This window comes from Felis catus (assembly GCF_018350175.1).
Source record: "Felis catus isolate Fca126 chromosome A2 unlocalized genomic scaffold, F.catus_Fca126_mat1.0 chrA2_random_Un_scaffold_38, whole genome shotgun sequence".
Lineage (NCBI taxonomy): Eukaryota > Metazoa > Chordata > Mammalia > Carnivora > Felidae > Felis > Felis catus.
The window spans coordinates 76090-147410 of NW_025408498.1; the positions used below are offsets into that span (position 1 = coordinate 76090).

At 48.1% G+C, this 71321-nt stretch overlaps 2 protein-coding genes and 2 long non-coding RNA genes across 13 annotated transcripts in view; 2 read left to right on the forward strand and 2 right to left on the reverse strand.

Moving 5' to 3' along the window:
• The first annotated feature begins 995 nt into the window (after positions 1–995).
• On the forward strand, positions 996–8509 carry LOC123383554 (ral guanine nucleotide dissociation stimulator-like). Of its 3 annotated transcripts, XM_045051432.1 has the most exons (6): positions 996–3438; positions 3797–3911; positions 5792–5991; positions 6591–6650; positions 7593–7759; positions 8030–8509. In XM_045051432.1, exons 2-6 carry the CDS (start codon positions 3888–3890, stop codon positions 8470–8472), a joined length of 894 nt encoding a protein of 297 aa, XP_044907367.1. In that variant the 5' UTR covers positions 996–3438; positions 3797–3887; the 3' UTR covers positions 8473–8509. The 3 variants fall into 3 exon arrangements, with proteins under 3 accessions (XP_044907367.1, XP_044907365.1, XP_044907366.1); XM_045051430.1 differs by having other exon boundaries at positions 996–3911; XM_045051431.1 differs by lacking the exons at positions 996–3438; positions 3797–3911 and having other exon boundaries at positions 5479–5991.
• Positions 8510–39376: 30867 nt separating this feature from the next.
• On the reverse strand, positions 39377–58821 carry LOC123383562. Its single transcript, XR_006593385.1, has 4 exons — positions 51710–58821; positions 50326–50418; positions 46977–47143; positions 39377–40135 (listed from the first exon to the last, which is right to left on the reverse strand). It is a non-coding gene; the product is annotated as an uncharacterized LOC123383562 (long non-coding RNA).
• A 7002-nt stretch (positions 58822–65823) lies between these two features.
• The window catches only part of LOC111559474, a 191803-nt gene continuing 186305 nt past the window's right edge, over positions 65824–71321 (forward strand). For 2 of the 8 annotated variants that reach the window (XM_045051435.1, XM_045051439.1), the window contains exons 1-4: positions 66874–67080; positions 67506–67613; positions 69892–70091; positions 70692–70751. In XM_045051435.1, coding sequence (XP_044907370.1) covers positions 66943–67080; positions 67506–67613; positions 69892–70091; positions 70692–70751 — 506 coding nt within the window. In that variant the 5' untranslated portion in view covers positions 66874–66942. Of the gene's footprint in view, positions 66609–66866; positions 67081–67505; positions 67614–69891; positions 70092–70691; positions 70752–71321 lie in introns of those variants that run through there. The other 6 variants (XM_045051443.1, XM_045051447.1, XM_045051438.1 and 3 more) reach the window with 6 other exon arrangements.
• LOC123383563 lies at positions 66941–68405 on the reverse strand. The gene is made up of 2 exons (XR_006593386.1): positions 68108–68405; positions 66941–67970 (listed from the first exon to the last, which is right to left on the reverse strand). It is a non-coding gene; the product is annotated as an uncharacterized LOC123383563 (long non-coding RNA).

Genomic DNA, 71321 nt, shown 5'->3' on the forward strand with positions numbered 1-71321 from the left:
GAGACACACTGGGCATACGAGACCTCTTCCACCTCCCTTCTCCTTGAAAGGCCGGTGCTTTTCAGCTCTGCATGCCCTTCCCATGGCCCTACCTGGACTGCACCACCAGCGGTCCCACCCTCAAGTCCACCCTGCCACCGCTGACTGTGGCATGTCCTTCAACTCTGTGGAACCGCCTGTCCACCTCCACTACCTCCCAACCCCCATGGTTTCTTCACAGTGTGCCTCAGATCCCAACTCCTCCGTGCCATTTTCCTTTTCTTGCTTTTCATTGCGTTTCAATGTTCCTTTCTTATGGTGAGAGAGACAGGTCATCACCCATGCGATTGTGCAGCAAGCATCGACTGAACGTGCAAGGCGTACCACACCCGGCTATGGATGGCGAAGTGTAACTGAACACAGATATATGGAATTCTTTCCATTTGTCTGGCTAACTGGGCTGCAGGTTCAATATTCACACTACACTTGCAGTCATGTGGTTTATGAGCGTTTTCCTACTTGAAAACAATCCATCGTAGGAGGCACTTCATTGACTTCTCAACCACCAGTCGTTTACTTCCTACTGGCATAGATCTTAATGGAATTTGTTTAAATGTTTTTAAATGGTTATTTTTGAGATAGAGGGAGACAAAGCGTGAGTGGCGGAGGGGCAGAGAGACAGGGAGACACAGAATCGGAAACAGCCTGTCAGCACACAGCCCATGCGGGGCTCGAACCCACGAACCGTGAGACCATGATCTGAGAAGACGGCGGACACTCAACCCACTGAGCCACCCTGGCGCCCCGATACTCTCATATATCTTAATACTATATGTCTGTAAGCTCACTAATTACAATTTTTTACTTATTGTTTTCCAAATTCTCCTTTTAAAAGTCAATGATCCTTCATTTCTTAAAGATATTCAGAGATAGCGATACAACGTGATATTCATGAACATGTACACATCGCACACAAACACACACATAGATGTTTGCTCTTCTTATTTCCTTCATACAATGTGTCCCGTAGGGAGAATATTTTCCTTCAGCTCAGGAATTACCTTCGAATGTTTTGTGGTGTATATCTAGGGATGCATTTTCTATGGTTTGTGGGACATAGGTTCTCACAGATCACTACTTCAAAATCCTTGCCTTTAAAGCAAGGAATGAGTGAAAAGGTGGATATTTTAGGCACTCTAGACCAGGCTGATAACATGCTCCCAGGTGCATTTCCTTGTTCTCTTTCCCCTTTATCGCCCCTTGTGCTGCTGGTTGTGCAAGTACCTGATATCCTCGGGAGGGAGAAGGGTAAAATGGAGGAACTCTGGGTTCCTCATTGATCACATGAAGTACTTTAGTCTCCAATCTAAACACACACCCAGCTCTGTCATGTGAGGAAATCTATGGGGACATGCTTTTTGAAATGTGGTGCGTTCTCTGGTAATTCAGCATAACCTAACACACGTACGAAATGTTAGCCCGCAAGATAACTTAGAGATCAGTCTAGTTCCATGAAAATTGGCTGTTTCAGTCAGTAGGGCATGAGACTCTTGATCTTGGAGTGTGATTTCACACCCCAAATTACGACTAGAGTGGACTCAACAGATATACGATAAAATAAGTATTGGAAAATGACCCAGGTAAATTAGGCTACAATGACTGAGCTGCTAATTGGTGGGTGGGATCCCTTTACCTCCTCAGTCAGCCCCCAGGAATGAGCATCTGAGCATTCACATAGTGCCAGTGCTGGTAAGGCAGCCACATCTTCCCTCTAGGAGTTCAAGGACTAGCCAGGAAGATGGAAAGAACATGAAACATAAATGGGAATGACAAGAGCAAGGACTCCATAGAAAAATTCAAGGTGCGACAACTGGGTCCTGAGCTCCACCAGGGGAGGGTCTGACAAGGCTGTGCTGAGGAAACGTTATTATTTCCTGCCGCAGTGCAAGAACGAGTCAGCCCTGCACTAGTCCGAGGGTATGGACCCTGTCAGAAGGCACAGTGTGGCGGACACTCGGAGCCAGGGGTGGTTGTTTCAGAGGGGACGTGTGAAAGGAGACCAGGGAGACCGGAAAGAGCTACGGAGGACAGCAGAGAGGGAGGGTGAGGAGGGCCAGGGCCTGGGGCAGGAGGACGTTGTCACTACTCTGCTCTAGTGCCGTGGGACAATATTCCCCCACCCTTAGTGGCTTCCCCATAAACTTCCCCCCTCACAGGCCCAGGGGACCAGGAATTCAGCAGGGCTCAGCTGAGCGCTCATGCCAGAGCCTCTCAGGAGGTTGGGGATGCTGTCATCACTCAGATAGAACCTGATTCACTCAACCCCTGAGCTCACTTCAGGGTGGTGGCAGGATTCAGTCAACATCGAGTGCCATAGTTCTTCCCTGTCTGTTGTTGTCTCTCAGGGCTAGGCTGTGTGTACCGGTCTGTGTCACGACTCAACATGAGGGTTGGTCCCTACTGTGAGGAGCTGAGAGACAACACAGAGAGTGACAGTGAGCACGTGGCCGTGCCATGCACATTTTATCACCTAAACTTGTTTGGTCTGGGGTCACGGTGCCATCTGCTTTGCAACAGAAATCAAACACTACGTCCATACCACACTCCAGGAAGGAAATCCCACAAGGATGTGTTGACAGGATGTGGGCATCCCAGGGAGCCACTGAGAGGAGGAGAAAGTGAAGACCCTGCTAGGGTCAGTGCCTTGCCCAGAATCACAGACGGGTAGAAAGTCAGAACCAGGCATGACCCCAAGTTCATGTCCTGAAAATGGGGTCCTGGATTTGACCCAGGATTTCGGAGGGGGTCTGGAAAAGGGTGTGTTACTGTCACTGGGTGCAGACATGGAAGTGGCGTGGGGATGAGGCTGAAGAGGAGCGTCACAGAAGACATCCCAGCACGTTCTTCCCTGAGGAAGACCCCCAGGCCAAGGCAACCCACTGAGTGCCACCCTGTCCCCATTGTATGTACCCAGTGGAAAGGCAGGGAATGGCTCGTGGCACACTACTGACAAAGTCTACGTAAAAGAGAGTTCTGTCCTCCTAGGCCCCAACTCCAATCCCTTCTGTCGGGATTGCTTTAGAAAGTAGAGAACCTAAGCTCCTAGGAAATGTTGGGCCATCCTTCCCTAGGTGGGCATGTGACCTTCTGGGACCCCAGACAACAAGCACTGGTAAACACACATACACACACACACTCACGCACATACGCACACCCGGGAGGACTGCGGGCTGGGATCAGAGGAGCAGCAGAATCAGAGGAGGTGAGAAGTTGAAGTCAATGTGGTTGGATAAACTTCCAACAGGTGACACCGCTGCTCCAATTTCACAGGTATCATCCCACATATGCCTGAGGACATCCTGAGGACATCCTGAGGACATGCTAGAATGATCTCCATTGGGCGGAAAAGACACGGACCATCCCTGAGAAGCACACTCGCGAATCTGGGACCAGAAAGAGGTAAGAAAGAAGAGTTCTGTCTCAACCCAGATAGGTCTCACAGCTGGGACCCTGGCTGCCCCCAGAGCTTCTCAGGGGACTGTGGAGAGGAGTGCATTGGTGGAACTGTGTACCGATGTGACATTTCATGGAGAATGGGGGTGAGCAGTCAGCAAAGAGAGGACTATTTGCAAAGGTGTTATCCCAGAGGGGGACTCAGGAGGTGGATCCTAGGCAGTGACATCACTTTGCTCACAATAGGCCCCAGGAAAGCTTGGAACTCCTGTAACCTGGCACCCATGTTCTAAGAAGGTCCCATACCAGGCTCACTTGCCTACAGACACAGAGACTTTAGGATGTTCTCTTGTTGTTTTCCCAGGTACCGGGGCTCTGGATGCCAGAAACCCCAGTGCGCAGGATTACTCAGATGTTGGAGAGGTATCCTTAACCCACGCTGGCGATGCCTCAGGATGTTTTCCAGGAGGTCACATAAGGTAACACAGAGCAGCCTAGAGCAGGCCAGGTCAGGTCAGGTCACAGCTCGGAGCCTTCCCTGGGCACCCCCATCCCCTCATGTTCAGTTTCGGGGAAAGGGGGACATGGGGGCCGGTCCTCCCCGGGACGAACGTTCCCAGGTCTCCCGGTTCGCCCGACCATCCTTCCACACCTTCTCCACGTCTGACACACGTTCGTGAGGAGCAGGGAGATTTTTACCCAAAGGACATGGGGCTCATTGCATTATGCCTAATGCTCTGCACTTTGGTGGCCAAGCAACATGCTCCTGGGGCCCCTCCAGATCAGGAGCAAGGGCCTTACCACCTAGACAACATTCTGGAAATCTGACCACTCACCTCACCCATTCAACCCTTCACAAATGTGGGATTGTGACAGGATTCCCTTCTCTTGCCATGTCACAGTGCTGCACTGAACATCCTACATGTCCTATTATCCTGATCCAACCTCTGCCAGGTACTGTCCCTCTCTTCGGATCCCCAGAATGGACTGTGCTGTTAGAAATCACAGGGACACTGCTGTTCATGTGGGGAGGTGCCGTACATACTCATCTAACAATCTGACCTGAGATTCTTTTTCCTTGATGGTTTTTTTAAAAAAAATATATGAAATTTACTGCCAAATTGGTTTCCATACAACACCCAGTGCTCATCCCAACACGTGCCCTCCTCAGTACCCATCACCCACGCTCCCCTCCCTCCCACCAACCATCAACTCTCAGTTCTCAGTTTTTAGGAGTCTCTTATGCTTTGGCTCTCTCCCACTCTAAGCTCTTTTTTTTTCTTCCCCTCCTCCATGTGTTCCTGTTAAGTTTCTCAGGATCCACAAAAGAGTGGACACATATGGTATCTGTCTTTCCTTGTATGGCTTATTTCACTTAGCATAACACTCTCCAGTTCCATCCACGTTGCTACAAAGGGCCATATTTCATTCTTTCTCATTGCCACGTAGTACTCCATTGTGTATATAAGCCACAATTTCTTTATCCACTTCTCAGTTGATGGACATTTAGGCTCTTTCCATAATTTGGCTATTGTTGAGAGTGCTGCTATAAACATTGGGGCACAAGTGTCCCTCTGCATCAGCACTCCTGTATCCCTTAGGTAAATTCCTAGCAGTGCTACTCCTGGGTCATAGGGTAGGTCTATTTTTAATTGTTTGGAACCTCCACACTGTTTTCCAGAGCGGCTGCAGCAGTTTGCATTCCCACCAACAGTGCAAGAAGGTTCCCGTTTCTCCACATCCTCTCCAGCATCTATAGTCTCCTGATTTGCTCATTTTGGCCACTCTGACTGGCGTGACGTGATAGCTGAGTGTGGTTTTGATTTGTATTTCCCTGATGGGGAGCGACGTTGAGCATCTTTTCATGTGCCTGTTGGCCATCCGGATGTCTGCTTTAGAGAAGTGTCTATTCATGTTTTCTGCCCGCTTCTTCAATGGATTGTTTGTTTTTCAGGTGTGGAGTTTGGTGAGCTCTTTATACATTTTGGATACTAGCCCTTTGTCCGATATGTCATTTGCAAATATCTTTTCCCAATCCATTGATCGTCTTTGGGTTTTGTTGGTTGTTTCCTTTGCTGTGCAGAAGCTTTTTATCTTCATGAGGTCCCAATAGTTCATTCTTGCTTTTAATTCCCTCGCCTGCGGGGATGTCTGATCGGAGATCCTAACGTGTTCAGCCATTTCCCACCTCAAATTCTCGTGTGAATGCCAACATCCTTCTTCAGACTCTGGGCACCCAGGTCTCACTGTTGCCACAAGTCACGGACGGCTTGGGTTTTGGTCTGCATTCTGGACCCCAAGCCTCCTGATGTCCATGGTGCTGTGTCTGACTCTGTGTCCCTCCTGTGTTCTACCTCAGGGTATGAACATCTCACCCATGCCTGACAATGAGAACCATGAGGAAGGGACCATCGAAGGAGGCTGGATGCTACTGGAACAGCGAGTGGAGCACCTGGTACCTGCTTTCCTGGGTAGAGACCCCTCCTACCTCTTCACATTCTTGAGCACGTACAGAGCTTTTGCTACCACCGAGCAGGTCCTAGACATACTGTTTATGAGGTGAGCACACTGCCCTTCACAGCCCAGTGTGATTCAGTCCCTGAAAGTTCTGAGTCTCAGGAAAGTCACCAAACGTCCTGGCGTCTCACTTTGTTCCTCTGATCCGGGTAGAAACACTCCAGGTCCTCAGTGGGGGCACTGCAGGGAAAGTCACCCTGGCCTGTGGAAAGCTCTGCTGGCAGGGCTGCGTCTCTGCTGGGTCATCTTTGTCCTCTTGCCCATGATCAACTTTCTGCCTCATCCCTCACTGTCGCCAGGTGTTGACTTGGGCTGTTTTCCCATTGGAAAAGGAGATCTGAGGCTCTATCTGTGTGTCTGAGTCCTGGCTCAAACCAGTCAACGATGCCCAGGATGAGCAGGACGCCCAGACCCACACCAATATGTGTGATGGAGCTGACTGGGGCCCTATCATTCTTCAAACACGCACGAAGCCCCACTAGGTGCAGGCACTTCTGTAGGAGCTGACTGGGATCCAATGCGCAGAGCGGACGGTACCCCCCCTCCAGAGCTCCATTCTAGTCAGCAGTCAGGGACTCTGGATAGGACAAGACGTAGCATCCACAGGACAGCTCATATGATGTCCTTCTGGCCTCCTCCAGATACGGATGCTTCCATTCGGAGGCTGAGGAGGATGGCGGACCCCGGGAGCAGGAGAAACGGTGAGTAGGCTGAGCTCAGGCTGGAGGGCCTTCCTTCTCCAAGAGGGCAGTGCTGAGACTGTGCGTGGGAGGGGCTGCAGGACCCAGCATCCCACACGTCTGAGAGTCCTGTGAGAGGGCAAAGTTCTGAGGGCTTTCTCTTGAAAGCAAGGAAAGGGGTTCTGTCCTGTCTGGTAGAGGATGGGCTGTGGGCACAGGGAGGCAGCAGAGGGCGCCACAGGACCGCATCAGCCCCTTAGAAAGTCCAGCCCCATCCCTTCCCACTCACAGCCTTGCCTAGACCCCCATCAGGGGACCCAGAATAACGGTTTTGGGGAGCATCACGCTCACCACCTTGGGGAACATCCACGGTGCGTGCTTAGCCAGGGTACAGGAGACACAGTGAGGGCTCAAGGAGCACATATCACCCATACGATGGGAGAACGGTGTCAGCGGGAGGACACCCACACGTGCACTGAGTGCATGAGGCAGCACAGAGGCACAGGTCGTCACGTTGAGGGCATCAGGAGGGTCCCAGCAAGCCCAGGTAAGAGACAGAGTCCTCTTGTCCCGTATTTGCGCAGATTTTTGTGGAGCGCTAGGGTATGCAGTGAAGGCACTGACTCACCCCGACACCACCCCTCCACTCACGCACGGACTTGAATTCCAGTGGGAGGTAGGCAGCGGGACACAGCGAAGAGTCTGGCTGGCTTCCCCAAGAAGGACAGAGACGACCACATCATTGGCTAAGGGGTTCCCGTCAAACAGAATCTTGACGGTCCCTCTTCAGTGACCAGGTCACTCGTAGGCGGGACTGCCAAATCACAGGTGGACCACGTACAGAACCACCCTCTGGACGTCCAGGAGCAGGAGGCATAGAGGCCAGGTCCCACAGGCCTGTCCTGAGACATCAGTGGGGGGAACACCCCATGGTGATTGTTCTGGCTACTTTTGTATCCCCAGGGCCATCTCCTCCATCCTGGGCACCTGGCTGGATCACTACCCCGAGGACTTTTTCCGGCCTCCAGATTTCACCAGCTTGAAGCTGCTGCGGGCGTTTGTAGGGGTCCACATGCCGGGCTCCGAGCTGCAGCGCCGCGCCCGCCTTCTCTACTCATGGCGGAAACACCGTGAGCCCAATGAGCCAGAGTCTCTGGGCGAGGAGGACTCTGGGTGGGAGATGTGGGCATGAGGAAGGGACGGGGTATGCCACAGAGAACATGTTTCCTGAGACTGCAGGTGGGTCAGGCGTAGGGACTAGTCTCAGATCACTGTTCCATTAGCCTGCCGTCTGGGAGATTTCCTCCTGGTGGGTTCTTTGACTCAGATGACAATGTCTGCGGGAGAGGTTTCCTGCCATGGAATGGCAATCACGGTGATGACACTTTCTATTTTTGAAGCCATGGCACCAGCTCCAGAGCCACGTTCAGACGTCCCTCAGGAGCGAGCCCCCGCTATCTCTGTGGTGCCCACTGCAGCCACGCAGCCCAGGCTGCCTGAAGCCACTAGTTCTCTTGGAGCTCAGCGCGTACGAGAATCGGAGACCCTCACTGCAGCGTCCCCAACAGGGCAGGAGGTACTCCCAGCTCTGGCTGACAGTCAGGAGCTGGAAGAGCCACCTGCCCCTTTGGTGGCCCCAGAGCATGAGCAGCCCCCAGCCCCAGCCGGCGGGGTCACGGAAGGGCTGGAACAACCACCTCCTGCCGGTGAGCAACCAGCCTCTGCTCCCCAACGGCGGCTCATGTCCGCTGCAGCCCCAAAGGATGAATTCCCTGACCCTGTCATTGCGTTCTTTGTCATTTCTGTAGTTCTTATAGAGGTATTTACTGTCCTTATATATTAGTGTTCTATAAATAAAAGATAAACTAAGTTCCAAACAATTTACTCTAATCCTTTGAAATTACAACTTCAAGTGTCAGTACGTACATTCGCAGGATTTTACACCCGTGACCACTATGTACTCCTAGAACATTTCCATCACAGAGACACGTGGACTACTAGTCACCCACGGCTCATTCCCTCACCCCAGTCTCTGCAACCAGCGATCTCGGTTTCTGCTGCTTCAGGTCCTCTGGGATTTCCATGTGTGTGCAAACACACAACATGGCCTGTTGTGTCTGGCTACATGACAGGAGACTGATTAATAATTGCTTAAATATTCAATGGCACTAATATTTTTTATGACAGAGGAATAGTCCTCAAAGAACAAAGATTAGGTGAAGCCCCCACTTGAAATATCTTCATTATCTGCCATGGGGACCCTCTGAGGTTTGACACAAGAGCAGAAGCCAGAAGAGAAATGTCTGGACCAGAGCGAATACCTTGAAAATCTTTCATTTTCCTCGACTGGCCATGGTGATATTGGTCTAACGTGCATATTATAAAAACACCCAAATGAAACCGTCAATATTCCATTTATGCTAATCTATTAGGCAATAAAGTATAAAGTTCTGAAAGGTTTCCTACAGGTGACATGTATTCAGTAAAATGAAGATTTAATAATGAGGACAGGCACCAACGTGGCTCAATGGGCAAGTTTCCGAGTCCAATTTGGCTCGGGTCATGATCGCACGGTACTTGAGATCAAGTCCCAAGTCAGGCTCTACAATGACAGCTTGAAGCCCTGGTCAGGATTCTTCTTCTCGCTCTCTCCAAATAAATAAATAAATAGGAAACAACAAGTACATAGGCAGAAAAAATGTATACTCTTTCAAGAAATATTGGCCCAGAAGATACGGTGTCATCTTCACAGTCCTTTGGCTTTGAGTGCAGCAGGTGTCTGTGTTTGTGTTCATGAGTGGTGTGACAGGTTGGGCATCCCTCCAGGACTATGGTCTTGTACTATGGGATGTCCCCACAGTGGACAGGCACAGTCCTGTCCCCTTCTGCATTCTCAAGGGCCACACATCATCCTTTACTCTGCGTCTCCAGAAGCTGAATGACTGGGCCAATTGCAATATTTTGACTCTCATCATTGTACAGAAAGGTACATGTGTACCGAAACTCTCCCTTTCTGTAGGTGTGTACACCTAGCACAACTTTGGGGACATACTTTATATGCATTTTTCGGGCGTAGCCTCCAGGTTCCAATATCTACAGACTCTTGATTCCGTTGGGGTCTTATGTGGAAAGCAGGGACCCCTGGGACTGAGTGGATCCCTGAACAATCAGGACGACAAGCCAGCACTGAGGCCATCAGGGTACCTAGGAGTGACCCATGGGGCAGGAAAGAAACCACACTCCCTCATTCTGACCTCCTGCACAGCATACCTGCCCCATGCCCTGGAACACACCCATGCAGGCCCCATCCCATGACAAACCCCAACTGCCTGCGCACCTCCTGTTCCATAGCTCTGCTTCTCAGTAGAGCAGCCAGTCCCTGCTTTCAGGCCAGTGGAGGATACAGGCTGGGCCACTGCTGTCTGCTTGCTGGCTCTCCTCCCAGGCTGGGTTGCTTACTCTCAGGAAAGCACCTTAAGTGCAGGTCAGGTGAATGAGTTAAAGACCATGACCTGAATGTGTTCATCCTGACGACTGAGTGGCAACAGCAAGAACCACCTGGACCTCGGCAAGCCAGAGAGTCCTTTACACAGCACATCAGGAACTCAAGGAGACTGCAGGATGGAGACTCAGTCAGGCTTCTGATAGCGAGTCAAGCCCCTCCACCCTTCAGGCTCCTCCAGCAGTGACACCCGCCACCTGCCAGCCCCATCTTTGGGGAGCAGTGTCCCTGTCATGAGCAGCCACACAGCACCCTCTGGTGACCCACCACAAGGCACACAGGAATACTGCAGGGCTCCCTGATCTCCCAGCAAAGAAAGTGCCATTCCAACCGACACATCCTCAGACGATTCCAGGCAGATCAGACACAACTCTGTAAAATCCAATGTTTTTGAGGCGCCTCTCAGGAAGTCTATGACAAACGTAGGTCTCTTCCCAAATGCAGTATTCTGAGATGAATTCACTGAGTGGTGGAGTCAGGCACTGGGTTCCAGGACAGAAAAGAGAGACAAGGGGCTACCTCCCAAATGCACAGGGCGCATTGTGGATATGTGTTGGGAAGCATATGTCAATGTCACAGCTCTCTGGTTCTGGTTTAAAGAAAACATATATCCAAACAAACCTTGTGTATGGACTTGTTGGATTATATCAACCAAAAAACATTTCAGAAAACTTGCATACTCTCACTCCATATATCTTCTTACCCTCATCTAAATTCGATCACATCATCCTATGTTCCCAGGTACTTTTTCACTTATTGGGAGTGCATGATATGCTCTAGAGAGACCGCAGAAACTCCACAAACTTACTGGTAGACCTAATAAATGAATTCAGTCATGTTAAGATATCTATGTCTTTGTACATAACATCCTTCAATTCTATACATGAATAATAAAGTATCGGAGAGGGAAATTAAGAAAATAATTTAAAATCACTGCAAGAGAAGAAAAAACTTAACAGTAAATTTAGCCTACAAACACCTGGGTGGCACAGTCAGTGAAGCATCTGACTTTGGCTAAGGTCGTGTTCTCATGATGTTGTTTTGAGCCCTGTGTGGGGCTCTGTGCTGACAACTCAGAGTCTGGAGCCTACTTTAGATTCTGTGTCTCCTTTCTCTCAGTTCTTCCCCACTCATATGCGCTCTCTCTGTCTCTCTCTCTTTCTCTGTCTCTCTTTCTCTGTTTGTGTGTGTGTGTGTGTGTGTGTGTGTGTGTGTGTATGTGTGTGTTTCCATGTATCTCTCTCTGTCAAGAAAAAGATAGAAAACTTAAAAAAGAAAAGAATGACTTTAACCATGAAAGAGTGAGACCTCTTTCCTGAAAAGAAGAAATCACTGGAGAAAGAATTTGAAAAGACAGAAATAAGCAGAAAGACATTCTATGCTAGTGGATCCCGAGAATTAAGATTATCAAAATGTCCACACTACTTAAAGCTACCTACACATTCCCTAGGTGCAATCCCTATCAAAGCTTAAGCACGTTCCCAAAAATAGAATAATCCTTCAAGGTGGACAGAACCACAAAAGGCTCCGAATACCAAAGTCATTGTGAGAAGGAAGAAAACAGCTGGAAGCACCATGTTTTCTGATTTGAAACTATATATCAAAGCTACAATAACCCAAGCAGTACACTATTGGGGTAAAAGCAGAGACAGAGGTCACTGGACCAGAACTGAAGGCCCAGGAAGAAACCCACACATATGTAACCAATTATTTCACAACAAAAGAACCAAGAATATAACCTGAGGCAAAGGCAGTCTCCTCAACAGGTGGTGCCCAGAAACACTGGGCACAGAAAAACAACAGGCGCGGAAAAACAACTTGACACCTATTTAACCCCACACACAAAAATGAAGTTAAAATGTATTACAGACTTGAGACCTGAAACCGGAAAGTCCTGGATAAGACCTTGGGCAGGAGGTGTGGGAAATCGCACAACGATGTCCTGAGTTGGGAGATTATAGGGAACGCTTTGCAGAGCAGATCACTCACTGCTCTCTGGCCTTCCTGCAAACAGCCAGCAGCAGCTCACTTACCTAGTTGGTGTGTATCTGGGGGGCAGGTGAGACTTGGCCGATCTAGTGAATGTGTATCTAGGGGTTGGGTTCTGCATGGGCTCACCAAGTTCTTGGATCGTGTTGTCGCATGGAATATTTTATCCTGTCTAGATATGGTTTGCAGAATATCTTCAATACGTTCTTTCTAGCATGTGGCCCGCTGACGTGTTGTACATCGTTTGTAGACTTAATGAATGTGGGAGCCTGAGAGGAGCTCGTGGAGACGTCCCTTAAACTCCCTCACACCTCTCTTGACTTGCGTGGAGTCTGAAGCAACCCTTTCTGCTGTCCTTGGCTTTGCTGGACAAAGCCAAATGCCAAACCCACGACAATGTTTGGATCTCAGTCTTGACTTGAGTTTAGGGATTTGACACCAGAAGCCAAAGCTACAAAGGAAAACTAAACAAGTGGGACTACATGAAACTAAAAAAACAAGTTCTGCACAGCAACAATATCTTCCACAGAGTGGGAAGGCAACATAGTGAATGGGAGAAAATACTTGCAAACTACATACATGGTCAAGGGTTAAAACACAAAAGATATCAAGATCTCCTACAGCACAACAATGCAAAAGCAAAGAGAAATGACGGACCTGGCAGAGTCCTGAAAGGGCATTCTTCCAATGAAGACATACAGGTGGCCACCACATACATGAAGAGAAGTTCCATGTCACTCCACATTAGGGAAATGAAAGTCCAAAGCCAAAGAGATATCACCTGAAACCTGTCTGAACGGTCTTATCAAAAAGACAAGAAAACACAAGCGTCGGGTACAATGTGGAAGAAAGCGAATCATTGGGCCCTGTTGGTGGCATTGGAACTTGGTTCAGAGGCAGTCGCAAACAATGTAAAGTTTCCTCACACAATTCAGAGGAGAACATCCATATCATCCAGCAACTTCCCTCAATTACCCCCCTAGGTACTACTCAGAACACATGAAATCACTAACTCCCAAAAATGACTTCACACCTGTTATCATGCCACAGTGTTTATAATAGCCTGGAGGGCATTATGCCAAGTGAAAGAACTCACACAGAGAAAAACACATATAAATGCTCGCACATATATGGGAAATCTGAAACAAAAACTAAGAAAACAAAAAACAAAAATCCTCAAAACAGAATGAAACAAGCCCATCAATACATAAAGATGATTGCAAAGGTGGGGGGGCAGGAAGGAGGGAAATAGGGTAAAGGTCAAAAGACATCACCGAATAAAAAAAGACCATGTCAACAGGGAAAGGGAGAGTAAAGGTGACTCAATATCTCAAATTCTAGTTTCCTCTTTTTCAGACCTTAGTTCAGTCCATTCCATTCACTAGACCTACTAGAATAATCAGGACTTGACAGTTTTGGCATGATGAGTTCTTTACTTAGGATTTCGTATCCAGAAGTACACAGTGCTTAGATTACTAGGTAACTTAGATTTTCCATCATTTTTATGGTTTCTTGAAGTACCATGATGTCACAAAAAACTCCTTAGATCTAAGTGGATACTTTCATTACTCTAAACGTATGTACATACCACTAAAATAGTACAATAAAGGTAAGGTGCATTGTCCATCGCACAACAGTGATTGTTTTACTCCTTGTTGTAGTGAGCTTTGGTGACGAAAAGGTTTGGGGTATCGAGCTCCTTATCAAATTCCATGCCATGGATTATGCAGAATATAGTAATCATAGTAATCAATAAAATAATGATCTTCAAGATAATCATAATCTTCTGAATTACTGACAGAGACAACACACCCCCGGGGACAAAACAGACAGTTAGGAGCCTGAGATGCTCCAAGTGGCCTACACCACACCATCTTCCTGAAAACATAAAGCACCAGTCAGCTCGACATGGAAGTGTGGGAAAGCCTCGGCTCTTAGGCCTTTGCTTTCAGTGAGGTCAAGATGCTGCCTTCAGGATGTTTTCAGCCTTTGAGACAGGATTGGAACTCTCTAGTGAAATGAGATATTCCCATGCAACAAAACGCATTCCTTGCAAAGAACTGGGTCCCTGACGCGGTCCGGACTCCACACGGGCCACAGCACCACACTCACGCACACACACTCCCCCCCCACCCCCCAACAACCGGGGAGAGGTACAACCCATGCAATGAAAGACCATTTGCTCAAGACCTCATTTCCAAAGGAGGCTGAGAGAGGAGCACTGCCTGCTCCAGTACACACGCACTGGTTTCTAGGGACCCGGTGGGCTCCGAGTCACTTCTCCCTCGTGCTGCCTGGGGAGTCCCGGAGGAGATGTGATTGCCAAGGACTGAAACTCTTGAAACACGGAACGAATGCAAGACAGGAGGCGCTCCACGGAAACGGGAAGCACCACGCCCCACGGATAGGAACAACAAAACCCACAAGTCTGCCTTGGACAAGGAGCTTTTCCATCCACCTTCCTCGCCAGAGTGCGAAGAAGACGTTCCCACCCAACATGTCCCAAAGAGATGACTTTGGACGCCATCCACAACACCCAGTTCTCTTCAGCACACATCTCCAAGGAGGAAAGAGTCTGCACCACCCTCTAAAACACAGAAGCGCCACTTATTCCTGCCTCCCTGGCTCCGAGTTCATTGATGGAATGCACGTTGCCTTCAGAAAGGAAGAGCTCAACAGGGAGTTGCACTTGCCCTAATCCAGACTCCTACCCCCTAGTCCCATTGACTCCCACGATGATAGAGGACCCCCTTTCGCCACAAGCGGGGTGAGATCTCCCCCTCCCCATCAGAGGGTGCAACTCTGCCACCAGGGGCGGGGCGGGGCGCGGCGGGGCGCGGCGGGGCTGGGCAGGGCAGGAGAGCAGGTGTGGAGGGGGGGAGGCAGGAGGCCTGTGTTCACCTGCTGCTTCCACTCTCAATCCCTTCAACACCGTCCCCTGCTGGCCTCCAGCAACTCAGGCCCACCACCCCGACTCTCCCTGGAATGTTTCTCTGGAATCTCAGGTCCCTTGTACTTCATTTTCACAGGCAGGAATGATTCCTCCTGCTCATTGCTGTGACTTCCCTGGCCCTGCCTTGACACTTTCCCACAACCGCAGGTCCACGCTTTCCTTCCTTCCTTCGTTGTTAGTTCCTTCCTTCGTAGGATCCCACCTCCACCCGCCAACCACCAACCCAGTCAGACCTCCATGGGCACTCAGGGTGCCCCCCCTCTCGACCTGAGACACTCCCCACCGCCTGGGCCTAATCCCCTACTCGATCTGGGGCCCTCCTCCTCCAGGGAACCGGGGTCCAACCCAGAAAGCCCACTCCTGAGGCCTCCAGACCGCAGCCGCAAAGGAGCCCAAGAAGAAGCCCAGAGCACCAGGGAGGGGGGGAGGTGCTCATGGAAGGGGAAGACAGAGAGGGGCAGGGGGGAAGGCCACGTGCGACCTTGTCGCTAGGGTCCCTACCTTGGCAGCACCGCGACTGAGGCAGGTCCTGGAGGGAGGCTGTGGGTCTCAGCTGCTCCACCTTTTGGCTTCTCCCAGATGGTCTTTGGGGGGCACCGGGGGGGAGGGGGCATCGCATCGCGCTCTGCCCCAGCCAGTGCTGGCACTCCACCAGCGCGGCCAAACCCCGAGGCGCCCGGGAAGCGCGTCCCGCTCCCAGGCCTCTGGCTCCAAAAGCAGCAGGAGCAGCAGGGCCGCCACCCTCCGAGGCTGGAGGGAGGCTGGAGGCTCCTGGCTCCCAGTCTTCTCCACGCGGGGCCCCGCCTGCGCTCCCGCCAGCGCTCCCGCGAGCACTACCGCTACCCCTACCGCCAATGCCATGGCTACCGGGTCGCAGGAGCCAGGCAGCAGCATGTCCCCGGTCGGGGGCTGAGGTGGGCGTCAGTCCCTGGCTGGCCCAGACACTTGGGGGCTTGCTTGGGGCGGCAGGCGGGCTGGGAGCCAGGACTCACAGCACCGCTGCAGCCTCAGCTGTGTCCCTCACTGGGCTCCGCCCCTGGCCTTCTAGCCTGCTGGCACCCGTGCCCGGGCTCCTGCACATGTGCTTGGGTCTGCGATACAAGCCCCCGCCTCGGCCCTCCCCCACAGGGGACACTGATCAGGGCGCCAGGGTCTGCAACACCACATTTAGCAGGAAGCTGAAACAAGCAAGGTGGGGGAGCGGGAACATGTTTTTCTGTGATATGTTTCAGGAAACACCGCCTGAGGGATCCAGAGGCCCTGATGGTTCCAGGCCAATTTCAACAATTTGTTGAACAACAATTAAATTAAATTGTTGTTCAACAATTAAATCATTTTAAGAGCAAAAGTAATCAACAGTAGTATAATTCATTTGTATGACTACCTTAAAATGCACCTTAGATGTTCCACACACCCCTGCATCCAGGAAGGAAAAGGGCACAATGTTGATGGTAAGGGATGAGAGAGACTGGTTTCAGTGTGAGTAAGTGGACTTGGGCGCACTTCAAGGTACTCCACCCTGGGACTTCTTTCCCAAGAGGGAGGTGAACACAGGTGTTGTTTTGTCCAGAACTGAGCGAAAGAGATGATCAGGAAGTGCGGCTGTGAATAAGGGATTCAAATGTGGGACAGGTTTGTGGGGACAGAGGAATTCAAAGTGTGGGCTTATAGGCAGGCTCCGTTCACACATGGGAACAGGTGTAATACAAGCAATTCTCCAGTTTTCATGTTTGTGGGCCTCGTTGTGAGATTCCCAGGGAAGGTATACTTTAACAGCGATCAAGGTCAAAATAACCCTGCAAAACCTCAAAGCATGGGCTCTATTACTCCCGCGAGGACATACTGTACATCTGATAGGTTTTAAAAATGACAAAAAAGGTTCATTCCAATCATAAAAATAAGAAAAAGAAAAAAATTCCCTGTTTCCATATGATTAAATTCATATAGCCTTCCATATACTAAAATCTTCAGATTAAGTCTGTAACTTTCTGCAATGTCTTTCTTCATGAGTATTCCTTACCCTTTACACATACGTATGCATATTTATATACCCTTACACCAGGTGATCCTTCAGTGGAGCACAGGTTTTTTGAGAAAATTGTGTATCCCGAGCAGCTCTTCTAACTGGAGCTCAGATAAAACCCATTTTCTTTTCATTGTTTTCCCCAATTTATTCATTTAGTGTCGACATTTCTTGGCATAGTGGGCAGGATATCACAGACACTTGCCTGAGAACACCTGGAGGTCTTTGGGAACTCAGTGCTTGATACCAGCACAGGCTCTTTGTGCCCCTCTGACTTCTCACCATCTGAAAGTGTATCCATGAGTTCTGCTGACATCTGGAACTCCCCAGTTTCCGTTGGTGGGCTTGACTTTTATTCCAGGTGTTAAGTGTTACTGTTAATGTTCTCTAGGTGGGAATACCATAGAGGTGTTGGCCTGGATGGGTTGGTTGTTTGAATTTGACTTCATAGTGATTGCAATTTTCTGGCTAGAATTATGAGAGACTAAGGCATTCCTCTCCAATAAAAGAGGAGGACTTGTTCCTTCCCGCTGAATGTCACCTTTTGCTGGCTGAAAGCCTAGTGCAAATGTCTGAGGATATTCCTTGAGGTGTGTATCAGTCCTAGAGGAACTTCCTATTCCATAATGTAATTAGTGATTGGCTCATCCAGAGATGCACACGTCCGGATCGATCTTCCAGTGCTCTGAGCCCCCTCGACGGTTTGAGCCCTCTCTGGGAGAACCTGACACCCGTGAGAGTCTATTGTGGCCATTTGTAAGAGACACTCACAGGCAGCACCCTCCCAACCCACTATACTTACCATTTTTGATTTTGCTCAAGCTTTATTCTAAAACTGAAACTAAATGAATGGGGAATTGTGCTTTCAAAGCCAACCGGCTTCTGGAAAAGCAACCACCCCCCACAGGAATTCCACAGGACATAGATACAATGTATATGGAACCTCTCTTTGGAAGTACTTACTTAACTGGGAAAACTAACCAAGAATAACTTGGGTCACAGATGACTCAGACGTGCTCCTGTTGACATGTCGAAATGAGTTTTCTTCTACACAGAGTTAAGAGAAACCCAGCTCTAACACTAAGCAACCAGAGACTAGGAAGCCATGTAGTCCTGTCAGTGAAACCCCTGACTTCTTGAGAGGAGCCGATGCTCACAGAAGCAGACTGGGCTTCACTTGCTGTGCTGGTGGCTGCAGCATTTGGCATCTTTGGACAAAACTGGTCGTATTCTAGTCGGAAACTGGAAAATAGCTAATTCATACGTCCCTAAATTGACATGCTATCTTGCCATTTGATTTGCTTTAATAACGGGGAGATCATTGGAAGTTGGATCTTTAATGTTCACTCCACAAATATCAGTGAAACAAAGGCTAGATTTTGTTTGCGTCTGGATTGTGTGTATGTGCCCATATGTGTTACAAGTGTGACCGATATTTTTTCTACCTCTGGATAGTATTCCAAAAAATAATTTATAGATGAGCTCTACTTAATTGGCTTAAAATCAAGCACTTGTGGAGGAAGACTGCTTTCTAAAACGCAGAAAAATAAAAACTAAACAAAGTGTTTTTCAAGTTCACCCGATCTGGGATGAAATCACCTACATTCAGGCTTTGTTGTGACTCCATCATAAAGATACCTGGTGGGGAGGATCCCAATTTATGGTCCAGAAAGATAAGGACGGGTGAAAATCTACGACACCGGACACCCTTGCCAATCGTCAGAATAATGAGAAAAAGAAGAAGGAAGGCAGGCTGACACTGGAAACACTCCATCCATCTCCTCAAGCACGAGCACCAGCTGTCCAACCCATTTCCTGCTCCTCTGCCTCCACCAGAGGGCTCAAAACCAAGTAGAGAAAACGACATGTGTTGCAGGAGGAAGAGACAGGAGTCGGTGACAGCGGAATGCAAGTCCAAACTTTGAACCTGCTTCTGGCCTTGCTGGTGGCATCCCTACCAGCACACCTCTGCCCCTGCCTTCCCCTCTTCTAGTTCCTGCACGACCGGCAAGGCTTCCACTGTCACAGTGGACTCCATCCTCCGCATTTCTGCCACTATCAGATCTTGCTTCTCACTGTTGAGGAGCAAAAGTACCCCAGGCTGTTGGGTCGCAGCCTTATGAGCTTCAGAGTGGAGCATCTACCAAAGCAACATGAAAAGGCTCCAGGCCTGCTTTGGGGTTAAATTGCCCACTTGGGATTTCCCCATGGGAGCCCCAGGTAAAATTGCCAGTGTGGAACAAAGTGATTAACTTTCAGGGGGTGCAGGTGCCACATATTCCATACGAAACATTGTTCTTTCAAGGAAGAGAGATACGTCTTCCTGAGTTATCAGTGTCAAACGTGATATAGATAATCCACTTTTATTCGACCTGAATTTATTAGTTAAATTCATGTTGTAATTATTGCTCTCTGTCAGCAAGGATTCCTGAAAGTGCTGACTGATTTTGCCTATTTTATTAAGTATTCGCTGGTTTCATAATGTTTTGTAAATTGAGTTAAAGTCACTACATGTCTAAGTCTTTTCCAAAGAAGCTAAAACGCTAAACCATTCATTGCTAAACAGAGGTTTATCATTTGTTGGCTTCTTATTATAGAGATGTAAAGGTAAATATGGGTGTATTGGAAACATGTTTCATTCATTACGAAAGAGTTGTACTATGAAAGAACAGGTTCTAAAAATTACAAAATATTCATGAATTTGCTAACCTAAAGAATTCTCCTGTGGTAATTCACAACTGGTTACTACTTAGTTTTCATCAGATAAATGGAATCGAAACTACTGAATATTGTAAGGAACAATCTTTTCTTTTTTCTTTTTGTTTATTTAGTTTTGAGAGAGAGAGCGAGCAAGCAGGAGTGGGGAAGAGAGAGAGAGAGAGAGAGAGAGAGAGAGAGAGAGAGAGAGAGAATCCCAAGCAGGCTCTGTACTGTCAGTGCAGAGCCTGACCTGGGGCCTGAACTCACAAATCATGAGGTCATGACCTGAGCCAAAACCAAGCGTTGGATGCTTATTGAACTGAGGCACCAGGGCACCCTGAAGGAAATAATCTTGTATGGAAGAAATTAGGAGACATGCATAAAAGGAATGAGAAGTGAGAATACATTTTTCTGGAAAGAAAAGAATGTAATTTTGCCAGGAAACAAGACAGATTATTTGGAAAGGGAAAAACTTAGGACCAAATCTCAATGAAAGAGAAAGTTGTAGAAGCATGTGAAGGCAAATTTTCGAAAAAAATTACGTATGGACAGGACTGGCCGACCTGACTTCAAGCTATATTACACAGCTGTAGGTCATCAAGACAGTATGGTCCTGGCATAAAAACAGGCACAAAGATCAGTGGAACAGAACACAAAACCCAGAAATGGATCCACAACTCTATGGTCTTCTAAACTTCAACAAAGCAGGGAAGAATGGCCAATGGGAAAAGGACCGTCCCTTCAACAAATGGTGTTGGGAAAACTGGACAGCAACATGCAGAAGAAGGAAACTGGACTACTTCCTTACAGCGTACACAAAAAGAAATCCAGACTGGATGCAAGACCTAAATGTGACACAGGAAACCATCAAAATCCTAGAGGAGAACACGGGCAGCAAAATCTTTGACTTTGGCCATAGCAACTTCTTACCACACACATCACCATAAGCAAGGGAAACAAAACCAAAGATGAACTATTGGGAATTCCTCGAGATAAAACATAAAACACCACCACCACCAACAACAACAACAACAACAATAACAGACAAAAACAAAACAAAAACTTCTTTTCAGTGAAGGAAACCATCAACAAAAGTAAAAGACAGCCTATGGAATGGGAGAAGACATTTGCAAATGACATATCCAATAAAGGTTATTATCCAGAATACATAGAGAAGTTACACAACTCGATGGCCCCAAAACAAAGAATCCAGTTAACAAACGGGTCGAAGAGGCATGCTGGGTAGCACAGTTCTGTGTCCAACTCTTGATTTCAGCTCAGGGCATGATCTCATGGCTTATGGGATTGAGCCCCTCATCTGGTTCTGTGCCAACATCATGGAGCTTGCTTAGGATTCTCTCTCTCCCTCGTTCTCTGTCTCTCCTGTATGTGTGTGCGCGTGCACGCGCGCACACACACACACACCCACACACTCTCTGTATCTCTGTCTCACAATAAATTAATAAATCTTTTACAAATGAAATATGAAGAAGATATGAATAGACATTTTTGCAAAGAAGACAGCCAGATGGCTAAAAGACACATGAGATGATGCTCAACATCCCTCAACATCAGGGAAATACCAATCAAAACCCTGATGAGTTCCCACCTCACCCTTGTCAGAATGGTTAACATTAACAACCCAAGACACAATAGGTGTTGGTGAGGATTCAGGGAAAGGGGAAGCGTCTTGTATTGATGGTGGGAATGCAATCTGGTGCAACCACTCTGGAAAACTGTATGGAGGTGCCTGAAAAAGTTGAAAATAGAACGACCCTATGATCCAGCAATTACACTCCTAGTTAGTTACCCAAGCAAGCAGCAGAGGCCCAGCCTGCATCCTCCCCTGTCCTGAAAGCAGAGAATGGCTGCTCTACTTAGAAGCGGAGCTATGGAACAGGAGGTGCACAAGGGTCTGGGGTGTGTCACGGGATGGGGCCTGGATGAGTGTGTTCCAGGACATGGGGCAGGGGTGCTGTGCAGGAGGTCAGAATGAGTGGGAGTGTGGGCTCTTCCCTGCCCCCTGGGTCACTCCCAGGTACCCTGATGACCTCAGTTCTGGCTTGTCCTCTGAATTCCTCAGGTATCCACTCAGTCTCAGGGGTTGCTCCCTTCCCAAAGAAGGCCCTAACGTCATAAACAGTCTGTAGATATTGGAAACTGCAGGCTACACCTGAAAAATATGTACAAATTATGTCCCCAAAATTGTGCTAGGTGTGCCATTCTAAAGAAATAGAGATTAATGGTACACATGTACCCTTCAGTACAAGTATGAGAGTCAAAATATTGGAATTGGCCCAATTATTCAACTTGTAGAGACACAGAGTGAATGATGATGTGTGGCCCCTGAGGATGCAGAAGGGGACAGAACTTGAGCCTGTCCATTATAGGGACATCAGGTACTAAACAGCATACTCATGAAACCCTTCCTGCCCAACCTGTCACACAACTGATACACACACACACACACACACACACACACACGCACACACACACACAAACACACACAATTGCTGCACTCAAAGCGAAAGGACTGGAAGGAGGGACCCCATGTCTAATGGCAAATATTTCTTGACAGGGGTATATCATTTTCTTCATATGTATTTGTATTTATTTATTTTTTTTCTAATTCTTAATTTTCAGAGAGAGAGAGAGAGAGAAAATCCAGAGGAGGGCTTCGTGCTGTCATTGTAGAGCCTGACTTGGGGCTTGATCCCATGAACCATGAGATCATGACCTGAGACAAAATCAAGTCAAAACACTCAACCGATTGTGCCACCTTGGCGCCTGTCCTTATTATTCAGATTTTTATTTCATTTAAGAAACAACATCCGTATAAAACCTATATCAGTAGTAAATGAGAAGATTTCATATTTGAATTTGATGTTTGTTTAATATGCACCTTAGACTAATTTATTTTTAAAAATTTTTTTATTAACGTTCTTATTTATTTTTGGGACAGAGAGAGACAGAGCATGAACGAGGGAGGGTCAGAGAGAGGGAGACACAGAATCTGAAACAGGCTCCAGGCTCTGAGCGGTCAGCACAGAGCCCGATGCGGGGCTCGAACCCATGGACTGCGAGATCATGACCTGAGCTGAAGTCGGCCGTTCAACCGACTGAGCCACCCAGTCTGCTCCAGACATTTCTCTTGTGGCTTTTAGCTCTTGAGTCAAACTTCTAAATGGGATCCCTATCCCAGATAATGAAGATATTTCAAGTAGGGGGCTTCACATAATCTTTGTTCTTTGGGGAATATTCCTCTGTCCTAAAAATATTAGTTTGATTGAACATTTAACCAATTATTAATCACTCTCATGTTATGTAGCCAGACACAATAAGCCATGGTGTGTGATTGCACACACCTGAAAACCCCAGAGGAGCTAAAGCAGCAGAAACCGAGGTCAGTGGTTGCAGAGACCGGGGTGAGGGTTGAGCCATGGCTGACGGGTAGTATACATGTGTCTGTGATGGAAATATTCTAGGAGAACATAGTGGTCATGGTTGTATAATTCTGTGAATATACGTAATGGCCCTTCAACGTGTACATTCAAAGAATCAGAGTAAAATTATTTTGAAGTTAATTTATGTTTACCTTATTAAAAATACATAAGGACAGTAAATACATAAGGACAGTAAATATCTCTATACAAACCACAAAAATTACAAAACAAAGACTGTAACAAGAGACAAAGAAGGACACTATATAATCATAAAGGGTACAGTCCAACAAGATGTGATTGCAAATAATTTGGCACCCAACATGAGAGCACCCAATACATAAAGCAGCTATTGAAAGCATAATGGAAGCATTGACAAGAACACAATAACAGTAGGGGACTTTAACAGCACACTTACATCAATGCACAGAACATCCAAAAGGAAAATCATCAAGAAAAGGGTGCATTTGAATGAGACATTGGACCAAATGTATCTAATGCGTATATGCAGACCATTCCATGTTAAAACAATGGAATACACATTGTACATTGCACACAAGCGTCCATGGAACATTCTCTGGAATAGATCACATCTTAGGTCACAAAACAAATTTTAACAAATTCAAGAAGATTGAAGTCATACAACGTACCTTTTCTGATCACAATGCTATGAAAGTAAAAATCAGCCACAAGAAAAAATTTGGAATGACCAAAAATACATGGGGGTTAAATAACATGCGATGAAAGAGCTAAAAGGTGAGCCAAGAAATAAGAGAGGAAATTTTAGAGATAGATATAGATTATACACACACACACACACACACACACATATATATATATATATATATATATATATATATATATATATATATATGTATGTATATATATATATATATGAGAGAGACAGAAAATGAAAATACACAGGTCCTAAATCTTTGGGATGCAACAAAAGTGTTCTCAGATAGAAGTTTATAGCAATACACTTCCTCACAAAGCAAGAAAAACTCCCTCATAAACAATGTAACCTTACATCTAAAGGAGCTAGAAAAAGAACAACAAAACCCAAAACCATTAGAAGGAAGGAAATAATGAAGAGTAGAGCAGAAATAAACAAAAATCAAGGTAAACAAACAAAGGAACAGATCAATGCACCAGGAGCTCATATGTAGCATTGCTGGTGTGATGTGGGCTGAGAGCAAACAGTCAAGAAAGAATTTTGAGCCATTTTTGGTGCAAAAATGTGCTTATTACAGGATGGAGCTAGAACCCATGGGTAGGAAGAGCTGCACTTGTGTTTGTGAGAAGTGACTGATGCCATACTTTCTACTTAGTGGAGGCTAAGGGTAATGCAAGTCTCTAAGGAATTTAGAAGTAGCACTTTCAGGACCATGAGGAGCTAGCTGCTGCTAAGATAAGGTTGTTTACTACTGGCTATTAAAACATCAGTCTTGAAACCCTTCCGATGTGTATCAGTAGGCCATATGCTTGAGAGGTAATTGCTAACATCTATCTGGGGAAGTGTTTATGGCTATCAGGGAAAGTGACACTAACCGGGGCCAAGCTATAGTGGTAAAACGTTAAATAAAGTCCTTGAGAGACCTGTAGGAGGATGACAATCTGTAAGCCTCAGGAATTCTACCCGGAGACTATGAGCTGCAGCCAAGTCCAGCTTTTGTTTCTTTTTCTTAATTCTTTTTTTTTTTTTTAATATGAAGTGTATTGTCAAATTGGTTTCCACACAACACCCAGTGCTCATCCCATCAGGTGCCCTCCTCAATGCTCATCACCCACCCTCCCCTCCCTCCCACCCCCCATCAACCCTCAGTTTATTCTCAGTTTTTAAGAGTCTCAATGATGGTTTGCCTCCTTCCCTCTCTGTAACTTGTTTTCCCCCTTCTGCTCCCCCCAGGTCTTGTGTGGAATTTCTCAGGACCATATAGGAGTGAAAACATATGGTATCTGTCTTTCTCTGCCTGACTTATTTCACTTGGCATAACACTCTGCAGCTCCATCCACGTTGCTACAAAAGGCCAGATTTCCTTCTTTCTCATTGCCAAGTAGTATTCCATTGTATATATAAGCTACAACTTCTCCATCCATTCGTCAGTTGATGGACATTTGGGCTCTTTCCATAATTTGGCTATTGTTGAAAGTGCCGCTATAAACATGGGGGTACAAGTGCCCCTATGCATCAGCACTCCTGTATCCCTTGGGTAAATTCCTAGCAGTGGTATTGTGGGTCGTAGGGTAGATCGATTTTTAATTGTTTGAGGAACCTCCACACTGTTTTCCAGAGCGGCTGCCCCAGTTTGCATTCCCACCAACGGTGCAAGAGGGTTCCCTTTCTCCACATCCTTGCCAGCATCTATAGTCTCCCGATTTGTTCATTTTAGCCACTCTGACCGGCGTAAGGTGGTATCTGAGTGTGGTTTTGATTTGTATCTCCCTGATGAGGAGCGACGTTGAGCATCTTTGCATGTGCCTGTTGGCCATCTGGATGTCTTCTTTAGAAAAGTGTCTATTCATGTCTTCTGCCCCTTTCTTCACTGGATTATTTGTTTTTGGGGTGTGGAATTTGGTGAGTTCTTTATAGATCTTGGATACTAGCCCTTTATCCGATATGTCATTTACAAATATCTTTTCCCATTCCATCAGTTGCCTTTTAGTTTTGTTGATTGTTTCCTTGGCAGTGCAGAAGCTTTTTAGCTTCATGAGGTCCCAATAGTTCGTTTTTGCTTTGAATTCCCTTGCCTTTGGAGATGCGTCAAGCAAGAAACTGCTGCAGTTGAGGTCAGAGAGGTTTTTTCCTGCTTTCTCCTCTAGGGTTTTGATGGTTTCCTGTCTCACATTCAGGTCCTTCATCCATTTTGAGTTTATTTTTGGGAACGGTGTAAGAAAGTGGTCTATTTGGTCGAGTTTCATTCTTCTGCATGTTGCTGTCCAGTTCTCCTAGCCCCATTTGTTAAAGAGATTGTCTTCTTTCCATTGGATATTCTTTCCTGCCTTGTCAAAGATTAGTTGGCCATAGTTTTGTAGGTCTCACCCTGGGGTTTCTATTCTATTCCATTGGTCTATGTGTCTGTTTTGGGGCCAATACCATGCTGTCTTGAGGATGCCAGCTTTGTAGTCGAGGCTAAAGTCTGGGATTGTGATGCCTCCTGCTTTGGTTTTCTTTTTCAACATTACTTTGGCTATTCGGGGTCTTTTGTGGTTCCATACACATTTTAGGATTGCTTGTTCTAGCTTTGAGAGGAATGCTGGTGCCGTTTTGATTGGGATTGCGTTGAATGTGTCGATTGCTTTGGGTAGTATTGACATTTTAACAATATTAATTCTTCCAATCCATGGGCACAGAGTATTTTTCCATTTCTTTGTATCTTCTTCAATTTCCTTCATAAGCTTTCTATAGTTTCAGCATACAGATCTTTTACATCTTTCGTTAGGTTTATTCCTAGGTATTTTAGGATTCTTGGCTCAGTTGGGAATGAGATCAGTTTCTTTATTTGTTTTTCTGTTGCTTCACTATTAGTGTATGAGAATGCAACTGATTTCTGTACATTAATTTTGTATCCTGCGACTTTGCTGAATTCATGTATCAGTTCTAGCAGACTTTTGGTGGAGTCTATCGGGTTTTCCATGTATAATATCATGGCATCTGCAAAAAGTGAAAGCTTCACTTCATCTTTGCCAATTTGGATCCCTTTGATTTCCTTTTGTTGTCTGACTGCTGATGCTAGAACTTCCAACACTATGTTAAACAACACTGGTGACAGTGGACATCCCTGTCGTGTTCCTGATCTCAGGTGGAAAGCTCTCAGTTTTTCCCCACTGAGGATGATATTAGCTGTGGGCTTTTCATAAATGGCTTTTGTGATGTTTAAGTATGTTCCTTCTATCCCAGCTTTCTTGACGGTTTTGATTAAGAAAAGATGCTGAATTTCATCAAATGCTTTTTCCGCATCGACTGACAGGATCATATGGTTCTTATCTTTTCTTTTATTAATGTGATGTATCACACTGATTGACTTGGGAACATCGAACGAGCCCGGCAGCCCAGGAATGAATCCCACTTGATCATGGTGAATAATTCTTTTTCCATGCTGTTGAATTCGATTTGCTAGTATCTTGTTGAGAATTTCTGCATCCATATTCATCAGGGATATTGGCCTGTAGTTCTCTTTTTTTTGCTAGGTCTCTGCCCGTTTTGGGAATGAAAGTAATGCTGGCTTCATAGAATGGGTCTGCAAGTTTTCCTTCCCTTTCTATTTTCTGGAACAGCTTGAGAACGATAGATATTATCTCTGCTTTCCATGCCTGCTGATGGGTATTGAGGAGGGCACCTGTTGGGATGAGCACTGGGTGTTGTATGGAAACCAATTTGACAATAAATTTCATATTAAAAAATAAATTAAAAAAATAAATTAAAAAAATAAAACATCTTTGCATTTCTGGGATAAATACTAATTGATCTCAGTTTAGTTTTGTAGTGCAGTCTTGGATTCAGTCAACTATTTTATTGAAAATGTGTATGCCTGAGAAACTGAATAGAAGACCATGGGGGAGGGGAAAGAAAAAAACAAAAAGGGAGGGAGCCAAACCATAAGAGACTCTTAAAAACTGGGAAGAAATTGAGGGTTGATGGGGGTGGGAGGGTGGGGAGGGTGGGTGATGGGTACTGAGGACGGTACCTGTTGGGATGAGCACTGGGTGTCATATGGAAACCAATTTGACAATAAATGTCACATGAAAAAAAATGCCTGGTTGAATTCCCCTGGGAAGCCATCTGGTCCTGGACTCTTACTTGTTGGGAGATATTTTTTTTTTCCAACATTTTTATTTTTACTTTTGGGACGGAGAGAGACAGAGCATGAACGGGGGAGGGGCAGAGAGAGAGGGAGACACAGAATCGGAAACAGGCTCCAGGCTCCAAGCCATCAGCCCAGAGCCCGACGCGGGGCTCGAACTCACGGACCGCGAGATCATGACCTGGCTGAAGTCGGACGCTTAAACGACTGCGCCACCCAGGCGCCCCGGGAGATATTTTTTAACTGATTAAATTTCTTCGCTGGGTATGGGTCTGTTCATGTTTTCTGTTTCTTCCTGTTTGAGTTTTGAAAGTGTGTGGGTGCTTAGGAATTTGTCCGTTTCTTCCAGGTTGTCCAGTTTGTTCCCATATAATGTTTCATAGGTTTCCCTGATAAATTGCTTGTATTTATGAGGGATTGGTTGTAATAATGCCATTTTCATTCATTATTTTATTTATTTGGGTCATCTCCCTTTTCTTTTTCAGAAGCCTGGCTGGAAGTTTATCAATTTTGTTTATTTTTTTTTTCAAAAAAAAGAAAAAAAAAACAAAAAAACAACTCTTGGTTTCATTGATCTGCTCTACAGTTGTTTTTCTTTTTTTCCTATTTTTTATATCTGCTCTGATCTTTATTATTTCTCTTCTTCTGCTGGGTTTGGAGTGCCTTTGCTGTTCTGCTTCTATTTCCTTTAAGTGTGCTGTTAGAGTTTGTATTTGGGATTTTCCTTGTTTCTTGAGATAGGCCTGGATTGCAGTGTGTTTTCCTCTCAGGACTGCCTTCGCTGCACCCCATAGAGTTTGGATTGTTGTATTTTCATCTTCATTTGTTTCCATATATTTTTTAATTTCTTCTCTAATTGCCTGGTTAACCCATTCATTCTTCAGTAGGGTGTTCTTTCAACTCCATGCTTTTGAAGGTTTTCCAGACTTTTTCCTGTGGTTGATTTCAAGTTTCATAGCATTGTGGTCTGAAAGTGTGCATGGTATGATCTCAGTTCTTTTATACTTATGAAGGGCTGTTTTGTGACCCAGTGTGTGATCTATCTTGGAGAATGTTCCATGTGCGGTCGAGAAGAAAGTATATTCTGTTGCTTTGGGATGCAGAGTTCTAAATAGATCTGTCAAGTCCATCTGATCCAATGTATCATTCAGGGCCCTTGTTTCTTTAATGATCTGTGTCTACATGATCTATCCAATGTTGTCAGTGGAGTATGAAAGCCCCTGCAATGACCACAGTCTTATCAATGAGGTTGCTTATGTTCGTGATTAATTGTTTTATATATTTGGGGGCTTCCATATTCACCGCATAGACATTTTTAATTGTTAGAACGTCTTGATGGATAGACCCTGTAATTATTATATAATGTCCTTCCTCATCTCTTGTTACAGCCTTTAATGTAAAGACTAGTTGGTCTGATAAAAGTATGGCTACTCCAGCTTTCTTTTGACTTCCAGTAGCATGATAGATAGTTCTCCATCCCCTCACGTTCAATCTGAAGGTGTCCTTAGGTCTAAAGTGAGTCTCTTGTAGACAGCAAATAGATGGGTCTTGTTTCTTTTATAGATTCTGATACCCTATGTCTTTTGGTTGGAGCATTTAGTCCATTTACATTCAGTGTTACTGCTGAAAGACATGGGTTTAGAGTCATTGTGACATCTGATGTTTTCATGCTTGTAGTGGTGTCTCTGGTATTTTGTGGTCCTTGCAACATTTCCCTCACAGAATCCCCCTTAGGATCTCTCGTAGGGATGGTTTAGTGGTGATGAATTTTTCAGTTTTTGTATGTTTGCGAAGACCTTTATCTCTCCTTCTATTCTGAATGACAGGCTTGCTGGATAAAGGATTCTCGGCTGCATATTTTTCCTGTTCATCACATTGAAGACTTTCTGCCATTCCTTTCTGGACTGCCAAGTTTCAATAGATAGGTCTGCTACTACCCTTCTGTGTCGACCTTTGTATGTTAGGGCCCATTTATCCCTAGCTGCTTGCAGGATTCTCTTTATCCTTCTTTTTCCACTTTCACTATGATATGTCGTGCAGAAGATCGATTCAAGTTATGTCTGAAGGGAGTTCTCTGTAGCTCTTGGATTTCAATGCATGTTTCTTTCCCCAGATTGGAGAAGTTCTCAGCTATTATTTGTTCAAGTACACCCTCAGCCCCTTTTTCTCTGACTCTTCTGGAATTTCTATGATACGGACATTTTATCAAAGAACAAAGAACAAAGATTAGGTGAAGGCCCCTACTTGAAATATCTTCATTGTCTGGCATGGGGACCCTCTGGGGTTTGACACAAGAGCAGAAGCCAGAAGACAAATGTCTGGACCAGAGAGAATTCCTTGAAAATCTTTCATTTTCCTGGACAGGCCATGGTGATATTGGTCTAATGTGCATATTATAAAAATACCCAAATGTAACAGTCAATATTCCATTTATACTAATCTATTAGGCGATAAAGTATAACGTTGTTAAAGGTTTTCTACAGGTGATGTTTATTTAGTAAAAGGAATATTTAAATAATGAGGACAGGCACCAAGGTGGCTCAATGGGCGAGTTTCTGAGTCGATTTGGCTCAGTTCATGATCTCATGGTTCTTGAGATCAAGTCCCAAGTCAGGCTCTGCAATGACAGCTTGAAGCCCTGGTCAGGATTCCACTTCTCGCTCTTTCCAAATAAATAAAGAGGAAACAACAAATACAGACAGAGAAAAAATATACATTCTTTGAAGAAATAATAGCCTGTAAGACATGGTGTCATCTTCACAGTCCTTTGGCTTTGAGTGCAGCAGGTGTCTGTGTTTGTGTCTACGAGTGGTGAGCAGGTTGGGCATCCATCCAGGACTATGGTCTTGTACTATGGTATGTCCCCACAGTGGACAGGCACAGTCCTGTCCCCTTCTGCATTCTCAGGGGCCACACATCATCCTGTACTCTGCGTCTCCAGAAGCTGAATGACTGGGCCAATTCCAATATTTTGACTCTCATCATTGTACAAAAGGGCACATCTGTACGGGAACTCTCTCTTTCTTTAGGCGTGTACACCTAGCACAACTTTGGGGACGTAATTTATAGGCATTTTTCGGGCACTGCCTCCAGTTTCCAATATCTACAGACTCTTTACTCCGTTGCGGTCTTATGTGAAAATCAGGGACCCCCGGGACTGAGTGGATACCTGAAGAATAGGAGGACAAGCCAGCACTGAGGCCATCAGGGTACCTAGAAGTGACCCACGGGGCAGGGAAGAAACCACACTCCCTCATTCTGACCTCCTGCACAGCATCCCTGCCCCATGTCCTAGAACACACCCATCCAGGCCCCATCCGATGACAAACCCCAGTGGCCTGTGCACTTCCAGGTCCATAGCTCTGCCTCTCAGAAGAGCAGCCAGTCCCTGCTTTCAGGCCAGTGGAGGATGCAGGCCGGGCCACTGCTGTCTGCTTGCTGGCTCTCCTCCCAGGCTGGGTCGCTTACTCTCAGGAAAGTACCTTAAGTGCAGGTCAGGTCAATGAGTTAAAGACCATGACCTGAATGGGTTCATCCTGAGGATTCAGTGGCAACAGCCAAACCACTTGAACCTCGGCAAGCAAGAGAGTGCTTTACACAGCATATCAGCAGCTCAGGGAGACTGCAGGATGGAGACTCAGTCAGGCTTTGATACCGAGTCAAGCCCTTCCACCCTTCAGGCTCCTCCATCAGTGGCGCCCGGCACCTGCCAGCCTCATCTTTGGGGAGCAGTGTCCCTGTCATGAGCAGCCACACAGCACCCACGGGTGACCACAAGACACACAGGAATACTGCAGGGCTCCCTGATCTCCCAGCAAAGAAAGTGCCATTCCAACTGACACATCCTCAGAGGATTCCAGGCAGATCAGACCCAACTCTGTAAAATCCAATGTTTTTGAGGTGCCTTTCAGGAAGTCTATGAAAAATGTAGGTCTCGTCCCAACTGCAGTATTCTGAGATGAATTCACTGAGCGGTGGAGTCAGGCACTGGGTTCCAGGACAGAAAAGAGAGACAAGGTGGCCAGCTCCCAAGATGCACAGGGCGTGTTGTGGCAATGTGTTGGGAACCATATATTTATGTTACAGCTCTCTGGGTCTGGTTGAAAGAAAACATATATCCAAACAAACCTTCTTTATGGACTTGGTGGATTATATCAACCAGGAAACATTTCAGAAAATTTGCACACTCTCACTCCATATATCTGCTTACTCTCATCTAAATTCGATCACATCACCCTATATTCCCAGATACTTTTTCACTTACTGGGAGTGCATGATATGCTCTAGAGACACCACAGTGACTCTACAACATTACTAGTAGACCTTATAAATGATTTCAGTCCTGTTAACATATGTATGCCGTTGTACATAATGTGCTTCATTTCTGTACATGAATCACAAACTATCAGAGCGAGAAATTAAGAAAATAATTTTAAAATCACTCCAAAAGAAGAAAATTCTTGACAATAAATCACCCTACAGGCACCTGGGTGTCACAGTCAGTGAAGCATCTGACTTTCGCTCAGGTCGTGACCTCATGATTTGTGTTGTGAGACTTCTGTTGGGCTCTGTGCTGACAGCTCAAAGTCTGGAGCCTGCTTCAGATTCTGTGTCTCCCTTTCTCTCAGCTCTTCTCCACTCATACACGTGCTCTCTCTCTCTCTTTCTGTGTGTGTATGTGTGTGTGTTTCCATGTATCTCTCTGTGTCAAGAATAAATAAACATAAAAAACTTAAAAAGAAAAGAATGAATTTAACCAAGAAGATGAAAGATCTCTTTACTGAAAACCAGAAATCAGTGGAGAAAGAATTTGAACAGACAGAAATAAGCAGAAAGACATTCTATGCTAGTGGATCCCAAGAATTAAGATTCTCAAAATGTCCACACTACTTAAAGCCACCTACACATTCCCTAGGTGCAATCCTTTACAAAGTTGAAGCACTTTCCCAAAAATAGAATAATCCTTCAAGGTGGACAGAAGCACAAAAGGCTCTGAATACCAAAGTCATTAAGAGAACGAGGACCACATCTGGAAGCATCATGCTTTTTGATTTGAAACTAGATCTCAAAGCTACAATAACCCAAGTAGTACAGTCTTGGGGTAAAAGCAGACACACAGGTCATTGGAACAGAACTGAAGTCCCAGGAAGAAACCCACACATATGTAACCAATTAATTCACAACAAAAGAACCAAGAATATAACCTGAGGCAAAGGCAGTCTTCCTCAATGGTGGTGCCCAGAATCACTGAGCACAGAAAAACAACAGGCGCGGAAAAACAACCTGACACCTATTTAGCATCACACACAGAAACGAAGTTGAAATGTACTACAGACTTGAGACCTGAAACCATAAATACCTGGATAAGAACTTGGACAGAAGGTGTGGGAAATCGCACAACGATCTCCTGAGTTGGGAGATTATAGGGCACGCTTGGCAGAGCAGATCACTGCTCTCTGGCCTTCCTGCAAACAGCCAGCAGCAGCTCACTTACCTAGTTGGTGTGTATCTGGGGGGCAGGCGAGACTTGGCTGATCTAGTGCGTGTGTATCTAGGGGTTGGGTTCTGCATGGGCTCACCAAGTCCTTGGACCGTGTTGTCACGTGGAATATTTTATCCTGTCTAGATATGGTTCGCACCATGTCTTCAATACGTTCTTTCTAGCATGTGGCCCGCTGGTGTGTTGCACATCGTTTGTAGGCTTAATGACTACGGGAGCCTGAGAGCAGCTCGCAGAGACGTCCCTTAAACTCCCTCTCATCTCTCTTGACTTGCATGGAGTGTGAAGCAATCCTTTCTGCTGTCCTTGGCTTTGCTGGACAGAGCCAAATGCCAAACCCATGAGAATGTTTGGATCACAGTCTTGACTTGAGTTTTGGGATTTGACACCAGAAGCCAAAGCTACAAAGGAAAACTAAACAAGTGGGACTACATGAAACTACAAAAAAAAACAAGTTCTGCACAGCAACAATATCTTCCACAGAATGGAAAGGCAACATTGTTAATGGGAGAAAATACTTGCAAGCTATATACATGGTCAAGGGTTAAAACACAAAAGATATCAAGAACTCCTACAGAGCGACAATGCAAAACCAAAGAGCAATGATAGAACTGGCAGAGTCCTGAAGAGGCATTCTTCCAATGAAGACATACAGATGGCCACCACATACATGAAGAGAAGTTCCATGTCACTCCACATTAGGGAAATGAAAGTCCAAAGCCAAAGAGATATCACCTGAAACCTGTCTGAATGGTCTTATCAAAAAGACAAGAAAACACAAGCATCGGGTACAATGTGGAAGAAAGGGAATCATTGGGCCCTGTTGGTGGCATTGGAACTTGGTGCAGAGGCAGTCGCAAACAATGTAAAGTTTCCTCACACAATTCAGAGGAGAACATCCATATCATCTAGCAACTTCCCTCAATTACCCCCCTAGGTACTACTCTGAACATGAAATCACTAACTCCCGAAAATACCTTCACACCTGTTATTATGCCACAGTGTTTATAATAGCCTGGAGGGCATTTTGCCAAGTGAAAAAACTCACACAGAGAAAAACACATACAGAATGCTTGCACATATATGGGGAATCTGACTCAAAAACTAAGGAAACAAAAAACAAAAATCCTCAAAACATAATGAAACAAGCCCATCCATACATAAAGATGATTGCAACGGGGGGGGGGGGGTGCAGGAAGGAGGGAAATAGGTAAAGGTCAAGACACATCATCGAATAAAAAAAGACCATGTCAACAGGGAAAGGGAGAGTAAAGGTGACTCAGTATCTCAAATTCTACCTTCCTCTATTTCAGAGACATTACTTCAGTCCATTCCATTCACTAGACCTACGTGAATAGTAACCAATTACAAGGACTTGGCAGTTCTTTACCAGGACTTGAGTTCTTTAATTAGGATTTCGTATCCAACAGGACAGATTGCTTAGATTACTAGGTAACTTAGATTTTCCATTACATTTATGGTTACTTGAAGTACCATGATGTCACTAAAACTCCTTAGATCTAAGTGGACGCTTTCATTACCCTCAACATATGTACATACCACTAAAAGAGTACAATGAAGTTAAGGTGCATTGTCCATCACACAAAAGTGATTGTTTTTTCCTTGTTGTAGCGAGCGTTTGGTGACAAAAAGGTTCCGGGAATCGAGCTCCTTATCAAATTCCATGCGATGGGTTATGCAGAATATAGTAATCATGGTAATCAAGAAAATAATGATCTTCAAGACAATCATAATCTCCAGAATTGCTGACAGAGACAACTCACCCCCCGGGGACAAAACAGATGCTTAGGAGCCTCAGCTGCTCAAAGTGGCCGACACCACACCATCTTACTGAAAACATAAAGTACTAGTCAGCTTGATATGTAAGTTTGGGAAAGCCTCAGTTCTCAGACTTTTGCTTTCGGTGAGGTCACGGTGCTGCCTGCAGGAAGTTTTCATCCGGTGTAACAGCATTGGGACACACTATTGAAATGAGAATTTCCTATGCAACAAAACTGTTTCTTTGGAAAGAACTGGGACCCTGCCGTGGTCCGGACTAAATATACACATGGTACCGCAGACAATTACACACATGCACGAACACAAACGCCAACAACCTGACAGAGGTGGAACTCATGCAATGAAAGAGCGTTTGCTCAAGACCTCATTTCCAAAGGAGGCTGAGAGACCAGCACCGTCTGCTCAGGTACACATGCACTGGTTTCTAGAGACCCGGCGGGCTCAGAGTCATTTCTCCCTCAGGCTGCCTGGTGAATACTGGAGGAGATGTGACTCCTAAGGACTGAAACTCTTGAAACACAAAACGAATGCAACACAGGAGGCGTTCCATGGACACATGAAGCGCCACACCTCACGGATATGAAGAACAAAACCCAAAGTCGGCCTGGAACGAGGAGCTTTCGAGTCCACCTTCCTCGCCAGAGTATGAAGAAGACGGGGTCCTAGGAAGGTCTTGCTGACCCATGCTCCGCGCTGTGCCGCCACCCTCACCAAGAGCCCCGCGTGTCACTCTGCAAAGTGTCTCAGGCTGGATGTGAAATGACAGGGTTCCCCGCAGAGGGCGTGACTCAGGCCCCAGAGACTATTTTGCTGGATTCCCCGTTTGAGGGCACACGCACGTCTCCAAGCCCACCTCTGCTCGCAGGACACGCACGCTAGGTGCAAACGCTTTCCCTGCCTCTCCACAGGCAGCAGTGGGAAAGCCAGCGGTGCAGCACGCTCATGTGGCGCCCGACTGCCTGGCTTCATGCCTCGAGTCTTCCCCCTTCACAGCAGTGACCCCCGGCACACATTATTTCACATCTTCCCTTGGAAATACGAACGGGGACCAGAGTCCTTGCCGAGGTACTCTGTGTCGTCAGCATAGATCTCTCAAGTGGTCAGAACAGTGCCTGGAACAGGCTAAGCGCCCTACCAAGGTGGGATAAGACCAAGGAGAAAACAAACACGCATAGGCAGTCCCCTCCCTCGTGGCCAGCACCTAGGCAAGTGCTGGGGCTGGTGAGGCAGGGGAGGGATCCCTTCCTTCCCCCGACGGTGTCCGGCTCCCCCTCCCTCCTCAGGACTTCCAGCTGGCAGCATGAAAACCTCCCTGCCTGATTCTGGGTGGTGCCGGCTAGGAACCCAGTGCCTCAGGGAGAGGCCCTCGCACATCTCCCTGGATACTTTGACGGGCTTCAGGTCAACAGACTCTGCCTCCTCACCTATATGGCAACAGGGACTGCACACCCGTGGAGCCGCTTTAGGACTTGCAAAGCATCAAAGGTGTTCGGACCACAACCAAGTTTCGAGGACACGCACGGCGACTACTTTACCAAGGAAACCTCTCACATGGCGAGCTCATGGATCAATATCCATGCGATGACTCAGGCAGAATAATCACGGTAATCATGAAGGTAATGATACTCAAGGTCACCATAATCTCCTTCATTCTGGAGAGACACAACTCACCCCTCGGGGACCAAACAGACGCTTAGGAGCCTGAGCTGCTCCAAGTGGCCTACACCACACCATCTTCCTGAAAACATAAAGCACCAGTCAGCTCGATAGGGAAGTGTGGGAAAGCCTCTGCTCTTAGGCCTTTGCTTTCCGTGAGGTCAAGGTGCTGCCTTCAGGATGGTTTCAGCCTTTGAGACAGGATTGGAACTCTCTAGTGAACTGAGATATTCCCATGCAACAAAACGCATTCCTTGCAAACAACTGGGTCCCTGACGCGGTCCGGACTCCACACGGGCCACAGCACCACACTCACGCACACACACTCCCCCCCCCCCCAACAACCGGGGAGAGGTACAACCCATGCAATGAAAGACCGTTTGCTCAAGACCTCATTTCCAAAGGAGGCTGAGAGAGGAGCACTGCCTGCTCCAGTACACACGCACTGGTTTCTAGGGACCCGGTGGGCTCCGAGTCACTGCTCCCTCGTGCTGCCTGGGGAGTCCCGGAGGAGATGTGATTGCCAAGGACTGAAACTCTTGAAACACGGAACGAATGCAAGACAGGAGGCGCTCCACGGACACGGGAAGCACCACGCCCCACGGATAGGAACAACAAAACCCACAAGTCTGCCTTGGACAAGGAGCTTTTCCATCCACCTTCCTCGCCAGAGTGCGAAGAAGACGTTCCCACCCAACATGTCCCAAAGAGATGACTTTGGACGCCATCCACAACACCCAGTTCTCTTCAGCACACATCTCCAAGGAGGAAAGAGTCTGCACCACCCTCTAAAACACAGAAGCGCCACTTATTCCTGCCTCCCTGGCTCCCAGTTCACTGATGGAATGCACATTGCCTTCAGAAAGGAAGAGCTCAACAGGGAGTTGCACTTGCCCTAATCCAGACTCCTACCCCCTAGTCCCATTGACTCCCACGATGATAGAGGACCCCCTCTCGCCACAAGCGGGGTGAGATCTCCCCCTCCCCATCAGAGGGTGCAACTCTGCCACCAGGGGCGGGGCAGGGCCGGGCGCGGTGGGGCTTCGCAGGGCAGGAGAGCAGGTGTGGAGGGGGGAGGCAGGAGGCCTGTTTTCACCTGCTGCTTCCACTCTCAATCCCTTCAACACCATATCCTGCTGGCCTCCAGCAACTCAGTCCCACCACCCTGACTCTCCCTGGAATGTTTCTCTGGAATCTCAGGTCCCTTGTACTTCATTTTCCCAGGCAGGAATGATTCCTCCTGCTCATTGCTGCCACTTCCCTGGCCCTGTCTTGACACTTTCCCACAACCGCAGGTCCACACTTTCCTTCCTTCCTTCATTAGTTCGTTCTTTCCTTCGTAGGATCCCACCTCCACCCGCCAACCACCAACCCAGTCAGACCTCCATGGGCACTCAGGGCGCCCCTCTCCTCTCAACCTGAGCCACTCCCCACCGCCTGAGCCTAACCCCCTACTCGATCTGGGGCCCTCCTCCTCCAGGGAACCGGGGTCCAACCCAGAAACCCCACTCCTGAGGCCTCCAGACCGCAGCCGCAAAAGAGCCCAAGAAGAAACCCGGAGCACCAGGGAGGTGGGGGGGTGCTCATGGAAGGGGAAGACAGAGGGGGCAGGGGGGAAGGCCACGTGCGACCTTGTCACTAGGGTCCCTACCTTGGCAGCACCGCGACTGAGGCAGGTCCTGGAGGGAGGCTGTGGGTCTCAGCTGCTCCACCTTTAGGCTTCTCCCAGATGGTCTTTCCGGGGCGCCAGGGGGTATCGCATCGTGCTCTGCTCCAGCCAGTGCTGGCACTCCACCAGTGCGGCCAAAGACCGAGGCGCCTGAGAAGCGCGTCCCGCGCCCTGATCTCTGGCTCCAGGAGCAGCAGGAGCAGCTGGGCCGCCACCCTCCGAGGCTGGAGGCTCATGGCTCCCAGTCTTCTCCACGCGGGCTCCGCCCACGCTCCCGCGAGCGCCCCGTGAGCACTACCGCTACCCCTACCGCCAATGCCATGGCTACCGAGTCGCAGGCGCCAGGCAGCAGCATGTCCCCGGTCGTGGGCTGAGGTGGGCGTCAGTCCCTGGCTGGCCCAGACACTTGGGGGCTTGGGGCGGCAGGCGGGCTGGGAGCCAACTCACAGCACCGCCGCAGCCTCAGCTGTGTCCCTCACCGGGCTCTGGCCCTGGCCCACGCGCATGCGCGCACTCGTGCGCGCGCTCCCGCACATCTGCTTGGGCCCAGGATCCAGGCCGCCCCATCCCCCCACCCCCACTCCCACCCCTACCCCCCCGCAGGGGGCACAGCTCCTGGGCGCCACCGTCTGCACCACCGCACCTCCCTGGGCCCACCAGATGCTCTGACCGACTGCCCGCCAGCCTGACAGCCGGGAGCCAGGCAGAGGGCTCCAGAGACCAGGCCAGTGGGACAGGGACTGGCAGGTGTCTCCTCCCAAGGTGGACACCTCCCTGTCACCCCTCAAGAGACCCAGGAAGCTTTTGCAAAGCTGGTTTCCCAGGGAGGTGGCTGTACATGAACCCAGTGCTCCTCAAATAATAATACTCAAATACTCAATAATGCTAAAGTAACACCATCGAGTTAATTACAAAGCGAATGAATGGCTGTGACCGGGGCCAGCACCTGCCCTGGGGAACTTTCTGTTAATATTTGTTCATGTTTCTTTACTATGGAGATAGAGGGAGTGAGATGGCAGGAGGGCCACCTGATACATATATGCACCTTCCCTTTACCCACCTCCTCATTTCCCAACTCAAACCACATTCTTTCCCCTGAGGCTAACATCTATATCCAACTCTGTTTCCATTTTCCCCTCCATCTGCTAAGCTTTTCTGCACCAAGATCCTCTAGGTTAAGGTCTAAGAGGTTTACACTCCACAAAGAGGCAATTAAAATACATGAGCTAGGAGGTACTCAAAATGGTTTGCCCAGGTCTGGCACTTAACTCTTACCTGAGGGAACAGTCAGCATCCTGTTCTCAGACATCAATCACCTGAGCCTCTTCATGTATGGTGGGTGTTCAAATGGCAAAGGAAGAGAGGAGGGAAACAAGCAGAGATCATGTGGTACTTTCAGGAACCTGCCGCATCCAGGTTAGTCGCTGACTAGACTGCCAAGTCTTCATCCCCTCAGAGCCACTGTGCATCTGTTAAGAAATCAACACGCCAGAGGGCCTGCTTAGAGCCAAGCTCACAATCTGTTGATCCAGCCAACACAAAGAGTTAAGGTTCAAGTGGGGGACTTTCCCATGGCCTCCCACAACACTAAGGCACTTCTCCTTTTACAAGTGAATCAACTGAGTCAATGAGAGCTTCAGTAATTTCCTCAAAGACTCCCAGCCAAGGCACACAAAGTGGAGATTCTACAACACATGGTCATGTCATCATCTGCTAACATCCATATGTTCATTTCCCCTCAAAATCCATATGTTGGAATCCTGATGCCTGATGTGATGGTATTAGCGGGTGGGCCTCTGGAAGTTGATTAGACCATAAGGTCCTCATGAATGGGATTAGTGCTCTTGTAAAAGAGACGCCACAGAGACCCCTTGCTCCTTCTACCAAGTGAGGACACAGCCCTAAGGTGTTTGGCTATGAATCAAGAAGATGGCCCTCATAGGACTCAACCATGCTGGGGCCTTGATCTTAGACTTCCTGGCCCTCAGAGCCATAAGAAAGAAATTTCTGTGTTCGATTTTGTTAGAGCAGGCTGAGCGGACTGAGACACCACCCAAACAGATGTTGACAAGTTTAACTAGATGAGATAAAGAATGCTAATGTGAAATAGAATTACAATAAATACATTGACCTCAATTTCAGGGTTTTTTTTTTAACGTTTTATTTTTGAGAGAGACAGACAGATGGACAGAGCACGAACAGGGGAGGGGCAGAGAGAGAGGGAGACACAGAATCTGAAGCATGCTCCAGGCCCAGCACAGTACCCAACTCGGTTGCTCCAACACACAAACCGCAAGATCACCACCTGAGCCAAGGTCAAACACTCAACGGACTGAACCACCTAGGTACCCCATTTACAGTTTGAAAAATATATACATTACATTACACATCTCCACAACTGTTGTGAGGATTTGTGGGTTACCAGGAGCCCTTGTCAAAAGATTTTAATGCCACTGAAAACTCAATGTGACTCTCTTGGCTTATCTTATCTGCATATGACAAGGTCCACAGGAGGGTTCTGATAGAGCCAGTCAGATCACGCCTATAGAACAGAGTGTCCTGAATGTTCAAGTAAGACATAATGGGAAGACATAGGAGGTAAGCCAAAGGCTTCATGACAAAATATACTTACCGCTGAACTCATTCTTTCTTAGTAGTGTACCAACAACCCAGCCCACTTAACAGAAAGCAGCTCTAGAATCAATCTTTGGCAACAGGATCATAGGAGAGTACACCACAAATACCACACCAATGGACAGCAAAATGATCTCGCAGATCTCACGAAGATGCACTACCCCATGAAGCCTATGAAAGGGACAAAGATTCTGGCAGTTCAGCCATAATAATGACCCAATCCATGCTGAAAGGAGAATGGTAGCAAGAAAAAAGACCGAGAGAAGCTAAAAGAGGGCAATGAAGCTAGAGGGTTTGTTACTAGAGCAATTAATTATGTAAATATATATACATATACATACGTATATGTATATGTATATATATGGAAAAGTAAGACAGTACCTAGAGGCGCAATCAAGACATAGGCAAATCAGACCCCAGAAGTGCTCTGCTGATGACCATAAAATTGCCCAGATGCTTCTAGTGTCTTCAGAATAGTTGTTTGGCTTTGTTTTCAAGACATGGCTTTGTTCCCTCCAAAGGCTGATTTGGATTGCACAAATCTCATCCAAGGTGCAGTCGTGGAGGAACTCAAGGGAAGAATGAGGTGTGCCTGGAACCCTGTTCACCTCCTGCTGTCAACTCTCAGCTGGGCCTAAAGGGGAAGGTGGGATGGTATCCTTTGGACCTGCCCTTGCCTCAATCCTGGGATCCTTGTGCACCTCCCCCAAGAGGCTACGAGGGGCACCGTGGTCCTGCTCTCGGAACCCACAGTGTAGAAGCAGGAACCCAGATGTTCAGTGCGTGGAGATTTTGCAGGCAGGTGTCATCCTGAATGCCCAGGGCTTCCTGACTTTTGGTCACCCTTCCCCCAACAGTGGCCTAAAGCCTGTCGTGCCCAGGCCTGTGGGGGAAGGGTCGGGGGGCAGGTGGCCATGAATGCTGAGCTCCCCAGGATCTGATCAAACAGGGAGAAAAATGAGTGCTTCTCTTGCTGGTGCAAAGTTTTCCCTCATCTTCCCCTCACGCTGACACAGCCTTTCCTGTGTTGGCCTGTGTGAAAGACAATTTCAAGGTGGAGCCAGGCAAACCTAGATGAGCAGAGTACCTGTGCCTGCCCAAATGGAGCTGGTGGCCATGTGCAGATACACCTGTGCTGGCACAGACTGTCTTCTCCCTCAGGCCGCGGTGCCGTTGGCCTGTGCATGTTCTTCCCACCTTAGTTTTCGTTTGCGAGATTACCTCCACTAAGCACACTCCACCTATCTGCAAAGGGCTCCTTATCCGCTTGGTGAACTCACACTTCTCGGACTTTGAGGTCCTCTTCTGCTGTGCTGGCTTGCCATCTATGTAAGAGCCTCCAGGCCTTCAAATCTAGAGGCTGCACGGAATCCTTGCTTCTATAAATTATTATGATGGTTTTTGACTATTGCTGGAAGTGTCTCATCTGCTGCTCCCACAAAAGGAAGGTTTGGGCCCGCCGAAAAGCGGAGTGGGAGAGGGGCTCTCATGCTCAGCTTCTGTTCCTCCCACAGGAACATCCTCTATAATTCCATACACCACAACATACCCTGATTCTGGGGATTCTTTCCTTTTCAACTGTGTCTCCCCAAGACTAAGCCCAGCTCTCTCCACAGCAGTCAAATACGTGTCTTGTGGTTCTGGAGAGTCAGAAGCACAGAAATTTCCCAAGAGAAAAGGAAGAGCATGCCATGTGGGGTCAAGGAGTCACCCTGCAGAATCTGGACCTAGATTTCCCAGGTCATTCTAGGTTGATATTTGAGGTCAAAGTGGATGACAAGAAAATCCAAGAAGATCTTCGGTCTAGGTCATTCCTACATGTAAGAAATTGTGCTATGAAATCATCAACCATGTGACAAGTCACAGGTCAGTCACACCTGGCTGGCTCCATTGGTAGAGCATGGGAATCTTGATCTTGGGGTCAGTGAGTTCAAGCCCCACACTGGGCATGGAGCTAACTGAAAAAAAGTAAATTCACAGATCATCCTTCACAGGGGGGAAGTGGATTGTGAGTGCCAGTTCCGGAACATAGACAAAACTGAGTTAGATTCTGGAAATGCCCAGGTAGGATAAGCTGCTGAGGCCGATGCCCGAGTGTCACCCGCCTTAATCAGCTTAGGCTACCTTCACAGAATACCACAGAACACCATGTCTGGGTTTACCAGACATCTGTTTGTCACAATTCTGGAGGCTGGAAATCTAACATCAGAATGGGAAGTTCTCACCAATTCAGGTGTCAGTGAGAGCTCTGTTCCCATCCTCACACAGGGCCCTCTTTGCCCTGTGGTCTCACGTGTCCTTTTCTGGGTGCTTGTGCACGGGTGGGAGGTGGGGAGCTCAAGCTCACTGTTTTGGGGACATTAAACCTATTGGATCAAGGGCCCCATGGCCCTAACTTCATTTAACCTTATATCTTCTGTAAAGGCCTTTCTGCAAAGTCAGTCACATTAGAGTTACATTAGGCATTAGAGTTCAATGTGTGACTTTTTTTTTTAATTTTTTTTTAATGTTTATTTATTTTTGAGACAGAGAGAGCATGAACAGGGGAGGGGCAGAGAGAGAGGGAGACACAGAATCTGAAACGGGCTCCAGGCTCTGAGCTGTCAGCACAGAGCCCGACGCGGGGCTCGAACTCACGGACCATGAGATCATGACCTGAGCCAAAGTCGGCCGCTCAACCGACTGAGCCACCCAGGCGCCCCAATGTGTGACTTTTTAACAGGACACAGTCAATCCACACACACTCCTCCAGCCCTGTCCCCCCATGAAATCTGCTTGCAGCACACAGCTCTTATCCCTGAGAACCTTCAAGGCACTGGATCCTCAGATTCCTCCCACCACAGGGTTCCTCCTTCTCTCTCCCCAATTCAAATGCCTCAACACTGGCACGTGCACGGTCTTTCTTTCCCTTTTCCCTTTCATTCAGTTATGTTCTGGGAAATGTATACATGGCATACTGAAATAGTTTGAAAAATGACAAGCTCTGCTCATAATTTCTGCAGCAGCAAGCACAGAGCTGAATGTATTGCTTCCTTCAGGAAGGGCAAGCCCTGTCAGTCACTCACGGTCTCTCTGAAGTGGCCACACTGCTGATCTTATGTAGAATTTTTGGGAAGTGTGGAGTTCTGGAAACGGTGGATGTCGGGGACATACATGAGTTGGTGTCAGCTGCTGACAGGTTGGCTCTCAAAAGCAGTAGACTGACGGGTGGTAATGTGCTGATTTAAGGAATGAGGAGATTGCACTGATTGACATGCTTTAGAGATGTGTTCACTGATGGGGGTAGTAGCTATGGTAGACTAGAGCTTCCCACAAATGTCCACATGCTCACCCCATGAGTTTGGGAATACGTTACTTTACACGGTGATAGAGACTTTGTAGCTGTGATAAGATGAAGGAATTTGAGCTCGGGAGATTAGCCTGGAGGGGCCAATGTAATCACAAGGGTCCATGTCAGTGAAAGAGGGAGAGTCAGTGTCAAGATCATGTGATGTGAGAGTAACTGATCAGACATGGCCGGCTTTGGAGATGTCACGGGCTCCAAGAGAAAAAGGTGGGCATCCTCTAAAGGCTGGAAGGGACAACAAACAGATTCTTCCATGGAGTCCAGAGAAAGAAATTCAGTCCTGCTGCCATGTTGACTTTAGTGCCGGGAGACTCACTGTGGACTTTTCGTGTCCAGAGCGTAACAATTAGTTGGTGTGGTTTTAAGCAAGTGAGTTTGTGGGAATCTGTTACAATAGTAGGAGGCTCCTAGAGTGGTGATTGACGGATACAGATGATTGAAAACACGCTCTAATGCCTGTTCGGTACCATGGCTTTAGAATAATTGCTCTATTCCGAGAAATGTGAACTTTAAAAGTTTTCAAGTTTCATTGTAAATAATTTAAATAATACTGAAGGTTGAATCAACCATCCACACTAAGGATTCTATGCCCTGACCCTATGCTCTGGGCAGTATCAATGTCTGAGTTGTATTGTGCACGGGTGTGTGTTTGGGAGAGGGTCGGGGAGCGATTGGCACTGGGTTTAGAATGTTCTCCACAAGGCTGTCTCCATGGTGTTGGGCATTGGAGGATCTTTTGTCATATCCTGTCCATTCAGTGTCTGAAATCCCTTTGCATGTATGAGGAATTTCCCACATTTTGAAACCTGAATGTTCACATACCAGGTTTCTTAGTTTCCCTAAGAGCTAAGATGCCAGCCAGTCCCAATCAGAGACGTTTACTCCAGGTTTTAACATGAGTTGTGAGACTCAGGGAGCAAGCACTGGAGATATTCCTTCTGGACTCTGCAAGAAAATCAACTCAAGCCCAGAAAAGGCTATCAGTTTTTCCCCATTGAGGATGATATTCGCTGTGGGTCTTTCACACATGGTCTTTGGGATGTTGAGTGATGTTTCTTCAGCTCCTAATTTATTGAGGGTTTCGATTTGAGAAAGAATGCTGTCTTTTGTTAATTCCTTCTTCATCGATTGAGAGGATCATATGTCCTGCCCTCCTCAAAAGGAGTCACGATTCCCTGTTGACAAATCTCCCATGATCTAGGGGGAAATCGCGAGGGAACTAAGGTCAACTCTTGCAAGAAATTTGGCCAAATCTCCAGGAAGTCAGCAGAAACAGGAACTCCTAGCCTTGCCTAATGCACACAGAGTATGCTGGCAGGTCTGGGACATTCCTGGATTGAGGACCACTAAGAACAACGGTGGTTGCGCCAAAGCTCAAAGATGCCACCAGCACTTCCACATCAGGTGCCTGGCTCATACCCCCAGCCTTTCAGTGTCCTAGGTGCAGGAGGGTGAGATGCAGACCAAGACATAGGAAGGGATGAACCAGACAGCCCATTTTCCACACACAAATACAGGGGACACAAACCAGAATGCAGGAGGAGTATGGAGAGACAACGCACATAGGAACTGGCCATGAGCACACGAACCGAGTCCCTGAGAACTTTCCCAGGCTTTGGACATTTCAGGGCAGTCTGTGTCGTCCTGCCCCTGAATTCACAGGCACTCTTCCCTGGTGACCACTAGTGCTTGATGAAGGGAAAATCTCCTGAGATCTAAGGTCATATCTCAGAACACGTGTGTCCAAAGCTCACCAGATCTTGAGTCACATCTCACAGGAAATTGGCAGCAGGAGGAACTTCCTGGTCTTGGCTGTACCTGCAAGGCACACCGCCAGGGCTGGGCCATTTCTGCATGGGGACCGCTGCGACATCCAGGGGTGTACAAAAGCCAACAGACACCAGAAGCAATTCACATGAATGGCCTCGCTCGTACTTTCTGCCACTCCCAGCCTTAAGGTACACTACAGCTAAACACGGACCAATGAAGTAAGAACAAATGGACCGGAGGCCCATTTGTCACACCGAACTACAGGACAGAGAAACCTGACGGCAGGAGGGGAAGGGAGAAACAACGTGCACAGAAAGTGGCTTCTGTGATCACACTAAGAGGCTACCTGAGAGCTGTCCCAGACATTGGACATTTGAGCATAGTCTGTGTCTATCCTGAGTCTGTAAAACGAAGCCACAGTCCCCTGGTCACAAGTATCCCGTGATCTAGGGACAATTCTCGTGAGATATAAGGCCAGATCATGCGAGATCTAACTGCACCTCTCAGGAGATCTTGGGACAAATCTCACAGGAACTCAGCAGGAGTGGGAACTCACTCACCTAGTCTGGTTTGTGCAGGACAGGGACATTCATGGATTGGGGACACCTAGGAACTCCTGGACTTCCACAAATGTCTCCAGGCACCACCACCAAAGTGTCCCGAGGTGTCTCACCAGTACTCCCCAAGCCTCTCAGCATTCTAGGAGCAGTGGCGGTAACACGGACTACTGAAATAGGAAAGAATGACTGTGAGAAGAAAACCTTGGGAAAAAAAAAAAAGATAAAAGGGGCCAGCCTGATGACTGAGGCTGGATACTCCCCATGCTTTCTAATAGCTTCTGTGATCTTTTTTGCCTCCTGCCTCCACCAACTACCCGTAGAGCACACCACTGATAAGTACCCCCTCCCATTTTTCTTTTGTCTCTCAAGCCCCTGACATCACCGCCGGAAAAGGAGGCAAAGGCCGAGGTGCGGGGGCTCAGCCTTTGGAGGGAACTCCACTGGGCCGGCAACGTTGCCCCATAAACAGTGTTTTCTCATTGCCTGAATGAGTGTGGCTTGGCTCTTCCTGGGTGCCGAGTATGTGCTGTAACAGCTGGACTGCATATTGTTCATGCTAAGTGAGAGGTGATGCAAACAGGAGGTCAGGAGGTGCAGAGAGAAACAAAGTGCACAGGAGCCGCCTCTTCTGAACACACAGGCAGCCTGCCATTGCACCTCCCAGGGTGCAGGAACTTGAGGGCATTCTGTGTCTCTCTTGCCGCCAGAGAACACAGCCACCTTGTCCCTGTTGACAAGTCTCCCGTGATCTCGGGGCAGATCTCATGAGATCCATGGCCAAATTTGGCAAGATCTTTTCCAACCTCCTGGGAACTTGGCAGGAGCGGGAACTAGGTAGCCTAACCTCTTTTGTGCAGGATAAAGAAGTCGACTTGTGCTCTGCCTGGGTTGGGGACACCTTGGAAAACCTGTGGTCCCACAGTAGACCCTGCCATGTCACCATCATCAAGACACGAGGGGTCGTGTTCGTATTTCCTGTCTGTCTCAGCACCCTAGATGTGGTGGGTGAAACACCTGGCCACAGAAACAGGGGCTGCTGGACCAGATTGACCCATTACTCCCAGTAAACTAGAGGCACAAGACACAGCAGAGGAGGAGGAGTGGGGTGAAGCACAGTGCCCAGAAATGGACTCATGTGAACACAGAAAAAGTATCCCTGAGCGCTGTCCTAGGCCATGGACACTTAGCGCAGTCTGTGTCTGTCGTGACTCTAAAAGATGCAGCCACCTCTGCTCGGTTGACAAATCTTGTGAGATCCCCAGGCCAAATCTCACGAGATGTCAGGCCAAATATAGCCAGAAGGGGGCAGGCACGACAACTCCTTAGTGTAGTCACCTTTGTGCAGTGTAAATAGGCAGGGTTGGGACACTCCTGCTTTGTGGACTGCTACCAACACCCAGGGTCCCACAAACAACCCAAGGCCACCACCCAAACGATATGAGGTCCCTGGCTCATCCTTTCCAACTCATCCAGCGTTCCAAGAGCAGCCGGGGTAACAACCACCACTAAAATAGGGAAGACTTGGCCTGGTGGCCCTTGCTTTCTGTGAAGCTAGAGGGGATTGAAACAGGAGGTGAGGAGGTGCGGGGGGAAAGGAAAGTGCACAGCACCTGGCTCCCCCGGACACACAATAAGCCCTCGTTGATTCTCCCAGGCTGTGGAACCTTGAGGGCACTCTGTGTTTCTTCTAATCTCAGAGCAAACGGCCAACTCTGTCCTGTTGACAGATGTCATGAGTTTGAGGGGCAAATCTCATGAGATCTTAGGTCAACTCTGTCGAGATCTCAGGCCACATCTCACAGGAAGTTGCGGCAGCCAGAACTTCTTCTCCTAGCCCGGTTTGTGCAGGGGAATTAGGGAGGGCTGTAATATTCCTGGACCGTGGACACCTAGGAAAACATGGAGGCCCACAATAGCTCCCTCCATGTCACCAGCACCCAGACACAAGGGGGCTCCTTCCAACTTCCTCTCTCAGCATTCTCACTACCGAGAGATCATGACCTCACCAGAAAGAAAGAGTGGGGTGCTGAAGTGTAAGTGAACACAGATATGTAGAATTCTTTCCATTTAACTGGCTAACTGGTCTGCAGTTTCAATATTTACACTATACTTGCAGTCATGTGGTTTATGAGAGTTTTCGTACTTGAAAACAATCAACCTTAAGAGGCACTTCATTGATTTCTCAACCACCAGTCGTTTAATTCCTACTGGCATAGATCTTAATGTAATTTCTTTAAATGTTTTTTAATGGTTATGTATTTTTGAGACAGAGGGAGACAAAGCGTGAGTGGGGGAGGGGCAGAGAGAGAGGGAGACACAGAATCGGAAACAGGCTGTCAGCACAGAGCCCGATGCGGGGCTCGAACTCACGAACCGTGAGATCATGATCTGAGATGAAGGCGGACGCTCAACCCACTGAGCCACCCTGGCGCCCCGATACTGTCATATATCTTAATACTATATGTCTGTAAGCTCACAAATTATGATTTTTAACCTATTGTTTTACTAATTCTTCTATTTAAAAGTCAATGATCCTTCACTTCTTAAAGATATTCAGAGATAGTGATAAAACGTCATATTCATGGGACGCCTGGGTGGCGCAGTCGTTAAGCGTCCGACTTCAGCCAGGTCACGATCTCGCGGCCCGTGAGTTCGAGCCCCGTGTCGGGCTCTGGGCTGATGGCTCGGAGCCTGGAGCCTGTTTCCGATTCTGTGTCTCCCTCTCTCTCTGCCCCTCCCCCGTTCATGCTCTGTCTCTCTCTGTCCCAAAAATAAATAAAAACGTTGAAAAAAAAATTTAAAAAAAAATAAATAAAACAAGGAATGAGTGAAAAGGTGGATATTTTAGGCACTCTAGACCAGGCTGATAACATGCTCCCAGGTGCATTTCCTTGTTCTCTTTCCTCTTTATCGCCCCTTGTGCTGCTGGTTGTGCAAGTACCTGATATCCTCGGGAGGGAGAAGGGTAAAATGGAGGAACTCTGGGTTCCTCAATGACCACATGAAGGACTTTAGTCTCCAATCTAAACACACACCCAGCACCGTCATGTGAGGAAATCTATGGGGACATGCTTTTGAAATGTGGCACGTTCTCTTGTAATTCAGCATAACCTAATATATGTACAAAATGTTAACCTGCAAGATAACTTAGAAATCAGTCTAGTTCCATTAAAATTGGTTCTTTCAGTCAGTAGGGCATGAGACTCTTGATCTTGGAGTGTGATTTCACACCCAAAATTATGACTATACTGGAGTGAACAAATATACGATAAAATAAGTATTGAAAAATGACCCAGGTAAATTAGGCTACGATGACTGAGCTGCTAAATGGTGGGATGGATCCCCTTACCTCTTCAGTCAGCCACTGGGAATGAGCATCTGAGCATTCACATAGTGCCAGTGCTGGTAAGGCAGCCACGTCTTCCCTCTAGGAGTTCAAGGTCTAGCCAAGAAGATGGAAAGAACAGGAAACAAAAATGGGAATGACATGAGCACTGACTCCATAGAAAAAAAATCCAGGTGTGACAACTGGGTCCTGAGCTCCACCAGGGGAGGGTCTGACAAGGCTGTGCTGAGGAAACGTTAATATATCCTGCAGCAGTGCAAGAACGAGTCATCCCTGCACAAGTCTGAGTAAACGTAGCCTGGCAAATTGGTGTTCAGTTGGGGATCCTAGTCCCATCCTTGTGACTGTGGAATAGGTTTGGTAACAGGGCCCCTGGGAAGTTGGTGTCAAAACCATTCAGGCATTCAGATGCCTAGGGAAATGGAAGAGCCCAGGTTGGAACCTTTGCACTTCGACTAGGCCAGAGGACTGGGAAGGGAGCTGGCCTCCTTTCTTGGCTGAGGGGACATGAAGTTACACATCCCCTTTCCAGATTGTTCCCATTCCCATTGGAAATATTGGCCCTCATAATGGACACTTGCTTTCCATGGTTCTATGTCTAACTATGTACCTGTTTAGACTTAGGAGTGTTGGAGCTGTCACTAACTCAACTGGCGCCCAGGCATAGATTTTCACCCAAGCCTGTGCATGTTGGAAGTGGGCAGCCCACTTCCACTGGCAAGCAAGCAAGGCAGCCCAGCCACTGCTAATGGCAGCACTTGCACTTATTCAGACTTGGATTTACCTTCCATCTGGGGGCACAGAGGGCTCAGCAGGACCACAGGCATCAGTGGTGGGTGCAGGTCACCACCACAATGAGGTTTCTGCGTCAGGTGCCAAGGCATGAACAACCCTGTGCATCAGGCAGTTCCATAGCAGCCTCAGTGGCCCAGCAAAGCCATCCTGTGGTCATGGTGTGGCAGCCATGGCATTGGCCTATGCAGTACTGTCCTCCTTCAACATACTCAACAGTAACAACAGTGATAGTTCTGGCTGGCAGGACTAGTTCCACAACAGCCTCAAGGACAGTGGCAGAAGGCAGGGCTTGGCAGATAGGGTGGAACCCATTAGAGCAATACTTAGTGTTTGCCTCCTTACCAGTTCACCTCTCCCAGCCCACATTTGGAGGATTAAAGTGCTTTCACATGTTTACCCTCACATGAAATGGATATGCATGTTGTGATGTGTAAGAGGACCAGGAATAAACTATGTGAGGAGATACTTAGTCAAGATGCTGGCCAGTGTGCAGTATGCCTGGAGAAATGCAGAGGAACGAACTAGAACAGGGTTGCTTTGTCTATTCCCATATTACTAAGGTTGCACTGGTTTAAAATAAATAGATACTGACCTGAGCATCATTCAGACACTGTAACACCTTCCCATTTTATAGTTATTCTTGTCTTTTCAAGATGTTTCAAAACCCAAGAGGCTCTGAGGATCTGTTCATGGCAAAACAAAAAGAAAAACATAGGCCTACTTGGCCAGAAACCTGAGTTTGAGACTCATGCAGAGATGAACAAGCATATAGGGAAGTCTATCCTGTAAAGACCCTGGGGCCCTTTGGGACAACATATGCCACACTCACAATAAATGGACCAGAACCCCAGTGGAGAGCCCAGGATATGACAGTAAGACAATCACATGGAATGGACCCCAGCATGGGCTCAGCACTAAAATAGAGCAAAGGGGTGAAAACACATAGAGGGAATCCAAGAAGTCTGCATCAGAGATAAGAATGAGATAATATAGGAAGTTATGTGACTAGCACAGTCTTCCCCAGTTCACTGACTGACTCAGGAAAGAGAAACGCCAGCAGGATTTGGCCAACAGTGCCATGTATAAGTTCCACCTGAAAGCCCTGTCATCAAGAAGCCTTCCGATCTTGTTTTTTCAGAATCAGAGGGAAAGACCTGGTTCTACTTATGTGCTCTATCCTTGCCATCAGGACATAGGGGCAGTGGTGATACAGCTGTAGCAGGGATGTACTCCCAGCCGATGGGTAAGTGTTTGGAAGCAGTACATGGTACAGGATTCCATCCAAGGGGACTTTATGTGGTGATCAGATCTTGGAGCATCATGCCCACATGAAAACTGCCTGTTCTTCAAAATGAATGGATCTATATTAGTGAGGGGAGGGAGGGCAACTGGATAGTGATGCTTGTGCATACACTAGCCAGCTAAGCAACACCATGTGCTCAGGGACAGAAGGGCCAGGTTTCCTCTTAGATATTAGACCCAGAGAACCTTCAATTTACAGAAACTGACTGGGAACCTGGCACCATTCATATAGTCATGGCTGTGTTAATAACAGCCCTATGGTCCTGGAACATGAACTGAGACCTAGCTAGAAAATCAGCAATGGGATGTGTATGAGTACAAGCAGTGACAAAGTTCTTCATCTCCAAAGAGAATAGCATCCATCTGCAAAGGAGATATCTTTCTTAATTAAGTCTTGATGCAGATAGTAGGATGGTTCCCTTCCTAAAACCTCTGGCTTAGCCTACACACAAGCATTTTCCAGTGGGCACCTGCAAATGCTCTAGGCCTGGCGATGTCTACAAATTCTGAAACACAACTCCCAAAGTCCCTGTGACCAAACCTATTGCACACTCACCAAAATTGTTCCAGACTCCCTGCTTAATAGGAAAAGATATGACTCTGAGACACTGGCTCTGAAAGGATTCCAGGGAATCCCTTGATTCAAAAGAAGAGCAGTTATTCACTATTCCTATAATAGCCCGCTAAGCAAGAAGAGTTTGAGGACATGAGGGTCAGTTGTTCTCTGAGACATCAGACTCTGAGAGTCCTCCACTGGCTCAGGAACTGACTGAAACTGACTTCCAATCCTTGGAACATGGCTGGGTATAGACAGCCACATTGTCTTTCTGTGTGAACAGAGAGCAAGTTAGAAAAGCAGCAATGGGAGAGGAATGACTACAAGGCCAAAGTTCTCCATTCAAATGGGCACAGGTCTAATTGAGGAAGGAGATATCTCTAACATCCCTTCCTCTTGTCCCACCCAGGATGCAGGATCCTCCCCTAAACACTGGCTGGCTTAAACTACCCTCAAGGATTCTCCGTGGGCATCTTTACACACCTTAGGTTTGGGGTGGCCACGTAATTATAAAATGAAATTAAGAAGGACCCAGAGCAATACCTATATCAACATCACAAAGATACCACCAAATTCCCAAGCTGAAACAAGAGGACATTGCTCTGAGAAACTGGCTCTGAATAAATTATATGCAGAATGTTTCTTCACAAAAAGGGTTAAGTGGTGGAGATGGAGACACAGACTGCGAGAGTTCTTCATCACGCATGAGATTTGGAGAATGTTGAGAATGAAGTACCCAGTGCAGTCTCCTCTCAACCAAGTTATATCCGGAATAAGAAATGCCTGTGGGCTTAGGACAAAAGAAGCCTCTGAAGGACTACATCTGGGAGCCCTGTCAGCAAGAAGCCTGCATTTTTTTCCATAGGAACCAGTGAATTATGGCTTTGGGTATCCCTCCCCCTTTTTCAATCAGTTGAGCGAGGCAGCAGTGTTTGAGCTGTAGCTGTTGGGTTCTGCTGGCTCTTGCTCAGGATTCTGGAACAAGGATTTGGTTCCCTCCATCCTGGCAAGGGCTCTTCTAGTGCTGACCCCCTCCCATTCATGTTGCCCATGTGCTAACTTTCTGCTTCTCAGAATGAAGAAAACTCAATCGTCCAGGTCAGTCAGGCAAGCTGGCTCCCCTTTACCTTACATAGCACAGCAGGCCAACCACCAAGCACCAAGGGAGTAAAGGTTTTCTTTCCTTTGGTAGAACAAAGCCTGATAGCTCTCACTTAGCACAGGAGCATAGTGGGAGTTTGTAGCCTACCCAGTAGTGCCAGCTGAGTGAGTGATGGCCCCGTGGCTCCTAAGGGAGAAAAAATTATCAAAATACAGAAAGGAAAAGGAAATGCAAGGAGAGCCAAAGCTCAACACTTCCAGTGGGAATGGGGATACACTTGGAAAGAAGATGTCTTGTTTCATTTGCTCTCAGCCCAGAAAGATACCAGCTCCCTGGCCAGACCTCTGGCCCAGCCTACATATGAAACATCCTTTGCTTGGCCGCTAAAAATGCCCTGAATGGCTGTATCCTTCTGAAAGCCAGTCACAAGGCTTTTGAATAGGAGCCCTGTGGCAAAATCTCTCCACCAGTCACAAGGACTGGACCAGACTCCCAGGTGGAAGGCAGAGGATAGGACCTGGAGACATTGACTCTGAACGGATTGTGGGAAGAACCTTGTTTTTAGAGAAGGAGCAAAGATGTGTGAAGTTGAATAAGGAAAACCAGAACTCTTCAAAGATTGGAAGGGGAATTCTATGGAAAAGTGAGTGCCCAGCAAGAGCTCTGGTAACATGGCTGTGGGAAGAAGAAGAAACACCAGAGGTCTTAGGGAAATATGCTCCCTAGAATCTCCATTTGGGAGCTGTGTTGGCACCAGGCCTGACTTCTGCCTTCAGAAGGACCTAGAGAGCCCTGGGACTTGGTCTGCCTTTCTTGCTTTCTCCATCATTGACTGGAGTGAGCTCTGACAGTGTTTTAGCTGGGAGGTGCCCCAGATGTGGCTCCAAAGTGTGGAGAGAGGCATTGGTGCCCACTTCCTGTCAAGGGAAGTTTCTGGGCTCACCAGCTTCTGGAGCTCACCAGCTCACCAGCTACTGCTCTTGTGTGAACTGTCTGCCTTTCAGGGGGAAGAAACCTCAATCAGGCAGAGCAATGGGTCAAGCTGTCTACACTCCCCCCACCCCTTGCTAAAAACAGCCAAGCACTAAGCTCAGGAATAGGAGGGCTATTCTCATTTGGTATATACGATGCTGATGGCTGTCACTGAGCACGGGACAGTGAGAACACAACATCCATCCCTAGGAGCCCACTGAGTGTGTGCCAGCTCCATGGCTCCTAAGCATGAATGAAGGCAGAGTCAGAGACACAGTAAGGGTGATGGAATGGCTACAGCCATGACCAAAGGGCATTCAATATTTCCACAATGGGAGTGAAACCAATGTGGCATGGAGATGTGTTTCTTCATGTCCCCTAGGTGCAGCAAGGATGCCAGCTCCCTTCTAATACTGTCTGGCCCAGCCTCCAAACAAACTGGTCTCGGGTGGACCACTGCCAAGGCCCTATGGCTCTACATGTCGAAGTAGTCCTGAAACCAGAAGGTCAGGGTTCATTTGGCTCAACCTACCCCACAGTCACAAGGGCTGATCCACATTGGACATCTCCAAGCCAGAGATAGTACTCTGAAAGACTGAATTTGTATAGACCCTGAGAAGATCTTGATGGATAATAAACAATGTCATTAAACTTGATATACCTAAAGCAAGAGTTCTTCATTAAGGACAAGAATTGGGTTATGTTTACAAAAAATGCTGAGCCTGGCATTCAAAATTGGCTGTCCAATGCACCCAATCCTCATGCCTCTCCCACACTCTATCAGGCATGGTCAATTCAGCCTTCCAGGGAGATCTGTGCACTGGTATCAGTTCTGTCCCTGAAACCTCCTGGGACCTAACCCTGACCCTAGCCAAGGATCTTTACTTATGGGGGCCAAATTTGCAGGTCTGAAAGGAATGGATATGGGGCCCATAACAGATGCAGATTATTCAGCATGGATGTTGTGAAATCACCATGTCATATCCAAAGTAAGGATGGAGCTGCACAAGGGGGATCCTGAAGCCCAACCTGAGCTTGGCCCACATCATAGGCTGGCCCTTGAACCCGAAGACTAAGCCTGACCCACAGCCTCCCTTGAGCACTCAACTCAGCCCTCCAGCAAATTCAAGGCACTGTTGGTGGTTGTGCCCCTAGCACTTCCTGTGAGCCAACCCTAACCCTAGCCATGTCTCTGCTTCTGAGAGGGATCACGTCCTAGGTCTGAAAAAAGAACAGACTTGGGACTCATGATGGGTGCTGAAATATTGAGTGAGGTATGCTGAATTTGACCTTGGGATTTCCAGGCCCTGAATGGAGCTTCAAAGAGGATCCAGTGCCTAAATCTAAGCCTGGAACACACAATTGGCTGTTCACTGCACCCAAAGCCTATTATTGTTACGCACCCTAACAGGTGCACTTACTCACCCCTCCTGGGAAATCCCTGTATTGGTGTAGGTTCTGTTCCTGAAGTTTCCTGGACCTAACCCTGACCCTAGCCAAGGCTCTTTCCCTATGGGGGACCAATCTGTAGGTCTGAGAATAGAAAATAGATTTGGTGCCCATAACCAGTGCAAGATTATTCAGCATGGAACTTGTAAACTCATCAGACCATTTGCAAAACAAGGATGGAGATTCCCAAGGGGGATCCTGAGGCCAAAGCTAAGCTTGGCACATACCTTGGGCTGGTCCTTGAACACAAAGGCAAAACCTGACTCACACCCTGACATGCGCCCTCACCACAGTCCCCAGGGAGAAGAACCCTGTGCTGTTGGGGTTTCAGCCCTTGGAGCCTCCAGGGACCTTATGATAATCCCAGCCAAGGCTCTGGCCATAAGGGAGCCCAACATGGACATGTGCAAAAAGAACAGATTTAGGTTCAATGACCAATGGGGAATATCTCAGGGTGAAAGTCAGAATTTCACCGTGACATTTCCAAAGGAGGGGTGGATCTGCACGAGATGATGCCGAGACCTTACATAACTTTGGCCCACAAATCTTCTGGCTCCTGTATTTAAACCCAAAAGTTGACATGTACCCAACCATGCACCCTCAACTCAGCCTTCAAGGCAGATGACCACATTGTTGTTGTTTGTGTCTCTGGCACTTCCAGGGAGCCATCCTTAACCTTAGCCATGGCTCTGCTTCTAAGAGGGCCCGCCTTTTACCAAAAGAACAGATTTGGACCACATGATGGGTGTTGAAATACTCAGCGAGTAACACTGGAGTTGACCATGGGTTTTCTAAAGCCTGAAAGTGGGGCAAAGTGCTAAGCATGGAACACATAATGGGGCCATCCACTGCACCCAAATCCTGTGCCTGTCCAGCACACTAATAGTCACACTCAAATATGCCCTTCTGGGAGATCACTGGACTAGTATGGTTCTGTACCTGAAAACTTCCAGGACCTAACCATAACACTAGCCAATGCTCTTTCATGATGGGGGTACAATTCCTTGGTCTAAGAGCAGAACAGTTTTGGGGCCCACAAACAGTGCAAGAATATTCAACATGGGATTTGGAAAATCGCTATGCAATTTCCAAAGCAGGGAAGGAACTGTTCACAGGGCATCATGAAGGCAAATCTAAGCTTTGCCATGGATAAGACCTGCCCTGGAACCCAAAGATTAAGCCTGACCCGCACCCTACCATGTGCCTTCAACTCAGTGTTCTGGGGAGACCACTGCACTACTGAGCTTTTAGGCCCTGGTGCCTCCTGGGACCTAACCTGAACATTTGGCAGTGCTCTGGTCCTACGGGGGCCCACATGGAAGTTTGGGAAAAGAATAGATGTTGTCCCAGTGGCCAACGGGGAATATCTCAGTGTGGAAGCCAGAATATTGCCATGACATTTCCATGGCTGGAATAGAGCTGCTGGAGGGGATCCCAAGACTTTGTCTAACCCTGGTCCACACAATCCTGTGGCTCTGGAATTCAAATCTTAAGCCTGACTCGTATCAGACCATGCGCCCTCAACCCAGCCCACCTTGGAGACCACTGTGCTGCTGGTAGTTCAACTCCCAGTGCCTCCTGGGTCCTTTTCCTAATCCTAGCCTGGACTATGACCCTAAGTGGCCCTGCCATCGAGGTCTGAGAAAAGAATAGATTTGTCCAGGTGGACAACAGGGAATATCTCAGCCTGGAAGCCAGCATTTCACCACAACATTTCCATGACCAGGATGGAACTGCAGGAGGAGATGGTCCTTGCCTAAGGTCCTTGCCTAACCTTGGCACACACTATCTTGTGGATCCTGAATCCAAACTCTAAGCAGCTTACAAACCATGTTACATTTTCCAGTAGCTTGATGTGCTATTTAGAAAGACAAAATAAGGATAAGGAAGAAAATAAAAATCCTGGCATTCGAAGGCAATCACAGCCTAGGTTATTTTTCTACATATGAACATTATTTTCAGAGTGGAATCTCAATGTGAATTAGGTCATTTGGTTGAGTAAACTGTTTTTGTTTTTGTTTGTTTTTGTTATTGTATTGTTTTCATTTTAACAGGGTAAATTCAAGTCCATATCTTTAAATATCCATTTATATTGGTTGTCAACCTTTTTTACTCTAGTCATCATAAAGAATAATCTTCACCTGATGACAGTGCCCTAAATAGTACACAGAAATGAGAACAACAAGTAACCATAGAAGGAATACTCTCTAACATTTTCCTTAAATAAACCATACCTAAGTGGCTGCACGAGTTTGCATTCCAACCTGCAGCGCAAGAGTGTTCCCCTTTCTCCATATCCTCACCAACAACTGATGTCTTTTCTGTTGTTAATTTTAGCCATTCTAACAGGTGTGAGGTGGAATCTCATCATGGTTTTGCTTTGCATTTCCTAATGATGAGTGATGTTGAGCATCTTTCCATGTGTCTGTTTGCCATCTGGAAGTCTTCTTTGGAAAAGTGTCTATTCATATCTTCTGCCCATTTCATAACTGGGCTGTTTGAATTTTGGGTGTTGAGTTTGATAAGTCGTGTCTAGATTTTGGATCCTAACCCTTTATCAGATATGTCGCTTGCAAATATTTTCTCCCATTCTGCAGGCTGCTTTGAGTTTTGTTGATTGTTTCCTTCACTGTGCAAATGCTTGTTATCTTGATGAGAATATTACTCAGCCATCAAAAAGCATGGAGTCTTGCCATTTGCAACACGTGGATGAAACTAGAATGTATTATGCTAAGCGAAATGAGTCATCTGAGAAAGACAAGTATCATATGATTTCACTCATACATGGAATTTAACATATGGGAAGGTGGGGAGGAGAAGAAAGGGAGACAATGATAGAGAACAAACTGCAGATTGATGGACAGAGGTGGGTGAGAGATGAGCTAGATGAGTGATGGTTATTAAGGAGGGCACTTGTGATGAACACTGGGTGTTATATGTAAGTAATGAATCACTGAATTCTACTTCTGAAAACATGTTAACTAACTTTTTTTTATTTAAGAAAAAATTTTAAATGTGTATTTATTTTTGAGAGAGAGAGAGAGAGAGACAGAATATGAGTGGGAGAGGGGCACAGAGAGAGAGAGAAAGAGAGAGAGAGAGAGAGAGAGATACACAGAATCAGAAGCAGGATCCAGGCTCTGAGCTGTCAGCACAGAGCCCAATTTGGGGCTCGAACCCACAAACTGTGAGATCATGACCTGAGCTGAAGTCGGATGCTTATCCAACTGAGCAATTTAGGCACCTCCTAACTAACATTTAAATTACAAAAAGAGGGGCGCCTGGGTGGTGCAGTCGGTTAAGCGTCCGACTTCAGCCAGGTCACGATCTCGCGGTCCGTGAGTTCGAGCCCCGCGTCGGGCTCTGGGCTGATGGCTCAGAGCCTGGAGCCTGTTTCCGATTCTGTGTCTCCCTCTCTCTCTGCCCCTCCCCCGTTCATGCTCTGTCTCTCTCTGTCCCAAAAATAAATAAAAACGTTGAAAAAAAAATTAAAAAAAAAACTTAGATTATAAAAAAAGACCATGTCAACAAGGAAAGAGAGAGTAAAGGTGACTCAATATCTCAAATTCTAGCTTCCTGTATGTCACAGACCTTAGTTCAGTCCATTCCATTCACTAGACCTACTAGAATAATAAGGAATTATCAGGACTTGGCAGTTTTTGCAAGATGAGTACTTTACTTAAGATTTTGTATCCAAAAGGACAGAGTGCTTACATTACAAGGTAACTTAGATTTTCCATTATTTTTATGGTTTATGCTGTCACAAAAAACTCCTTAGATCTAAGTGGACACTTTCATTACTCTAAACATATGTACCTAGCACTAAAACAGTACAATAAAGGTAAGGTGCATTGTCCATCGCACAAAAGTGATTGTTTTTCTCCTTGTTGTAGGGAGCGTTTGGTGACCAAAAGGTTTCAGGTATCGAGTTCCTTATCAAATTCCATGCGATGGGTTATGCACAATATAGTAATCATGGTAATCAAGAAAATAATGATAGTCAAGAGAATCATAATCTCCTGAAATGCTGACAGAGACAACTCACCTCCCGAGGACAAAACCGATGCCTAGGAGCCTCAGCTGCTCAAAGTGGCCTACACCACACCATCTTACTGAAAACATGAAGCACCAGTCAGCTTGATATGTAAGTTTGGGAAAGCCTCAGTTCTTAGACTTTTGCTTTCGGTGAGGTCACGGTGCTGCCTGCAGGAAGTTTTCATCTATTGTAACAGCATTGGGACACACTATTGAAATGAGAATTTCCTATGCAACAAAACTGTGTCTCTGGAAAGGACTGGGACACTGTCGCGGTCCGGACTAAATACAGGACACGGCATCGCAGACACTTACACAGATGCACAAACACAAACGCCAACAACCTGACAGAGGTGGAACCCATGCAATGAAAGAGCGTTTGCTCAAGACCTCGTTTCCAAAGGAGGCTGAGAGACCAGCACGGTCTGCTCAGGTACAAATGCACTGGTTTCTAGAGACCCGGTCGGCTCAGAGTCATTTCTCCCTCATGCTGCCTGGTGAATCCTGGAGGAGATGTGATTCCTAAGGTCTGAAACTCTCGAAACACAGAACAAATGCAACACAGGAGGCGCTGCACGGAACATGGGAAGCACCAAGCCCCACGGATAGGAACAACAAAACCCACAAGTCTGCCTTTGACAGGAAGCTTTTCCATCCACCTTCCTCGCCAGAGTGCGAAGAAGACGTTCCCACCCAACATGTCCCAAAGAGATGACTTTGGACGCCATCCACAACACCCAGTTCTCTTCAGCACACATCTCCAAGGAGGAAAGAGTCTGCACCACCCTCTAAAAAACAGAAGCGCCACTTATTCCTGGCTTACTGGCTGTGAGTATATTGATTGAATGCAAATTGCCTTCAGAAATGAAGAGCTCAACAGGGAGTTGCACTTGCCCTAATCCAGACCCCTATCCTGTAGTCCCATTGATTCCCATGATAGAGGATCCCCTTTAGCCACAAGTGGGGTGAGATCTCCCCCTCCCCATCAGAGGGTGCAACTCTGCCACCAGGGGCGGGGCGGGGCGCGGCGGGGCTGGGCAGGGCAGGAGAGCAGGTGTGGAGGGGGGGAGGCAGGAGGCCTGTGTTCACCTGCTGCTTCCACTCTCAATCCCTTCAACACCGTCCCCTGCTGGCCTCCAGCAACTCAGGCCCACCACCCTGACTCTCCCTGGAATGCTTCTCTGGAATCTCAGGTCCCTTGTGCTTCATTTTCACAGGCAGGAATGTTTCCTCCTGCTCATGGATGCGACTTCCCTGGCCCTGCCTTGATATTTTCCCACAACCGCAGGTCCACGCTTTCCTTCCATCCTTTGTTCGTTCTTTCGTTCGTTCCTTCCCACCTCCACCCACCAACCACCAAGCCAGTCAGACCTCCATGGGCACTCAGGTTGCCCCCCCCCCGACCTGAGCCACGCCCCACCGCCGGAGCCTAACCCCCTAATGGATCTGGGCCCTCCTCCTCCAGGGAACCCGGGTCCAACCCAGAAAGCTCACTCCTGAGTCCTCCAGACCGCAGCTGCAAAGGAGCCCAAGAAGAACCCGGAGCACGAGTGAGGGGGCGTGGTCATGGAAGGGGAAGACAGAGAGGGGCAGGGTGGAAGGCCACATGGGACCTTGTCACTAGGATCCCTACCTTGGCAGCATCGCGACTGAGGCAGGTCCTGGAGGGAGGCTGTGGGTCTCAGCTGCTCCACCTTTAGGCTTCTCCCAGATGGTCTTTCGGGGGCGCCGGGGGGCATCGCATCGCGCTCTGCCCCTGCAAGGGCTGGCACTCCAGCAGAGCAACCAAAACCGAGGCGACCCGGGAGCGCGTTGCGCGCCCAAGCGTCTGGTCCAGGAGCAGCAGGAGCAGCAGGGCCACCACCCTTCTAGGCTGAAGGCTCATGGCTCCCAGTCTTAATCGCGTGGGGGGCGCGAGCACTACCCTTAGCGCTAGGGCTACCCCTAGGGCAACCGCCAAGGTTACCGGGTCACAGGCGACAGGCAGCAGCATGTCCCCGGTCGGGGGAGGGGGGGTGTGGGGCGTCAGCCCCTGACTGGCCCAGACACTTGGGGGCCCGGGGCGGCAGACAGGCTGGGAGCCAGGACACAGAACACCACTACAGCCTCACCTGTGCCCCTCAACGGGCTCCGCCCCTGGCCCAAGCGCATGCGCACACTTGTGCGCGCCCTCCCGCACACCTGCTTGGTCCCGCGACCAGGCCGCCCCATCCCCCCATCCCCCCACCCTCGCCCCCCCTCAGGGGGCACAGCTCCTGGGCGACAGGGTCTGCACCACTGCACCTCGCTGCGCCCACCAGATGCTCTGACTGCCTACCCGCCAGCCTGACACCCAGGAGCCAGGCAGAGGGCTCCAGAGACCAGGTCAGTGGGACAGGGACTGGCAGGTGTCTCCTCCAAAGGTGGACAACTCCCTTTCTCCCCTCAAGAAACCCAGGAGGCTTCTGCAAAGCTGGATTCCCAGGGAGGTGGCTCAACGTGAACCCAGTGCTCCCTCTTTCATCCTAGGCCTCTGTGTGTGTTCTTCACTCTGCCTCACGTTGCCGCCAACCGGGGACATCTATCTGCAGCTGTGCACCCTCCTCGCTCGTGACCCATGACCGCAAGGGCAGCCCTAAGGGACAGGGAGACACACTGGGAACTCGAGACTCCTTCCAACTCCCTTCTCCTTGAAAGGCCGGTGCTTTTCAGCTCTGCATGCCCTTCCCATGGCCCTACCTGGACTGCACCACCAGCGGTCCCACCCTCAAGTCCACCCTGCCACCGCTGACTGTGGCATGTCCTTCAACTCTGTGGAACCGCCTGTCCACCTCCACTACCTCCCAACCCCCATGTTTTCTTCACAGTGTGCCTCAGATCCCAACTCCTCTGTGCCATTTTTCTTTTCTTGGGTTTCAATTGCTTTTCAACGCTTCTTTCTTTTGGTGAGAGAAAGAGAGGCCATCACCCATGCGATTGTGCAGCAAGCATCGACTGAACGTGCAAGGAGTACCAGACCCTGCTCTGGACGGCGAAGTGTAAGTGAACACAGATATTTGGAATTCTTTCCATTTGTCTGGCTAACTGGGCTGCAGTTTCAATATTCACACTAGACTTGCAGTCATGTGGTTTATGAGCGTTTTCGTACTTGAAAACAATCCATCGTAGGAGGCACTTCATTGACTTCTCAACCACCAGTCGTTTACTTCCTATTGGCCTAGATCTTAATGGAATTTCTTTAAATGTTTTTGAATGGTTATTTATTTTTGAGACAGAGGGAGACAAAGCGTGAGTGGGGGAGGGGCAGAGAGAGAGGGACACACAGTATCGGAAACAGCCTGTCAGCACAGAGCCCGATGCGGGGCTCGAACCCACGAACCGTGAGATCATGTTCTGAGACGAAGGCGGACGCTCAACCCACGGAGCCACCCTGGCGCCCCGATACTCTCATACATCTTAATAGTATATGTGTGTAAGCTTACTAATTGCAATTTTTTACTTGTTGTCTTCCTAATTCTTCTATTTAAAAGTCAATGATCCTTCACTTCTTAAAGATATTCAGGGATAGCGATACAACGTCATATTCATTAATATGTAGAGATCGCACACAAACACACACATAGATGTTTTCTCTTCTTATTTCCTTCATACAATGTGTCCCGGAAGAAGAATATTTTCCTTCAGCTCAGGAATTACCTTTGTATGTTTTCTGGTGCATATCTAGGGATGCATTTTCTATGGTTTGTGGGACATAGGTTCTCACAGACCACTACTTAAAAATCCTTGCCTTTAAAGCAAGGAATGAGTGAAAAGGTGGATATTTTAGGCACTCTAGACCAGGCTGATAACATGCTCCCAGGTGCATTTTCCTTGTTCTTTTTCCCCTTTATCGCCCCTTGTGCTGCTGGTTGTGCCATTACCTGATATCCTCGGGAGGGAGAAGGGACAAAATGGAGGAACTCTGGGGTCCTCAATGAATACATGAAGGACTTTAGTCTCCAATCGAAACACACACCCAGCTCTGTCATGTGAGGAAATCTATGGGGACATGCTTTTTGAAATGTGGTGCGTTCTCTGGTAAGACAGCATAACCTAATACACGTACGAAATGTTAACCCGCAAGATCACTTAGAGATCAGTCTAGTTCCATGAAAATTGGCTGTTTCAGTCAGTAGGGCATGAGACTCTTGATCTTGGAGTGTGATTTCACGCCCCAAATTACGACTAGAGTGGACTCAACAGATATACGAGAAAATAAGTATTGGAAAATGACCCAGGTAAATTAGGCTACGATGACTGATCTGCTAAATGGTGGGATGGATCCCCTTACCTCTTCAGTCAGCCACTGGGAATGAGCAGCTGAGAATTCACATAGTGCCAGTGCTGGTAAGGCAGCCACATCTTCCCTCTAGGAGTTCAAGGACTAGCCAGGAAGATGGAAAGAACAGGAAACAAAAATGGGAATGACATGAGCAAGGACTCCATAGAAAAATTCAAGGTGCGACAATTGGGTCCTGAGCTCCACCAGGGAAGGGTCTGACAAGGCTGTGCTGAGGAAACGTTAATATTTCCTGCCGCAGTGCAAGAACGAGTCAGCCCTGCTCAAGTCCGATAGAATGTATCCCGGCAGAAGGCACAGTGGGGCACACACTCGGAGGCAGAGGTCATTTTTTCAGAGGGGACGTGTGAAAGGAGACCAGGGAGACCGGAAAGAGCTACGGAGGACAGCAGAGAGGGAGGGTGAGGAGGGCCAGGGCCTGGGGCAGGAGGACGTTGTCACTACTCTGCTCTAGTGCCGTGGGACAATATGCCCCCACCCTTAGTGGCTTCCCCATAAACTTCCCACCTCACAGGCCCAGGGGACCAGGAATTCAGCAGGGCTCAGCTGAGCGCTCATGCCAGAGCCTCTCAGGAGGTTGGGGCTGCTGTCATCACTCAGACAGAACCTGCTTCACTCAACCCCTGAGCCCACTTCAGGGTGGTGGCAGGATTCAGTCCACATCGAGTGCCTTAGTTCTTCCCTGTCTGTTGTTTTCTCTCAGGGCTAGGCTGTGGGTACTTGTCCATGTCACGACTCTACACGGGGGTTGGTCCCCACTGTGAAGAGCTGAGAGACAACACAGAGAGTGACAGTGAGCACGTGGCCGTGCCATGCACATTTTATCACCTAAACTTGTTTGGTCTGGGGTCATGGTGCCATCTTCTTTGCAACAGAAATCAAACACTACGTCCATACCACACTCCAGGAAGGAAATCCCACAAGGATGTGTTGACAGGATGAGGGCATCCCAGGGAGCCACTGAGGGGAGGAGAAAGTGAAGACCCTGCCAGGGTCAGTGCTTTGCCCAGAATCACAGACGGGTAGAAAGTCAGAACCAGGCATGACCCCAACTTCATGTCCTCAAAATGGGGTCCTGGATTTGACCCAGGATTTTGGAGGGGGTCTGGAAAAGGGTGTGTTACTGTCACTGGGTGCAGACATGGAGGTGGCGTGGGGGTGAGGCTGAAGAGGAGCGTCACAGAAGACATCCCAGCACGTTCTTCCCTGAGGAGGACCCCCAGGCCAGGGCAACCCACTGAGTGCCACCCTGTCCCCATTGTATGTACCCAGTGGAAAGGCAGGGAATGGCTCGTGGCACACTACTGACAAAGTCTACGTAAAAGAGAGTTCTGTCCTCCTAGGCCCCAACTCCAATCCCTTCTGTAGGCATTGCTTTAGAAAGTAGAGAACCTAAGCTCCTAGGAAATGTTGGGCCATCCTTCCCTAGGTGGGGATGTGACCTTCTGGGACCCCAGAAAACAAGCACTGGTAAACACACATACACACACACACTCACGCACCTACGCACACCCGGGAGGACTGTGGGCTGGGATCAGAGGAGCAGCAGAATCAGAGGAGGTGAGAAGTTGAAGTCAATGTGGTTGGATAAACTTCCAACAGGTGACACCGCTGCTCCAATTTCACAGGTATCATCCCACATATGCCTGAGGACATCCTGAGGACATCCTGAGGACATGCTAGAATGATCTCCATTGGGCGGAAAAGACACGGACCATCCCTGAGAAGCACAGTCGCGAATCTGGGACCAGAAAGAGGTAAGAAAGAAGAGTTCTGTCTCAACCCAGATAGGTCTCACAGCTGGGACCCTGCCTGCCCCAGACCTTCCCAGGGGACTGTGGAGAGGGGTGCATTGGTGGAACTGTGTACCGATGTGACATTTCATGGAGAATGGGGGTGAGCAGTCAGCAAAGAGAGGACTATTTGCAAAGGTGTTATCCCAGAGGGGGACTCAGGAGGTGGATCCTAGGCAGTGACATCACTTTGCTTACAATAGGCCCCAGGAAAGCTTGGAACTCCTGTAACCTGGCACCCATGTTCTAGGAAGGTCCCATACCAGGCTCACTTGCCTACAGACCCAGAGACTTTAGGATGTTCTCTTGTTGTTTTCCCAGGTACCGGGGCTCTGGATGCCAGAAACCCCAGTGCGCAGGATTACTCAGATGTTGGAGAGGTTTCCTTAACCCACGCTGGCGATGCCTCAGGATGTTTTCCAGGAGGTCACATAAGGTAACACAGAGCAGCCTAGAGCAGGCCAGGTCAGGTCAGGTCACAGCTCGGAGCCTTCCCTGGGCACCCCCATCCCCTCATGTTCAGTTTCGGGGAAAGGGGGACATGGGGGCCGGTCCTCCCCGGGACCGGAGCAGGTTCGATGGCAGTGGACCACCTGGTGGACCCATCATGGCCATGCACATGTCATGCTGGGAAGGAGGGAAAAGGGATCTCTGAGGTGCCTCTAACCTGTAACAGGTTGAATCCAAGGCCCTCAAGCCACCTTGCTTCTCCTCCGTGGGGGAGGTGAGTGCACACTGTGGTGTCATATCTGGAATGAATTCATATGGGCCTGAGGACAAGCGAAAGCAAGCAGACACGGCTTTGAGGACACCTGCCTGCCTGCCTGCCTGCCTGCAGCCTGCTGGGCACTGTCTTGACAGAGCCACATGCCAGAGATGGAGGAGAAGCTGAATGAGAGCCCCTGCTCTACTTCCCTGAAGGAAAGGAGGAAGCCCCATGCCATCAGCACGAAGCCGCGCTGGCTCAGGGTGAGTGCAGGTACCAGGGAAACCCAACACCCAGGGCCCAGAAAACACACTGCTGCTCCCCTGGTAGCTCTCACAGACTCCTGGTCCCAGATGAACCTGGAACCCCATCTGCTCCCCAAACATGCCCTCAGGGCCCAGCCCCTGCAACGGTCAGACACAACGTCCCTCTCCACTTATTTGGAGGAAGATCAGAAAAGAGGTGTGAGACCATTTCACGTCCCATTCTGTCTAGAATATATTGCCATTGTTGTACACGTTTCCCCGACGAACGTTCCCAGGTGTCCCGGTTCGCCCGACCATCCTTCCACACCTTCTCCACGTCTGACACACGTTCGTGAGGAGCAGGGAGATTTTTACCTAAAGGACATGGGGCTCATTGCATTATGCCTAATGCTCTGCACTTTGGTGGCCAAGCAACAGGCTCCTGGGGCCCCTCCAGATCAGGAGCAAGGGCCTTACCACCTAGACAACATTCTGGAAATGTGACCACTCACCTCACCCATTCAACCCTTCACAAATGTGGGATTGTGACAGGATTCCCTTCTCTTGCCATGTCACAGTGCTGCACTGAACATCCTACATGTCCTATTATCCTGATCCAACCTCTGCCAGGTACTGTCCCTCTCTTCGGATCCCCAGAATGGACTGTGCTGTTAGAAATCACAGGGACAATGGGGCGCCTGGGTGGCGCAGTCGGTTGAGCGTCCGACTTCAGCCAGGTCACAATCTTGCGGTCCGTGAGTTTGAGCCCCGCGTCAGGCTCTGGGCTGATGGCTCAGAGCCTGGAGTCTGTTTCCGATTCTGTGTCTCCCTCTCTCTCTGCCCCTCCCTCGTTCATGCTCTGTCTCTCTCTGTCCCAAAAATAAATACACGTTGAAAAAAAAATTTTTAAAAAAAATTGAAAAAAAAAAGAAATCACAGGGACAAGGCTGTTCATGTGGGGAGGTGCCGTGCATACTCATTTAACAATCTGACCTGAGATTCTTTTTCCTTGATGGTTTTTTTCAAAAAATATATATGAAATTTATTGCCAAATTGGTTTCCATACAACACCCAGTGTTCATCCCCACACGTGCCCTCCTCAGTACCCATCACCCACGCTCCCCTCCCTCCCACCCCCCATCAGCTCTCAGTTTGTTCTCAGTTTTTAGGAGTCTCTTATGCTTTGGCTCTCTCCCACTCTAAGCTCTTTTTTTTTCTTCCCCCCCTCCACGTGTTCCTGTTAAGTTTCTCAGGATCCACAAAAGAGTGGACACATATGGTATCTGTCTTTCCATGTATGGCTTATTTCACTTAGCATAACACTCTCCAGTTCCATCCACATTGCTACAAAAGGCCATATTTCATTCTTTCTCATTGCCACGTAGTACTCCATTGTGTATATAAGCCACAATTTCTTTATCCACTTCTCAGTTGATGGACATTTAGGCTCTTTCCATAATTTGGCTATTGTTGAGAGTGCTGCTATAAACATTGGGGCACAAGTGCCCCTCTGCATCAGCACTCCTGTATCCCTTGGGTAAATTCCTAGCAGTGCTACTGCTGGGTCATAGGGTAGGTCTGTTTTTAATTGTTTGGAACCTCCACACTGTTTTCCAGAGCGGCTGCAGCAGTTTGCATTCCCACCAACAGTGCAAGAGGGTTCCCGTTTCTCCACATCCTCTCCGGCATCTATAGTCTCCTGATTTGCTCATTTTGGCCACTCTGACTGGCGTGACGTGATAGCTGAGTGTGGTTTTGATTTGTATTTCCCTGATGGGGAGCGACGTTGAGCATCTTTTCATGTGCCTGTTGGCCATCCGGATGTCTGCTTTAGAGAAGTGTCTATTCATGTTTTCTGCCCACTTCTTCAGTGGATTGTTTGTTCTTCAGGTGTGGAGTTTGGTGAGCTCTTTAGACATTTTGGATACTAGCCCTTTGTCCGTAATGTCATTTGCAAATATCTTTTCCCAATCCATTGGTTGCCTTTGAGTTTTGTTGGTTGTTTCCTTTGCTGTGCAGAAGCTTTTTATCTTCATGAGGTCCCAATAGTTCATTCTTGCTTTTAATTCCCTCGCCTGTGGGGATGTCTGATCGAAGATCCTAACGTGTTCAGCCATTTCCCACCTCAAATTCTCGTGTGAATGCCAACATCCTTCTTTGGACTCTGGGCACCCAGGTCTCACTCTTGCCACAAGTCACGGACGGCTTGGGGGTTTGGTCTGCATTCTGGACCCCAAGCCTCCTGATGTCCATGGTGCTGTGTCTGACTCTGTGTCCCTCCTGTGTTCTACCTCAGGGTATGAACATCTCACCCATGCCCGACAATGAGAACCGTGAGGAAGGGACCACCGAAGGAGGCTGGATGCTACTGGAACAGCGAGTGGAGCACCTGGTACCTGCTTTCCTGGGTGGAGACCCCTCCTACCTCTTCACATTCTTGAGCACGTACAGAGCTTTTGCTACCACCCAGCAGGTCCTGGAAATACTGTTTATGAGGTGAGCACCCTGCCCTTCACAGCCCAGTGTGATTCAGCCCCTGAAAGCTCTGAGTCTCAGGAAAGTCACCAAACGTCCTGGCCTCTCACTTTGTTCCTCCGATCCGGGTGGAAACACTCCAGGTCCTCAGTGGGGGCACTGCAGGGAAAGTCACCCTGGCCTGTGGAAAGCTCTGCTGGCAGGGCTGCGTCTCTGCTGGGTCATCTTTGTCCTCTTGCCCATGATCAACTTTCTGCCTCATCCCTCACTGTCGCCAGGTGTTGACTTGGGCTGTTTTCCCATTGGAAAAGGAGATTGGAGGCTCTATCTGTGTGTCTGAGTCCTGGCTCAAACCAGTCAACGATGCCCAGGATGAGCAGGACGCCCAGACCCACACCAATATGTGTGATGGAGCTGACTGGGGCCCTATCATTCTTCAAACACGCACGAAGCCCCACTAGGTGCAGGCACTTCTGTAGGAGCTGACTGGGATCCAATGCGCAGAGCGGACAGTACCCTCCCCTCCAGAGCTCCATTCTAGTCAGCAGTCAGGGACTCTGGATAGGACAAGACGTAGCATCCACAGGACAGCTCATATGATGTCCTTCTGGCCTCCTCCAGATACGGATGCTTCCATTCGGAGGCTGAGGAGGATGGCGGACCCCGGGAGCAGGAGAAACTGTGAGTAGGCTGAGCTCAGGCTGGAGGGCCTTCCTTCTCCAAGAGGGCAGTGCTGAGACTGTGCGTGGGAGGGGCTGCAGGACCCAGCATCCCACACGTCTGAGAGTCCTGTGAGAGGGCAAAGTTCTGAGGGCTTTCTCTTGGAAACAAGGAAAGGGGTTCTGTCCTGTCTGGTCGACGATGGGCTGTGGGCACAGGGAGGCAGCAGAGGGCGCCAGAGGACCGCGTCAGCCCCTTACAGAGTCCAACCCCATCCCTTCCCACTCACAGCCTTGCCTGGACCCCCATCAGGGGACCCAGAATAACGGTTTTGGGGAGCATCACGCTCACCACCTTGGGGAACAATCACGGTGCGTGCTTAGCAAGGGTACAGGAGACACAGTGAGGGCTCAAGGAGCACATATCACCCACACGATGGGAGAACGGTGTCAGCGGGAGGACACCCACATGTGCACTGAGTGCATGAGGCAGCACAGAGGCACAGGTCGTCACGTTGAGGGCATCAGGAGGGTCCCAGCAAGCCCAGGTAAGAGACAGAGTCCTCTTGTCCCGTATGTGCGCAGATTTTCG

Bases quoted from the DNA above. Each gene is read 5' to 3' on its own strand.
- LOC123383554 (XM_045051430.1), top strand. From the start codon at position 3,774: ATGTTCTCTTGTTGTTTTCCCAGGTACCGGGGCTCTGGATGCCAGAAA. The intron at 3,912-5,791 runs GTAACACAGAGC...GTTCTACCTCAG, and splicing joins TTTCCAGGAGGTCACATAAG to GGTATGAACATCTCACCCAT. The intron at 7,760-8,029 runs GTGAGCCCAATG...CTATTTTTGAAG, and splicing joins CTACTCATGGCGGAAACACC to CCATGGCACCAGCTCCAGAG.